Source organism: Solanum verrucosum, unplaced genomic scaffold (genome assembly GCF_900185275.1).
Source record: "Solanum verrucosum unplaced genomic scaffold, falcon-dt-bn FXZP01000175.1, whole genome shotgun sequence".
Taxonomy (NCBI): domain Eukaryota; kingdom Viridiplantae; phylum Streptophyta; class Magnoliopsida; order Solanales; family Solanaceae; genus Solanum; species Solanum verrucosum.
The window spans coordinates 1889653-1960545 of NW_026020399.1; the positions used below are offsets into that span (position 1 = coordinate 1889653).

At 34.9% G+C, this 70893-nt stretch overlaps 4 protein-coding genes across 6 annotated transcripts; 1 reads left to right on the forward strand and 3 right to left on the reverse strand.

Annotated features, from left to right (window-relative positions):
* Positions 1 to 11759: 11759 nt before the first annotated feature.
* LOC125839724 (putative protein FAR1-RELATED SEQUENCE 10) lies at positions 11760 to 14169 on the reverse strand. The gene is given in 4 exon segments (XM_049518711.1): positions 11760 to 11938; positions 11940 to 12385; positions 12479 to 12922; positions 13011 to 14169. Coding segments are annotated over 4 exon segments (2079 nt in total). The 5' UTR covers positions 14046 to 14169; the 3' UTR covers positions 11760 to 11784.
* Positions 14170 to 15528: 1359 nt separating this feature from the next.
* LOC125839730 (putative pentatricopeptide repeat-containing protein At5g09950) lies at positions 15529 to 19000 on the forward strand. The gene has a single exon (XM_049518718.1). The coding sequence runs from the start codon at positions 15548 to 15550 to the stop codon at positions 18806 to 18808; it is 3261 nt and encodes a 1086-aa protein (XP_049374675.1). The 5' UTR covers positions 15529 to 15547; the 3' UTR covers positions 18809 to 19000.
* Positions 19001 to 36358: 17358 nt separating this feature from the next.
* On the reverse strand, positions 36359 to 46762 carry LOC125839695 (phytochrome C). 3 transcript variants are annotated; one of them, XM_049518685.1, is made up of 5 exons: positions 46556 to 46762; positions 44199 to 46023; positions 42294 to 43110; positions 40382 to 40675; positions 36359 to 36619 (listed from the first exon to the last, which is right to left on the reverse strand). In XM_049518685.1, exons 2-5 carry the CDS (start codon positions 46018 to 46020, stop codon positions 36409 to 36411), a joined length of 3144 nt encoding a protein of 1047 aa, XP_049374642.1. In that variant the 5' UTR covers positions 46021 to 46023; positions 46556 to 46762; the 3' UTR covers positions 36359 to 36408. The 3 variants fall into 3 exon arrangements, with proteins under 3 accessions (XP_049374642.1, XP_049374641.1, XP_049374640.1); XM_049518684.1 differs by having other exon boundaries at positions 46547 to 46762; XM_049518683.1 differs by lacking the exon at positions 46556 to 46762 and having other exon boundaries at positions 44199 to 46316.
* Positions 46763 to 52155: 5393 nt separating this feature from the next.
* LOC125839720 (alpha-1,6-mannosyl-glycoprotein 2-beta-N-acetylglucosaminyltransferase) lies at positions 52156 to 54076 on the reverse strand. Its single transcript, XM_049518706.1, has one exon. The coding sequence runs from the start codon at positions 53605 to 53607 to the stop codon at positions 52345 to 52347; it is 1263 nt and encodes a 420-aa protein (XP_049374663.1). The 5' UTR covers positions 53608 to 54076; the 3' UTR covers positions 52156 to 52344.
* Between the last annotated feature and the right edge of the window lie 16817 nt (positions 54077 to 70893).

Genomic DNA, 70893 nt, shown 5'->3' on the forward strand with positions numbered 1-70893 from the left:
ATCTTTTTTTTCTCAAAGTTTCAGCAAATAAGACATCTAATTCCAAAAAGGAAAAAAAATTGAATTGTTTAGTTATCTCTAATCTCAGAATATCTAAAAGAAAATATTACTAACATGCATATTTGATCGATTTGTTTATAAAAATTAAAAAAAACAGTAACCTGAATTGTAACCCAAATTAAACTAACCGATCCTTTTATCTTACTTGAACGTTGTGGCACCCACGACCTCCAAATCCTAGATCCGCCCCTGGTGTTCTTCTGTCCATCCTAGTCTATTGGATTTTGTTATTAATTTTTGTAGTATATTCCGTTTCTTAGCTAAATCCGGGATAAATTCTCCTGTGTAATTTAAACAGCCTAGAAATTTTTGAATTTCTTGTTTTGTTGTTAGTTTATCAGAAAATTCTATGATTTTTTTTAGATGTGTGATTGGAGTTCAATTCCATTTTTTGAAATAATCATATATATATATATATATATATAGTTCTGAAAATCCATAAGAAAGGCTATTCCTTTCATTTCATACTTGGAATACAAATATCGCAAAAGAATCAACTGATAAATTTATGTTAACCTATTAAATTTTAGTCATAAAGGATGTGACAGATAACTAAGATCATTTCATCTTTAATCTTTAATATAGCAGGTAAGTCTTTGATAATTAAAAAATTAATATAAAAAAACGTTTTCTTTTATATAGATTCTATATGACATAAATTTTAATTAATTAAATAAAAAAATTAAAGATAATAGATACCAAAGGATTATATACCAAAAAAGATCTGTAAACTTTTTGGATCAAGATCAAAGGATCATATTTCTTATCCTCTTTTTCATCAGTAAATCTACAATTTTTGTTGTTATTAGCATGCTAGTTTTACTTTTCATATATTTTTGTTGTAATATTTCATTTCCTTGGTATAATTATAATAAATGAACTATTAACCTAAATATCGAGATTTATGCCAGTACCTTTATTAACTTATCTACAATAATTTTTTGATTTTTTTTCGTTCATTAAATTTACGATTTTTACATTCATAAAAAAAGATATATATTTCTCTATTGCGCTACATATTCATTAGTTTATAATAAAAGTGACCTGAAAATGAAAGTACCTGACAAATAAAAATAATTTAAGTGATTGAACAATTTCATTAGTTTCATCATCAATCAATAAGTTGAGAAGTAAAGTTACCTAAAGAGAGTGCAAAACACTAGTAATCCTCCTAAGATTCGGAGTCGAGTAGTAGTAAAAGAAGGAAAAAAATTACTTACATTTGGTGTCATAATATAGTCAACCAATTTTTTTTTATATTATAATTTAGCTCTTTATAACAACCTTTTACCTATAGGCTATAATAACAATAACCATTTTAATAACAAAATCCTCTTTATAAATTACCCCTTTATAATAACTATAATAATAATCATCTTTATTGAAATAGAATCTCTAAGATTATCAATATTATAGGTCTAGAGATTTTGACAATATATTTTGTTACTTTAATATTCTATTTATGAAAAAAATATTATATGAATATATATTTTTATTGTTAAAAGATTTCTCTTCTTTATATAAAACAGTGCGCTAGTAAACTTAAAATTTGCCATCTTTTTACTTATAATAATTTATAAAGATATCTCATATAAATTAATTAGTATAATTATTTGTAGTTGTTCTTGGGGACAAAGTACAAATAATTAAATGAACTACTAATCTGTACTTTTATAAATTGAATACTTGAGCATATTCCACATTTATCATTTTTAATTAGTTTGCTTGGACAGTCTTGAACCTTAGCTTTTAGCCCTAAACAATCTTTCATATCCCTTAAGTTATTAGTATTAATCATGAAGTTTCTTAAAGAAAGATTTGGGATCTTTTTTATGTTTAAACCTTATTACTACTAATCAGAAAGTTTTGGATTATTCTGATATTCATATTATTAAAAAAAATTATCCCAAGTTGAGGATCTTGAGATTATCACAAATCTCTTTCTTAACTAACATAAAATAATCTTAAAGATACGTAGCCTTTTTAGTTGTGTAATACAAGTGATGTGATATTTTTTGTTCCTCTGCTAGATTTTTAAGTGAATTAACTTAAATAGTTATTCACTCAACTAACAAAATTAGAAACAATCATTAGATATATAATATGTGTATACCGACTAAAAAATATTAAACAGTAACACCTTGTTTGGATGCTGGTTGTTACATGTTGTATTGTATTATAAAATACAGTGTTTATTTTGATCGTTATTTAAATTTAATTATACGGTATTGTTAAAATTCATTGTTAGGTAACGATGAAAAGATCCATTTTGTATATGACGACTAATTTGGTGTGATCACGTTGTTATCTTGGTATTTTCTTCTCATTTTGTCTTTATTTATTATTTAATAATTCTATTTTATCCTTTACCATACCTTTTTATAGTAACTTCACCCTGTATCCTATTTTTCTGGTAGGTTTATCATTCAAATTATGGACGTGTGACATTAGATAACAACGGAGAACGGTACAGTATATCCAAACATTGTATTTGTTGAAACAAAATAGTACGATACAATACAATACAATATAATACAGAACGATACATTATGAAATAACACGTACCGAATTAGATCCTAATGTTTTTAAAGTCGCTAAGAAGGAAGTTACAATGCAATTGCCAACTTGACCATGACCTTTGGGTCTTGAGCTACGTGACAATTGAGTACTATTTGATTCTACTAACACGCTCACAACACACACCACATTTTTTTCAATTAGACTTTTCTATAGTTGACATGGTCACCATACTATTCTTTTTTAAGTCTAAGTTTGAGAATTTAATTAAGAGGTGTACACTGTGTTTCTGTCTACTAAGAAACATAAAGTAAATGAAATTTTTATTATTTACCTAGTCCAAATTTCAACACGGTTGATTGATAACATGAATAATCTTAAATGTCGTTTGATTTATAGGATAAGAAATTTTAGTTAGGGATATATTATAGAATTAGTTTAGGAAAAGTTATTTCAAGGAGCCATTGGATTTACATATTATATTTTGTAGTGCTATTTTGAAAAAATTACATAATAAGATATTATATGCGCGCAAATGTGTGTATTCTGCAAAGTTTTGAAATCATCTTAGGGTGTGTTTGGTATGAAGGAAAATATTTTCCGGAAAATGTTATCCAATTTTCTGATGTTTGGTTGGGTTAAATGTTTTCCAAATCAACTCATTTTCCTCAAATTTAAGGAAAATGACTTCCCTTCAAAATTTAAGGAAAATATTTTCCAAAACTCTCATCCAACTTTAAATTACAATTTATTTTTTGGTTGAAAAAATAAATTTATTTCCCTATCCTCAAACCAGCCCCCCAACCCCCGCAAAAATAATAATTTAAAGCTTGTTTTTTAAAAATATTTTTAACTTCAATTTGTTTATCCACCCTCACCCCTATCCCCAAAAAAAATAGTAAAAGTTATTTTTAAAAGATATTTCTAATTTCATTTTTTTAAATTTTTTTATCCCCCAACCCCATACCCTCGCCCCCTACCAGATCCCCACCCCCTTCAAAAAAAATATTTAAGTTTATTTTTAAAAAATATTTTCTACTTCAAATTTTTATTTTTTCCCCCTACCCTCGACCCTGCCCCGCCCACCCACCCACCCCCCAACAAAAATTTGAGTTTGATTTTAAAAAATATTTTCAACTTCAAAATTTCATTTTTTCACCCCTACCCTCGACCCCCCCCCACCCAAAAAAAAATAATTTAAGTTTGTTTTTAAAAAATATTTTCAACTTCAAAGTTTCATTTTTTCACCCCTACCCCGACCCCCTACCAGCCTCCCCCCACGCCCAAAAAAAATTTTAAGTTTGTTTTTAAAAAATATTTTCAACTTCAAAATTTCATTATTTTACCCCTACCCTCGACCCTCCCACCCACGCCCTACTAGCCCCCCACCCACCCCTCCTACCAGCCCCTCACCCCCTCAAAAAAAATTTAAGTTTGTTTTTAAAAAATATTTTCAACTTCAAATTTTTATTTTTTCACCCCTACCCTCGACCCCCCCCCCAACCCCCAAAAGAAAATTAAGTTTGTTTTTAAAAAATATTTTCAATTACAACAAATATTTTCTATTCTAGTAAAAATAAAAGAGATTTCTCAAAAACATTTTTCATTCATAAATCAAACACAAAATCTTTTCCGAAAAATATTCTCTACTCACCAACCAAACATGAGAAAACAAGTCAAAAATCTACTTATTTTACAGGAAATCATTTTCCACGAAAAACATTTTCCTTCATACCAAACACACCCTTAGTATTACTACTTTCTGGAAAATAGCAAATTCTCGCTATTTTTTTTACTTTGTTTTTTTTCTGAAGTGGTCGCCAATAACGCTATTTACAAAATTTTCTCATTATATTACTTCATTTTTGGTGTAATTATTTGTCCCAAAATTAACAATCTCGGAATCATTTATATCACAATCATGGTAGTTCACTAGTACTACTTTTATACCACACTCTATATAAATATCAACTCTAGAATAATTAATCTCAGAATAAAAACAACAAAAATTGACTCATTTGCCCTCTCTTTAACCAATCCCAATTATTATAGACATATCTATAGTTTACCTTTTATTAGGTAATTCTAGAAGTATAATTTATTTATTTTTTGGAGCATATACAACTGGTTAAATTAGAATAAAGTGGGCGGATCCACATCTATATATATTGAGAGACAATATGACTCAGACATGTCTCCCTGAAATTGGACCTAAAGCCAAATATATATATGTGATTGTATATATATTTGTATGGAAAAAGCAAACTAAAATGCCAACTAAATACCAAGATCTTCATCTCTGTAAAATTGGCTGTCCATAAATTCTGTTGGAGTGGGTATTTGACACCTATATATAACAAGAAAAAATAAATATATACAGCATAATGACAAGGTATATAGAATCAAATAAAATATTTCATCCTAACCATATTATATCTCTATTATTTGTGTAATCTAACACCTCCCTGACCTGACATTGTCATTTGTACTTTCTACCACATATAATTTTAGAGTGTATATACTGATGTGGTTCACATATATTTGGGATATATATATATATATATATATATATATATATATATATATATATATATATAATAGAGAGTGGCGAGCGGAATGGGAAAGAGGCAAAGAGATTTGTTATGCATTCCATATGCATATGAATCCACTTGAATACAATATATCTAGAACAAATTACACCTAATTTTGATCCATGTGTCTGAACGTGAATGGACACACCAAAATCTGATAAGATACATAATATTGCAAACTAGAGTGTATCAAGTAATTAATTTCTAAATTAGTGAATTTTACGTAAGTTCCCTGAATTATTACTTACTATTTTTTTTCTTTTTTTTGAAAAAAAATTATCCTCGTATTATTAATACATTAATTTTTATGAGATATTATATGTCACAAAAATAACGCATAGATTTTCAAGGATCTTTATGCATGTATTAAAGGTGTCAAAGCAATTTGAAAATCAACTTGAATCGATTGAACCTAACCGAAATGATTATTAATTTTTTTCAAATAAAATTATAGGTTATAACTGTATTTTTATAATTACACTAAAATTAACATAGTTTTTTAAATATATATAAAAAATATTTAATCGGACCAAATAAATTATAAGTATAAAAAATATTTTATATGTTAAGTTTAAAAATAGAAATTAAAAGTTTGACTAGAAAACATTAAAAGTTTGATTAGAAAATTAGGTGAATTAATATGGAAACAACTAACAAAACAAATAAAAAAACAAACCAAACCTACTATTATACCATTTTTTGACTATGCGAAAACTTGAGTAAATTGCTAAGAACATGTGACAATAAACTGTTCAAATTGCAGAGCTTTATTTTGAGTTTAGTGACATCATTTATATAAAAAAAATCATATTTTATGAGCACTGTCTTTCGCATATATTTTATATAATAATATAGGGTGTGCATTTTTATATAAATAAATCATCATATACTTCCTTTAATTGTTAACAACATAGGTACTTTTCTGATTATATTAAAGCTTATAATTGTTTTATATAACGAATCAAATTTTCTAATAACAATTAGACTATTAAATAGTGTTTTAAAGATATTACCAGATCAGAGAAAAATCAAGATGATTGAAAATTCTATATTTAGTTGCACACAATAAAATTATCAAAAATAATTAATATGATCTAATTTTTTAAAAAATACCCCTAACGCCACCAAACCTTACATTAATTATGCTTTAGTTATTTTTGCTTATATGGTCAATCAAATGCTGCTAATTCTATGGGGAATATTTTCCCTACTCCATCAAATTATTTTATTTGATGTTTATGTTAGAACTATTTGATTTTCCATCTTCTTTATGTCGGGATTTATTGCACTTGAGCCGAGGGTTATTCAAAAACAACATCTCTACCTTTACGAGATAGTGATAAGATCTGCATACATTCTATCCTTCCCAAATCTCACTTGTGAAATTTCAATTCTCTACCTACATGAAATAGTGATAAGGTCTATATACATTCTATCTTTCCCGGATCTCACTTCTAGAGTTATGGAATTTCACCGAATATTTTGTTGTTTAACATTTGCAACTCTACCTAGATCAAATTATGAAATTACGTCTGCTATTAACTTTGCATGCCTTGAGTTTTTTATTTTTCTAAATTTATGTTTTTGTTTTTTTGCCATGTATATCAAGGTTAATTAATCCTTATAATAAAAGCAAAAAAGCTCCAATTCACGTGGCAGTGTTTTATAAAAGAGATGACACTACACCTATCAAAAAGCAGATTAGGTGCAAAGATGTACTCCTCTGTCCCTAATTACTTGTCTACTTTTGAATCGATACACATATTAAGAAAATAATTAATGACATAGTGAATTTATCATTTTACCCCTATTAATTATGAAATGGATGAAAAGTTCTACATTTTTCAAAGTAATTAGTTATTTAATTAAGGGTATAATAGGTAAAAAAATATCATTTCTTAATTTGTTAAAATGGACAAGTAAGTAGGGACACCTATAAAAGGAAAAATGGACAAGTAATTAGGAATAGAGGGAGTACTTTAAACGGTCAAAAACCACCCACCTGTTTCTCTTTATTGCTATATACTCCTTTTGTTTTGTTTTACTTGACTAATATCATTTTACTATCCATTAAAAAAATCACGAGATTTTTAGTACTGTACACCTCTAATTAAAACTTTCTAAAATGATGTATCAGATCAATATGAATCAAGAAATTTGAAATCGAGGGAGTATAAACAACTTAAATATATCGGCAAAGGATTGTGGTAAATACTCATTCATTCTTAATTAGATGTTTCAGGTTTGAGTCCTCTAGGTATGGTGTCACCTTTGTTAAGAAGCGATTTACCCCCAATATGGGACTTTTTCGCTCAAATTCGAATTTAATCAGACTTCGATGTGAGTACTGGATATCGAGTGTGAAAAAGACAACATTTCCAAGAAATAATTGAACAGACTTCTAAGTTGATAATCATCACCAAAAAGTCTCACAACTTCAACTATTTTCACATTTGACAATCACCGCCCTCACAGAAGAAAGTAAAGATGAGAAGGACATCTTTGGATATATTACCTCTTGAGTCTTGTCCAACAATTTTGAGGGCCACTACCTAGTTATGAAGTTAGGATTTCAATTCAAAATTTTCAAGATTAGGCCACTGCTAGAAGATATATAACACTAGATGTTAGATATTGAGATGTACCAATACCTCTAGGGTTCTGGTTATTACTATTATATTATTTACACTCAAGGCTCAAGGATGTGGCTTAATGGACGATGACTTTGAGTCAACACTAATGTGGGTCCAACAACAACAATAACACATCATGTGTCATCTTATAAGTGGGGTCTGAAGAGGTTGAGAATCTTACCGTAAGATATACACAGTCTTACTCTTACCTTATGAATAATAAATCAAGTATGAAAAGGGGTATACACCAGTGAAGCAGTATCTCTGGTTATTACTATTATATTATTTACAATCAAGGCTCAAGGATGTGGCTTAATGGACGATGATTTTGAGTCAACACTAATGCGGGACCAACAACAACAATAACACATCATGTGTCATCTTATAAGTGGGGTCTGAAGAGGTTAAGAATCTTACCATAAGATATACACAGTCTTACTCTTACCTTATGAATAATAAATCAAGTATGAAAAGGGGTATACACCAGTGAAGCAGTATCTGGCATAAACAAGAAATGTTAGATGATTTCTTTTTATCTAACTAAACCCTAGTCGACAAAGTTACTTGATACATGTGCTAACGAGAGATAAACCATGGTTAACAAAGTTCTCCTATATCTATGCTAGTAAGAGATAACAGGTGCCCGTGAAATAGTTAAAATGGGCACAAGCTAACTCGTACACCATCGTTATCAAAAGCTAAAAAGAACTACCTTCATTTAGCTAGTAGCTCAACAACTTATAGATTTTCATCCTCACCCATTCAGAAGTTGAGTCAATATTGTCAAGCACTTCCACTTGTAACACTCTAATAAATGATAACAGAACATATTCAATATCCATGCAAATCTGATTCATAATAATGTACAAATAGCAAACTCACTACCCAGAAAAGTAGTTTCACATGCAATGGATAAATAAGAACATGGCTATAATCAAATCAAAGAAACACAAATTTGAAAAATAAGTATCCTTTCTTTCATCATCTTGGTGAATACAAGTACAAGATTCTTGTCATAAGTCATTTAGCAGAGACAATATAAGATTAATCACATAATCAGGAAATTACACTAGAAGAAATGGTACGGGAAAACAAATGACCTAAACAAGTCGAAGTAGAGGAATAATTTCGAAGAGATAGTATTTCAATCCACCGCTTTGCAGAAAGCAAAACATTCAAGAAATCATACTCAACACCAGTTGATTTTTATCAGCTGTTTACTGAATCAGTACACAAATACATATATAAGCTTTCCATATAATACACTAACCCAATCTGGCACCTTATTTAAAGCTTATTTTCATTTTTCTAAGCTATTCATATCTTGTAATTCTCACAGGTCGGAAGACCGAAAGTAGCATAATGTCCTCCATGTAACAACAACATACCTAGTTTAATCCCACAAGTGGGGTCTGGGGAGGGTAGTGTGTACCAGACCTTACGCCTATCTTGAAAGGTAGAGAAATTGTTTCCAAAAGACTCTCGGCTCAAGGAAAAAGCATATCAAAGCATAAAAAATATAAAAAAAGAAAATAATGGGAGAGCAGAAGCCAATGTCCTCCACGTACTAGAAAGAAAAATGTTTTGTTACAGAGGTTAAATCTGCATATGCTGAAAGGTACTTGAAACATGGTATCTAGTTAACAAACATGTTGCGGTCAGCTTATATTTGACAGGAACTCTATGCTCTAAAAGTTCCTCCAACTCTACAGTGCACATGAAATAATTGCATTCAATTCAAGTATACAAAAATTACTTCTCATGACTGCCGCTTAAATAGAGAAAGAAACAAAGACAAGCATATGATAGAGTACCACATAAGTTTTTTTGGTTAGTTATAGAGAAGAAATGATTTCATATTAAATAGATAAATATCATACATGACATGTATGAAGGACCCATCACAAGCGTGAAAACAATAATAGGTGACACGGGAAGTTGAGAAAGCCATCAAGAGTATGTCGATGATGATCCCTGGTGCTATCTTTTGGTGTTTATGGACAGAGAGGAACAAAAGATGTTTTGATGGAATTTCAACTTCTAGAAATCTTTTGCGAGGCAGATGTCTAGTTAGCCTTTTTAGTTGGTCCAAATTGACCCCTGTAAATAATTTATAACTCTTCTTGGATTTTGTTAGCTCTATAGATTAGAAAGAGGCTACAAATCCTTATTTTGTGAGCTTAACTGATCTATCCTTGTAAAGCTTGCATCTTCTTGATGCCTTTGAATAAATCTACTTTTTTTTTTTTGAATAAATCTACTTACTTCATAAAAAAAATAAAAAAAATAATAGGTGACACGGAGGAGTTTCTCGTATTGGTGGGTTTGCACCAAGGATCGACATTGAGCCTCTACTTGTTTACCCTAGTTATGGATGAGCTAACCAACACAATACACGATGAGGTCCCATGATGTATATAATTTGTTGAATATTGTGTTAATTGACGAAACTAGCTAAAGTGTCAACCAAAAGCTTGAACTATGGATAAGCACTTTATAGAGTAAAGGTTTTAGGATATGTAGAAGTAAGATTGAGTACATACATTGATTGTGGTGCCAAAATGCAAACAATTTAGATATCTAGGCTTGTTAGTTCAAGAGAATAAAATGATAGACAAAGATGATACACATAGGATTAAAATTGAATGGTTGAAGCGGAGAAGTACTACCGGAGTGTTATATGATAGAAGGAAGCCTGCCAAAGTGAAAAGTAAGTTCTATAGAATAACTATGAGACTAACAATGTTATATGGTAGTGAATGACTGAATGTTGGGTCGTTAAGTCCAACGTATCCACAAGATGAGTTAAGATGGATGTACAATTTATATATGATTAAAAATTAGTACCACATTAGCCAAAAGGTGCAAGTAGCACATGTTGAGGATAAAATGCGAGAGGGTCGCTCGAGATGGTTTGGACATGTTCTGAGTCGACCTACAGATACATCGGGCTGTATCTGTAAAACTATGGTAAGTGAAAAATCACATGGGAGGAAGCTGTCTCAAAAATACCTACAATGCTTGGTATCGACGCAGACTTAGCTAAAGATATGGAACAATGGAAGAAAAAGATCCATATAGGTGATAGCTATTAATTTAGTATAAATGAAGAAGTGAGAATTCATAAAGCCGACCCCAACTTGTTTGGGAAGGAGAGTAGATGTTGTTCTATAGTGTACTCTTTAAAATGTTAATCCTTTCATCAAGCGGAAACGAGTATGAATACACAAGCATGAAAAGTAAACAAAGAAGAACACATGCCAGGAAAAGAATATATGTTGTTACTAGCAACTACCTAGTAACAGTTTGAAAGCAAATTTCAAAGTTTTGAAAGAATATCATTTTAACTACCTAATATGGAAATGAACAACTATATTACAAAAGAAAGACATGAAAAATCCAAATATTCTATATGACTTACCTCTGCAAGTTCTCCACTCATTTACAGAAAGCCATTGACCAAGAAATACACCAATCCCTGAACGTCTCCTGTTAAATCTTTCAGTACAGAGAAACTTTCAGGACATCAGCAACACCATCATTACAGGGCTTCCATCAATGAAGCTTATTTTGCAGTTAGGAAATCCAGATTAAGTAAAGGAGAATAATTATTCCAGTGAGTAACGTTAATTTGTTAAATTGATAAATAAATCAAAATACAACTGATTCCCACTAGTGAAAGTCACTGTCAAAGGAAATGTACATGGTGACATGATACTTTTTGTGACTCTCATGCATTTCTATTCAGCCATATTAGTCAACTCTAAAGAAAGCAAAGAGCAACAAAATATTCAAAAGGAAGCCTGCTGAAAATTAAGAAAGAATGTTTTTAATGACTCTCTGTGGTTCCATGTTGATACTGTAACCTTTTTGCTATACAAAGTAAATAAATTCACGCCTAATTTCTTTCTCAAATGTTCCATCGCAAAAGCTTTAGTTCCCTAGTATTGCTAAATTAGCCACCAGGCAAAACATCATAAGTGCTAGAGTTCACTAACATTAATAGGTGCTGAACTCACAGAAACTTCATCTACAGTAGGCATTTTCTGTATATGCTCAAGGAGCTGTTTGAGCTCTCTATTAACATAATTAAAACGCTGCTTAGAGATGAATGATTCTGAATATAGACTTCCACTAATGGAAAACTTGAGAATACTCATTAGCACTACTTTGAATGACTGAATCATCCAGGGAAGCTAAGGAACTCTCTAGTCTCCATCGAAGTGGAAAATATTTTTCTGGGACTTGAAAGTAGTTCTTAGATACTAGCACTCGAATAGAATGGCGGCACAAAATGCCAGAGTGCTCAAATTCCTTACAAGAGCAGTGAACTTGCTCATCTTCATGAATCCAAATAACAAGACACTCTGCTTCCATTTTCTTATAATGCCTAACAAGATATGAGCTATTAGCCATTTCTGTTATTGCATATTGCATAGACAGCATAACCTCATGCTGCATGATATTGAAGGCATAAGGCGTAAGAATACTCCTTGCATGTTCTTCAAGAGGCAGGCAAGTCTTAGCAGGCATATAAAGTTGCTTTTCCTTCTTATGATTCCCAAAGTTGCACACCAAACCAACCTGTGGTGGTTTAAAATGTGCAGAATTTGTCATCAAATCATGTACTAGGCATGTCAATAAAAGCGAAGTCAAGTAGTTATAACTGTTCTGTACCTGTTCAAAGAATAATAGTAAGCTTGATTGAGGGGTCAAGATATTCTTCATGAATGTCTCTACCAATTTCCAATACTCAATGGTCATTGTTCGAGCCAGGAAAAAGTTCCGCATGTAAGAAATCGGCCAGGATGCTCGATAAGAGAGAAGAAGAGCGATGTGCTTATCTGAACCAAGTCCAAACCGAGCAACCAGTTGATTCCATTGATGCTCAAAGTCCTCTACATTTTCCAGTCGACATAACATATCAAACTCAGATTTAAAATCTGGATACTGTAATCCAAGAGGCGAGGAGAACCAACTAGATAATTTTGAGAGAACTTGCCATATACATATAACATGCTTAGTGTTAGGCATCTCGCTTGCTATAGCATCTCTTAGCCCTGAATCTATATCAGTCACGATTGTCTGAGGTTGTCTCCCTCTCATGAATCGAACAAAAGACTGCAAAAAGGAAAAACCAACCATTAAGATAAATGTGATTATGGATGCAAAAAAAAAAAAAAAACCACTGAAGCTTTCTTGTCCTAACCTGTAAGGCCCAAGAGAATGATTGTGATGTCTCATCTTGCAGCAGAACACATCCAAGAAAAAGTGCATTCCCATGATTGTCAATTCCAAACCACACACCAAATAGCATATTATACGTGATAGAGCGGTATGTAGTGTCAAAAATGACAGCATCACCAAAAAACGAATATGCTTGAAGTGAGTGTCCATATGACCATGCGATGTTTTCCACTCTGCCATTTTCATCAGTAGTAAAGCTGTAAACAAACCCCTCATCCTTTTGTTCTGATGCTTTGCAAGCCTCAAGAAGCTCCAAAAGATCATTTTCTCTTTTCTCTGTGATCAAAGCATCATTCTCCTGAACAGTTTTCTTACATGTCCTGACAAAATTTCTGACATCTTTTTCTATGAAAGGCAACTGCCCCGGTTGAACTCCTTTTTCTAATTCCAGCACCTTCACTATCCGATTGACAGGAAACCCAGCTTTGGACAGCAAAAGAATCCGTTCCTGGTCAGCCACTTGGATTTTTCGGTAAGCAGGAAGTAGTCGAACTTGATCATCTTCCAATAATTCATGATTATGAACATTACTAAACTGAGAAACATACCATTGTGCTACACCATCAACAATTTCTTTTGTCAAGTACAACTTCGCATCACATCCACACCTTACTGATTTCCTATCCCTAGGATGTTCCACATTAGCCTTCTTCCTTGGTTGATTGAATCCAGACCGGTAACACACAAAATCCCTTCTATAAATCCCCAAATTTTGGCTTTCCGTTGAGCGCGCTTTCCTAATAGAAAACCCATTCTTCCTAGCAAAGTTGCTATAATATTCAAATGCTTCATCATCACTTTTAAATATCTGCCCAACATATGGAGTAAAGACAACATCTTGGGACGAAGATGATGCTGTTTCACTCTTTGTCATTTGAGAAACATTTGCTGTGTGATCATCTCCATCAGCTTTAATGTAACACTTCCAATCTCCACAAGGGCATTGCTGTCTCCTAATCCATATGTTATTCAATGGCTTTGCTGCCATAATCTCCATAACAATACACACAACCTTTCTAAACCCACTAAAAAGATCCTCAATTTATGATTCCCAAAAGCAAACCAACTCTTATGGGTTCAACAACGACCAAGAGAGATCATCATTAGAGCCATCACAACAAAAAAAAGAAGAACCCCCACTTCATTTCAAGAATGAAAACAACAGAAAATCCCAGAAATCTCAAATTCGACTATGAATTTCAACTTGGAGTCCAAAATCTTGAATTGGGTGTCTGCTATATGAGTATAGAATGATAAATTACAAGGGAAAATAGATAAATCTGTAAAGTAGAAGAGCAGTATTGAGTAGAAGAATCAGCTTTCAATTGCAAAACTAAAACGAAAAAAACAAAACACCAATTCAAATATGATGAATTATGAGGAATTTGCTTACCAAATGTCAAAAAGTTGCAATCTTTGTAGATAAAAATAGTATGAACAACTAGACTATTTGACATTTTTCTTCATTCTTGTAATCGCCTTTTGGGTTCTCCATGCTCCAATCTTTCAGCACAAATCTCTTTTTGTTTTTGTTTCTTTCCTTCATTTTTTTAATAGGAAGTCAAAAGCTATACTGAAGATGGGAAAGAAAAACATACTGAACTCAAAATTTATATATTTGTAAATTCTGTAAAAATATATGAGAACTTAAAAATTGAACATAAACTTTTTTGAAATTCAAAACTCGAAAGATGCAATATAAATTGGGATAGAGGGTGTAAGGCTTTGAATTTTGATGTGAAGTATGATGTTGAAGTTTTATTTGAACATATAATAGAGATTTTTAAATTGTATTTTTTTTTGCTCATTAGACATAAAATATGAAAACTATCAAAATTGTACAAATTTTTTATACAATCTAATTAAATAAGCAAACGTTTATAATAAAAACACAATATTTATTGATCACGCACAACACAACATAACTCGAATATAAAAAAATAATCACCGAGTAGATAATAGGATGTTACACAAATTAGATATGAGAAAATAGTACAATGCTACACAAACACTAGCAAATACATGGTTGACACAAAATAAACCCTAGAAAATAGCCAGAATGACACAAAATGACCTGTTTGACTTAATTTTCTTCACATGAATATGAAGTTCAAGCATATATCATTGGTTCTATTTATATTAACATCATCATTGGCTAAACGGACAACAAATATGGTCATAGCTGTTCACAGTGAAATTAGATAAAAAGGAAAAAAAGATAAATATACCACCGAACTATTGTACCTCTATCATATTCTTGAATTAATATCTCTACCGTTCAAAAATTAAAGAATATATACTCTTCACTCTAACATAGTTCAGATATATTTGGCCTAACACCATATTCATATTCCGAGAATATTTTACCACTCCTTAAATATTCGTTATAGAATTGGCATAAGCATTACTTCCTAAAAACAAGTTTTTAGAGGGGCAGAAATGGCGACAAGGTTAAATGAGGTAGCAGTAGAAACTTTTTGAGCTCAATCATCGGTGACCATGTTTATTGCAGCAATGATACAAACGCGAAACAAGCTACTGAATCATAATCCAAATCCTACTTTCGGTTTCACCACAGTTGCAGCTTCTATTCTTCACTCTTTCTCAAATCACTCTGTTTTTCCCTCCATCGCTAGAACAAATAACATATCTTTTCCTCCAACCCAAGAACCAGTATTTCAATTCAAAGACTCCACTTATCTCTTGAATAGCAATACAAAACATTTGGGAGCCGCTGTTTTGCCGGAAAAGTCAGTCTATTCTGTTCCTATAGTTTCAGATAAGTGCGAGTTTCTAGTGCAAAAATATCTGCTTTCTTTTTCTGAAAACGATGCCCAAAGATTCCATTTGGATATTATTAAATATGGGGTTGTTAAAGATTTGTACTTGTGCAACACCCTTCTTAATTTGTATGTACAAAATGCTGATTTGATCTCTGCTCATGATGTGTTCGATGAAATGCCGAACAGAAATCTAGTTACGTGGGCGTGTTTGATTACGGGTTATTCACAAAATGGAATGCCTGATGAGGCATGTGGAGTTTTCCAAGAAATGGTTTCGTCCGGGTTTATTCCTAATCATTATGCTTGTGGTAGTGCTTTGAGGTCTTGTCAGGGTTTAGGTGCTTGTGGGTTGAGGTTGGGGATGCAAATTCATGGTTTGCTTTTGAAAACAGGGCATGCTTCTAATGAAGTTGTTTCCAATGTCTTGATCTCGATGTACGGAAGTTGTGCAGGTCATGGTGATTATGCTTGGCGTGTTTTTGAAGAGATAGAGAATAAGAATTCTGTATCATGCAATTCTATTATTTCAGTTTACTCTCAGCGAGACACAGTTTCTGCCTTTGAGCTCTTCTCTTTTATGCAAAAAGAGGATTTGGGGTTTACTTTTAAACCAACTGAGTTCACTTTTGGCAGCTTAATTACTACTGCTGCTAATCATGTTAATTGTGGTTTGCTTTTACTGGAGCAGCTTCTGGCAAACATTGAAAAGTCTGGACTCTTGGAAGACTTGTATGTTGGCAGTGCTCTGCTCAGTGGTTTTGGAAGGTTTGGGTCTCTTGATACAGCGTTGAAGGTTTTCAAACAGATGGGTGCAAGAAATGCAGTGTCCTTGAACGGGCTCATGGTCGGATTGGTGAGACTTGGTCAGGGAGAAGATGCAGCTAAGGTTTTCATGGAGATAAGAGACTTGGTTAAAATCAATCCTGATTCCTTTGTGGTTCTTTTCAGTGCATTTTCTGAATTCTCTTCGTTGGAAGAAGGGGAAATAAGAGGCAGAGAGCTACATGCATATGTTATCCGAACTGGTCTGTGCAACTCCAAGGCTGCTATTGGAAATGCTCTGATTAATATGTATTCTAAATTTGGTGAAATCCAAATTGCCCATTCTGTTTTCCAGCTCATGGTTAATAAGGATTCAGTATCATGGAACTCTATGATCTCTGCTCTAGATCAAAATGATTGTTTTGAAGATGCATTATCAACCTTCCAATCTATGAGGAGAATAGGTCTGATGGCTTCAAATTACTCACTGATAAGTGCTTTAAGTTCTTGTGGAAGCCTGAATTGGATAAGATTGGGGGAACAACTGCACAGTGAAGGGATAAAATTAGGACTTGATTTTGATGTTTCAGTGTCTAATACTCTTCTTGCTTTATATGCTGATACTGGATGTGTGGCTGAATGCAAGAAATTGTTTACCTTGATGCCAGAACATGATCTAGTTTCATGGAATACCATTATCGGTGCATTAGGTGATTCTGAGACGTCTATTTCTGAAGCCATAGAGTACTTCATACAGATGATGTGTGCTGGATGGAGTCCTAACAATGTGACATTTATAAATGTCCTTTCAGCAATATCATCTCTTTCTCTTCTTGGTCTTGTTCGTCAAATCCATGCTCTGGTGCTAAAATATAGTGCAATGGATGCTAATTCTATTGAAAACACATTTCTTGCTTGCTATGGTAAGTGTGGGGAAATGGATGACTGTGAGAACATATTTTCTGAGATGTCTGACAGGAAGGATGATGTGAGTTGGAATTTAATGATCTCTGGATATTTACACAATGAGTTCTTACCAAAAGCCATGGACTTGGTCTGGCTTATGCTGCACAAGGGTCAGAAATTAGATGGCTTCACATTTGCCTCTGTTCTCAGTGCATGTGCCTCAATCGCAACATTGGAGCATGGCATGGAAGTTCATGCTTGTGCAATTAGAGCCTGTTTGGAATCTGACATTGTTGTTGGGAGTGCTCTTGTTGACATGTATGCCAAATGTGGAAGAATAGATTATGCTTCAAGGTTTTTTGATTTAATGCCTGTACGTAATATATATTCATGGAACTCAATGATATCTGGTTATGCACGGCATGGACACGGACATAAAGCACTAGAGCTTTTTACAAAAATGAAGATGGATGGTCAAACACCTGACCATGTCACATTTGTTGGTGTCTTATCAGCTTGTAGCCACGGGGGATTTGTCGGGCAGGGCATGGACTACTTTGATTCCATGAGCAAACAATATGGACTGACACCTCGGATTGAACATTTCTCATGCATGGTTGATATCCTGGGACGAGCAGGGCAGATGAATAAATTGGAGGACTTCATCAATAAAATGCCATTAAAGCCCAATGCACTTATCTGGAGGACTATTCTTGGAGCTTGTGGTCGAGCAAGCAGTCGTAAAACAGATCTAGGTAGGAAGGCTGCTCACATGCTCTTGGAGTTGGAACCTCATAATGCTGTGAATTATGTGCTTCTTGCAAATATGTATGCTTCAGGAGGGAAGTGGGAGGATGTGGCAGAGGCTCGGCGTGCAATGCGAGAAGCAACAGTAAGGAAAGAAGCTGGATGCAGCTGGGTTAGCATGAGAGATGGTGTTCATGTTTTTGTAGCTGGTGATCAATCACATCCAGATAAACATGCAATTTATGAAAAACTTAAGGAACTGCACAAGAGGATTAGGGATGCAGGGTATGTACCGCAGATTAAATATGCATTGTATGATCTTGAACTGGAGAATAAGGAAGAACTCCTCAGCTATCATAGTGAAAGACTTGCAGTTGCTTTTGTTCTTACACGGAAATCAGATATGCCAATCAGAATAATGAAAAACCTTCGAGTTTGTGGGGACTGTCACTCTGCCTTCAGGTACATTTCACAAGTTGTTGGTAGACAAATAGTATTACGAGACTCCAACAGATTTCATCATTTTGCTGATGGAAAGTGTTCATGTAACGATTACTGGTGATAGATCAAATGTTTTCTAACTTAAAGAAAGGGATGCTACTTAATGAGGCATTAACAGACGAAGCAACGGAAAAGGTTCAAGCATGTCATGTCTGAAGTATAGGAGAGAGGCAGTTTGCAAGGGTGTTGCATCAATTATTCTGGTGAGGACCTCAACATTATTTAGTAAAGTGTGCCACAATCTTGGTGTGGTTTGAATTACTTGCCATATTTCTTTAACGTTTTATGACATGAATCAGCTAGAATGACAGCAAATGACACCATCAATTAAAAGGAGTATGGCGAATGTAAGGAGAGTTGAGAATAGCAAACCCTATGTTAGCATGTATCCAAGTTGTTGGCAGACAAATAGTATTATGAGACTCCTGCAGATTTCATCATTTTGTGCACTTGCTTAGTGGTCAATGAAGTTGGAAGGGACCATGGGAAACCGGGGTTCAGAACTTCAAATTCCTGCGGAGGCGAAAGATTGTTAGATGATTTCTTCCCATCTGTCTAAGCTTGGGAACAAAGTTACCCATGTACATGTATTGGTGAGAAGCAGCAGGTACCAAGTGAATTAGTCGAGATGTGCATAAGCTGGCCCATACACCACCACCAACACCTAATATGCCTCAGTCCCAAACAAGTTGGTGTTGGCACCACCATTGTTGAAAAAACAGATTTTATTTTTGCTGATGGGAGTGTTCTTGTGAAAATTATTGGTGATTGATCAAATTCTGTCTAACTTAGAGAAAGGGGTGTTGCTTAATGGGGAATTTCAAAACAGACGAAGTAATGGGAAGAGTTCAGCATGTCAATGAAGTATGGGAAGGGAAACATTTAGTTTTAAGGGTTGAACTAATTATTCTGGTGGCGACTCAACCTGAAGTTACGAAAACATACCATACTCCTGGTGTTTGATTGATACTTGCCATATTTCTTTGATATTTTATGCTTGAATTGGTTAGAGTGACAGTAAATGACAACATGAAGTCAAAATTGAATGTATAGGGTAAACTGTATCGAAGGTGCTCTTGCACAATAGAGGCCTTTGGTTTTGCAGGACGATTTCATTGTGCAGACTCCACAGATCATGTAAAGTCCAGCTTTTGATCTCTAAGGAACTCATCCTTCAGATGAGTGGTTCATGGGAAGGCTCGTTTTACATGCTAGCTGAGCACACACCCATGGTACTCCATAGATATGGTTGAGGAAGAAGTTAACAGCAGTATGACTGAAAGATGTTCATTGTAGTTAATCAAGTTCTAACACCAACGTGTTGATCAAGGGAAGGTAATGTGCTAGCTCGTCTTCTTCATCTCAAAATGTTCCTTTGTGCTAGCTCGTCTTCTTCATCTCAAAATGCTTGATAAAAGTGTATATTATCCAGAAGGTTTTACTTCTGTTCTCTACTTGTGCAGTACTGAGTCCTCTTGTACGGGCTGCAAGCAGTTACAACTAATGTTACATTATAGATGGACACAATAACATGAAGGATCATGTACAACATTGTCGATCATTATAAATTAGAATAACAAAGATGCAGGTTCCTTCAATACCAAGACTGATTCTTTTTCAGGATTACTTTACAGAATGATGAATGAGTTGGTTGGAATTTCTCACCCTAGGAAAAGCATGTTTTGGCTAAGAGAAATTTTTTGTCAGTGTTTATGATCAGGATTAGACTCTGACATTTTTGAAGTTGATTATATGGGACAAGACAGGTTTAGTCATTTTACCAGTATCTTGTCCTTACTCTTTTTTGAATTAACATGGGTAATGCACGGATCTCTTACCTTATGTTTGCAATAGCATTCACTTTGTTTGCTTCTCTATCTTAGTAACTTATAATCCCAAAACGTAATTTATCTTATATTTTCTTTCTGACATATAGTCCTATATTGTCACATCCAAGTTGATGATAACTACTTCACACTAATGTATACAAACGAACTGATCTTGGAAACAAGTAAAAAACAACCACGGGCAACTGGGATCTTAGATATTGTTAAAAGAGTTGATGCAGTAATACATGGACTGGATCCAAAGATATCACAAAAACTGTTGGAAAGAGAAGAAACAAGAAGAATCATTATTTTATTATGATAAATGTGAAAAAAAGGAAATGTTCTCTGAAAAAATATATTAAGGAAAAAAGTTTCTATTTTTTATATCTAGTCAAAATCTGAATTGGAACCGTCGACCTTGGACATTCATTATCCCTATTGTCCTCTCTGCTCAAAAAATTATAGCAAGACTTCAAGTTAACTTCCCATGTTTTCTTCCTTTTGGCTGTCACTGTTGGGTGCCGAATTACCCTTTAGTTATTCATGACTGCTATTCACTTGATCCTTGACCAGGATATGAAACTGATAGTAGCTCTATAAAAGTACAATTTGCAATCAGCTCACGAAGTTAGTTGGAGATCATGATGATGACTTCAGCATTCCCTTGAGTAAGAATCTGAAGAAGGTCAGTACCAAGTTCTTAACTATTTCACAGAAGAAGAAACACCAGAAGACAAGCCTACAGGGATGAAGTATCTCAGAGGAATGACTTTATTTCTTTGTTGCAATTGGAGCATTTGTCATTCTTCCACCCCTTGTTCATTTAGGAATTGAAATCAAGACGGCTTATGTGCAGTTATTTCCATGACTTGTATAAATACTTCACAGATATATTCAATAATTCTGTTACTAATATAGTGAAACTGTGTAAGTTTGTGAAAGTCTGATGTGCCTCAAGTTATAAAAACTTATTCCAAGAGGCTAAAATAAACAATTAAGAAACTTAGTAACTGTCATGAGACAATTACACATGTATTGGGTGGTTTTAGAAATAGGGGCAGGACAGTTAAAACAAGGGTATTCAGAAAACGGAAAAAGGGTCAAAATTGCCCCTGAACTATGCGAAATAGACCACTTATACCCTCCATTACATTTTGGGATCAAAAATATCCCCACAGTTATCCCAGGAGACCACAAATACCCTCAAGAGTGAACATCCCAATTTTTTAGTGACGTGGCAAGCCACATGGGACTAATCCCTCCACCTAAGCATTGCCAACTAAGATTCACTACAAAAGAACTTGACTTTTAGTGGCGACAAAGTCGCCACAAAATCCCAAAATATTGCCACTAAAGGTTATGAGTGATTTTTAGTGGCGACTAAGGCTCCAACAACCATTCGCTAGTAAAACCTATTTTTTCAACAAAAAAATATGATAATTAATTTTTGATTGTGACCTAATTTTCTAAAATAAATAACTTGCAATATCCATATTAAAAACATCCAATATTATTACGAAAAATAATTAAAATTACTTATCGATTCAAATCTCCTGCTATATATATATATAATGCATCATTGTACATTTTATACATTTACATATGACATAAAAATAAAACATATAGTGTCTTCAAATTCCTACTTAATCGATATCATATTTGATTTTTTTTAAACAATGAAGAAAAAAACACAAAATTAGAATTTAATGTTAAAAACTTTTAGTGACGATTTTCTGGGCTTTTGTGGCGACTGTTGTTGCCGCTAAAGGTCTAGTTCTTTTGTAGTGAATCCTAGTTGCCAACGCTTAGGTGGAAGGATTAGTCCCACGTGGCTTGCCACGTCAACAAAAAATTGGGGTGTTAACTTTTGAGGGTATTTGTGGTCTCTTAGGATAACAACAGGGGCATTTTTGATCCTAAAATGTAACGAAGGGTATAAATGGTCTATTTCATATAGTTTGGGGGCAATTTTGACCCTTTTCCGTTCAGAAAATAAAGAAAAGTGAATTCTGGGAGAGTTTCTAGCCTTTCGGATGTCTAGAAAGGTTGTGATCTTTATGATTATATAACTAAAGTTCATTATTGTCTTAGGATGTGATTTATTATGTCAGTAGTGTACTCGTGATTGTTTTGTTTTCAAACTTCTTGTTGTAATATCAGTGCATCTAGTGTGAAACAGCAGTATTTGTTCCTTTATTTACTATTTCAGCAGTAAAGTCTATCAAATTGGTATCAGAGCAGTAACGTTCAGGGATGGTGAGTAGAATAGAGGGACGAGTCGAACAAGTAGAGACAAATTTGATAGGGGTAAGAGAAGATGTAAGAAAACTGGAAGCATGGTTTCAAGAAATGACAGAAACTCTTGTGAGAATTGAAGCACAAGGGAGAACTGTGATGGCAGAAGCATCCCCTTCTCAAACCAGATCTGTCGGAAACCAAGAAGAGGGAAGCAATGTCAATTGGGCTGGAGAAAAAGATGGGAAAAAGTTTCGGAAACTACAACTACCAGTTTTCGAAGGAGAGGATCCTTTGGGATGGATTTTCAAAGTGGAGCGATATTTTGCCGTGAATGAAATTTCTGAAGCGGAAAGATTACAAGTAGTAGGTGTTTGTTTGGAAGGAAAAGCCTTAAATTGGTATTATTGGATGGAATCTTGGCAACAAATGTTAACCTGGGAAGACTTCAAAAGAGAGTTGTTGAACCGATTTCATCATTCTCAAAAAATCAACCAATATGAAGTCTTAGTGGGGTTGAAACAAGTTAGCACAATTACCGTGTTTTGTGAAGAATTTGAAAAGGTGTCAGAATCTATGAAGGAGGCATCCGATGGAATGTTATCCGGAGTGTTTCTAAATGGGCTGAAAGAGGAAATTCGAGCAGAAGTGATGTTGTTACAGGCTCAAACATTGAGGGAGATAATGGAGATGGCTCAAAAGGTGGAGGATCGAAATTCTATTTTGCAGCAAGTACAAGGTTTTAAATTTGAATCAGGCAGAGGAAGTGCAAGCAATAAACTAGTTGGGTTTAGACCCAATTATCACTGAGTTGCAAACATTCTTGAATCTCGTGACTCAAGAGCCGGAGTAGCATGTCGTAACACTGATTCACCAGAGCATACTGCCACAAAGTCGATTGGCTTCAACGGGACTGCAGTAGCAAAGTCTAAAGGACAATTCAAAAGGCTGTCTGATTAAGAATTTGCCCAAAAAAGAGAGCTAGGGTTATGTTTCAGATGTGATGAAAAATTTGGCCCTAATCATCGTTGTAAAAATAGACAGCTTAACCTATTGATTATTTCAGAGGCACCCAACACAGATGAAGATGATACAGAGGAATTCTTTGAGTCTACCGGAGAAGATGTAGCTGAAGGGGAAATGAAAGGTACTATGATGGTGTTGAATATGAATTCAGTCGTGGGCCTTACAAGAGGTAGAACAATGAAACTTGTGGGGAAGATTCATGGGCACGACGTGATAATTTTGGTCGATAGTGGAGCTACCCATAATTTTATATCCTCCACTCTCGCTCATCATCTGCAATTACCTATTAAGAAGACCAAAGGATTTGAAGTAACAATTGGTAATGGTCAACAGGTTAGTGGGAGTGAAGTATGCAAAGAGGTAAGGATAGACGTGCAAGGAGTCCAAATCAACCAACAATATTTTCTATTTGAATTGAGGGGAACTGATGTGGTATTAGGGATGGAATGGTTGGCCACATTAGGAGAGATAAGGGTGAATTGGAAACTTCTTACCATGAAATTCAAAGATGCAGGAAGATTGGTGTCGCTTCGAGGGGATCCAGCCATGGTTCGAACAGTAGTGTCATTCAAAGCCATGACCAATTTGTTAAAGAAAGGAAACCAATGATTTCTGGTCGAGTTGAATCAGGTAACAATAATTGAAGATGAAGTAGCTATAATATCAAAGGAGATTGAAAAGTTATTATATGATTATCCAGAAGTAGGTGAGCAGGCCTTAGGCTTACCACCACGTCGTTCTTGGGATCATGTTATTACTCTTCAATCTGGAGCACAACCACCAAACATTCGTCCATATCAATATCCTCATTGTCAAAAAGCATAGATCGAGCGTTTGGTCAAATAGATGATGGCTGCTGGAATCATTAAAACTAGTACTAGTCCATATTCTAGTCCAGTATTACTGGTTAAGAAGAATGATGGAAGTTGGCGATTTTGCGTTGATTATCGGTCTCTTAATGATATCACGATCCCCGACAAATTTCCAATACCATGCATTGATGAGTTACTTGATGAGCTAGGGGAAGCCACCATATTTTCCAAGTTGGATCTTAAGTCAGGTTATCATCAAATTCGCATTCAAGCTAGAGATGAAGCAAAAACAGCCTTCCGCACTCATGAGGGACATTATGAGTTTATGGTCATGCCATTTGGTTTGACCAATGCACCCTCAACTTTTCAATCACTGATGAATAATATTTTCAGGGATCATCTGCGGAAATTTATTTTGGTATTCTTTGATGATATTTTGATTTACAATAAGGATTATGCTTCACATCTGGGGCATTTGAAGGTTGTTCTGGATATTCTCAAACAGAATCAATTGGTAATCAACAAGAAAAAATGCACGTTTGGTCAGCTTAAACTTGAATATTTGGGTCATAATATCTCCTCTGAAGGAGTGCAGGCTAACCCTCTCCAAGATTGACAGTATGATATCTTGGCCAAGTCCTAGAGATATAAAGTCTTTGCGGGGATTTTTGGGACTCACGGGATATTACAGAAAATTTGTCAAAGATTATGGTAAGATTGCTGCCCCTTTAACTGATTTACTAAAAAATGATGTATTTTCATAGGGAGAACGTGCTCAACAAGCTTTTGAGGCATTGAAGTTAGCTATGACTCAAGTGCCCGTTTTAGCGATGCCAAACTTTTCTCAACCCTTTGTAATTGAAGCTGATGCTTCGGGATTTGGTGTTGGTGCAGTTTTAATGCAAAATGGTAAACCTATTTCTTATTTCAGTCGAATGCTTTCTTCAAGAGCCAGACAATGTTCTGTATATGAACGAGAGCTAATGGCTATTGTGTTGGCTGTAAAGAGATGGAATCACTATTTGCTAGGCCATCATTTCATCATTAAAACTGACCAAAAAACCCTTAAATTTTTGCTAGGACAGAGGGTTATGGATGAGAATCAACAAAAATGGGTTTCCAAGCTCATGGGTTAAAAGTTTGAGATCAAGTACAAACTGGGTGTTGAAAATAGAGTGGTTGATGCTTTGTCAAGACGCGGGGAATCTTCAGAGTTATATGCGTTTTCAATTTGGCAATATAAAGACAAGGAGGAATGGGACCATGAAGTACAACGAAACACCAAAATGGCTTCTATTTTGCAAAAGTCAATTTCAGGACAACAAGCAAATGACAACTACAACTTGAAGAATGGATGTCTACTATATAAAGAACGTTTGGTTTTGCCAAAAGGATCATCTCGAATACCTGGGTTATTGAAAGAGTTTCATTCTTCTCCTATTGGAGGCCATTCGGGGTATCTTCACACAAATAAAAGGTTGTCTGAGAATATCTACTAGGAAGGTATGAAGAGGGATGTGCAAGACTTTGTTGCTAGGTGTGAAAGCTGTCAAAAGAACAAGTCTCAAACTTTGAGTCCTGCGGGATTACTCCAACCTTTGCCTATACCTCATCATGTGTGGGAGGATGTAAGTATGGATTTCATTACTGGACTTCCTAAATCCCATAGGTTTGATACTTTTTTGGTTGTGGTGGACCGTCTTACTAAGTATGCACATTTTATTCCACTTTCACACCCTTTTAATGCAAAAGATGTGGCATCTGTTTTCATTAAGAAAATGGTTAAATTGCATGGTTTTCCTAAGTCTATTGTGTCTGATCGTGACTGTGTGTTCATAAGCCAATTTTGGAAGGAACTATTCAAGCTAGCAGGTACTACCTTACGGTATAGCTCTTCCTATCATCCAGAAACTGATGGGAAAACAGAAGTGGTAAATAGGAGTTTGGAGACATATCTCCACTACGTAGCAGGAGAAAATCCTAAGAAATGGTCCCATTGGTTATCTTGGGTCGAGTATTGGTTTAATACATCCTTTAACAGATCTGCAGGTATGACACCCTTTAAAGCATTATACGGAAGGGATCCATCATCAATTTTTCACATGGATGACACTACTTCAGCGGTGGAAGAAGTAAATGAGCAGGTGCGCACTAGAAATCTGATCTTAACCAAACTCAAATAACATTTGTTACAAGCACAACAAAGAATGAAGAATCAAGCTGATCGACGTCGTAGAGAACTGACTTTTGAGATTGGTGAAATGGTATATCTCAAACTTCGGCCCTACAAACTACATTCTTTGGCTAAGAAGATCAATGAAAAACTCAGTCCCCGCTTTTATGGTCCTTGCAAGATTCTGGAAAAGATTGGTCCCGTAGCTTATCGGATGGAGTTACCAGTTGGAGCATGCATTCATTCAGTGTTTCATGTTTCACAGTTGAGAAAATGCTTGCTTCCAACTACTCTTGCTCAAAACCTACCTCCATTTCTTACCCAAGAATTGGAGCTTCAAGTTGAGCCTCAGGCAGTGAGGCAGATCAGGAAGCTAATCAATGGTAAATTGGAAGTGCTAATCAAGTGGAAGACCCTACCAGAATTTGAGAATTCTTGGGAGGAATATGTTATCATCGATCAACAATTTCTGGACTTTCACCTTGAGAACACGGTGATTCTTATAGGGAAGGGTAATGATGTGCCTCAAGTTATAAAAAATTATTCCAGGAGGCCAAAATAAACAATTAAGAAACTTAGTAACTGTCATGAGACAGTTACACATGTATTGGGTGGTTTTTTCTGTAGAAATAGGGGCAGGACACAGTTAAAACAAGGGTATTCAGAAAATAAAGAAAAGGGAATTCTGGGAGAGTTGCTAGCCTCTCGAATGTCTAGAAAGGTTGTGATCTTTATGATTATATTACTAAAGTTCATTATTTCTTAGGATGTGATTTATTATGTCAGTAGTGTACTCGTGATTGTTTTGTTTTCAGACTTCTTGTTGTAATATCAGTGCATCTAGTGTGAAACAGCAGTATTTGTTCCTTTATTTACTATTTCAGCAGTAAAGTCTATCAAAGTCCTTGTTAACACTTGAGATGAATGGTCATTAGGAGTTGTAGACTAACTGTACTTTGTATTATCGCATGTGTACAGTCTAACATTAGCAACAAGTGATTCTTAGCAAAAGGTGATCAACTGGGGGCATTTTTATCTTTCTTGAGTGTCCATTTTCATTCTAGGTGTCACCACAAGAACTATTGCTGGTTAGAACAAGCAGTGTGTATTGTGAATCTCTCATGATAGTGAATCCAGTTCTGTTTAGTGCATCTACAGATCAAGTACAGATATAATGAGTAATCATCGACTTCCGGGAAAGAGTAGAAGAATGGGACCTATTATGGGACATACAATGCATTACAAACGTATGATTGTTACGCTTCATCAGGTAGCTCTTCACCAATGCAGAGGGTTATCCTTTTTGCTAGTTGCAAATTTTAGACAAAACATGTAAGGCGAAAAAGTGGACACAAATCTCTCTTATTGTTTGTTTGGTTCTATATGGTGCTCTACATTACTAGTACACAAGATATCTTGTATTATATGCTGTATATGATGCTCTACATTATATGCTGTAGATGATGCTCTACATTGATTGTACACAAACTCTCTCGTATTATATGCTGTATATGACACTCTACATTGACAGCACACAAAACTCTCATATTTGTTTCTAAAACTGTGACAAGGTTGGAAAGAATTCAATGTTAGTAAAAGGCAAATGATTTGTTTGTCTGTAATGGCTCTGATGATGACATGAGTGACAATTCATTTTTCTCATCTGTTGAAGATGTTCCTTAATCCGTTTGTCGCTGCTGTTTCATTGACTAAATCACTCCTGGTTTGCTTTATATAGGGCCCATTTTTCTTGGAGCAGATAGATGAAGAGGATAACAACAATCTCAACAGTAAAAGCCAGGTTCCAAACACTTGTGCTTCTCATTGTTCTTCTGTGATATGACTGTAAACCTGTATATATATTGATAATTCCCAGTAAAGAAACTGTCACTCCTAGAAGCCAGTGAACTGAAAACCATATACTCCTTCCTTTGCTTTCTCTGTACAGGAATCAAAAACACAATGTTTTGTTTGGCCATATAGTGTTCAGATTACTGATTATTTATAGTGAGGAAATGAAAGTAGAGAAATGGGAATTAGGTTTGATTTCAACCTAGTGGGGACCTTATGACATGATTTGTTTTTTTGTGATGAGAATAATATGGGATTTGAAAAGAGCAGAAGATACAGTAAGTGTAGGAGGGAGAGAAGGCAATATTTGTGTACACAACTTTGAGCAAGAGCATGGTCACTAGTGAGATAATGTAACATCCCAACTTATTAGTGATATTGTTTGCCTTTCTCCTACTCTGTGAATGTAAAACTCAACATTCTCATTGAGACTTGTCTCATCACATCATCTCAAAAATATAGAATTTGCTTGACCTTCGAGTAAGAACACATCATTATATGTCAGTACTCTAGTAAAGGACTAGGATGAGATCCAACGAAAAATGATCAAAGATATGGATTCTTACTATCCATATATAATATATACCTGTAGCTAGATGTGAGGTCTCCTCTAGAAGTCTAGTAAAGTGGTGTAGAACTCAATGATTTACTTGGACTAAGATCAGTACAATGTAGAGAAACAAAAATCGACATACACCCTAAAATGCATTTCATACCGCAAATTGGAAGGCAAGTGATTGAATAGACCCCACCCCACTTCACTCTGTCTGAGACGACCTTGAAAGAACATGACTTGACAATATCATTAGGTGATGTGTTAGTATGGTTATGAAAATACGACCTGGAAGAGTAATGTTAGTGATATGTGACGAAAAAAAATAAAGATCATGTCAAATACACACATTATGCTTGTGTCTGAGATCGGTCTATTATATGGCTATTTCAGTTGACATTATAAGTGTGGACACGAGACATATTTGAGATGAGAATGACAAAAGGGTCAGATAAGCCATATATATGTGTTTAAAATAATAGGTTTAGGGCATTTGAGGCACTTATTAATCTTTGTACCAAATGAATCATTTGTGTCTAAGCGGTCACGACAACACCTTCATCACATCGTGTGTGAGTGAAAGATGTAATTGTTATGAAAAAGAATACTAGACTCCCCGTATAGAAAGGATCTTGTAAGAAACCGCTAAGACAAATTGATGGTGATAACATATTTAATCAATAAAGAAGGTATATCTATTTCCATCTAAATCTCCTGAGTCTAAATAACATTTTTCAACCTCAAAAATAACTTACTAATTTCTTATCTATCTATCTATCTATCTATCTATCTATCTGTGATTGTGATTTGATCTTATTATTATCTCTAATTTTTAAACAATATTTATCGTTAAAAACCATTGACGGGTTCCATCAAATAAAAGATGATTTTTTTAATAGTTCTATCAATCAAATAAAATATTTTTTTAATTACTTCTATCAACTTGAGGCCGATGGATGAATTAAGTTGACTTTCAATTCCTTAAAAAGTAAGTACTAATTAATTAACAAACTAGGCTATATTTAATCATTAGCAAACGTGTAATTATAGGTGGAGTACTTCTATCTAATAAACAAGGTTCATATTTGTATAATTACTTCTTCCATTTTAATTAACGGATAGTAATTTAAAAATTAAACTCCTTTTTAATTATAAAAGTATGTCATTGAGAATAAAATAGAAAGTTTATCTTTCATGCAAATTAAAATATCGTTTAACCATGGCTAGATTATAGGTATATTTATTTTAACAAATCTCACATAATTAATGTTAGTTATATCAGATACATAATAAAGTTTTTTTGGCGAAAATAATTTTGAAAATTCAAAGAAACAAGAGTAGGAGGTCCCTAAACAGCACAGGAAGTGGAACTATTGGCACATGGAATCTAATGATGTCAATTCACCCAAAGTTGTTAAAATGTCGTATGTAATATATCCATGATGACCTTAATTATAGGAAAAATGCAATCGAAAACTTTGGTGCTCTGTCATCTTTCAAAAAGATGTTGTTGCAAACTGATAAAGATCTAAGTAATTGAGAATTATCACACTATGATATGACTTAATGATCAATGAAATCAGTTAAAATAAATGGTCATGACAGATAAAAGTTCAAATTATACATAGTGGAGAAAATAATGTTAAGTGATTTCTCCAATCCGGCCATATATCTAAAATTTTGATAGATAGAGTGATTCGATACTTGTACAACTAAAAAATAGTTATATTTGATAAATTAGTTTAGTTGCGTACAAGTAGTTATATAGAAAAGCAAATTTACAATGAACAAGTGAAATCTCTTTAATTTGGTCACGAACAATAACGGTTGCTTTAACTAGCCATGCTTTCGATTTTTGTCAAAAGCTAAAATTTTGTAATTATGTGCATACGATAAAATATCAAATCAAAGAAATTAATGTTTTGAACTTTTGATGAATTGAAAAGTGAAGAAAGTTTTACTTATATAGTAGACCTCTAATTATAACCAAAAGAAATATTGTCGTCCAATTATATATACTTTTTACAACTAAAAAGACAAGAAAATTTGTGATTATTCATAAGTTACATATCTTTCACGAGAAGAAATTCCATATTGCTCGCGTCTATTCAGATTAGCAAACTTTTTCATATTTGTGCTCTTTCATGGGTAAAAAACTTAAATATACAATTTAAGCTTAAATAACCTTTATTTAACAATAGTTTGACTTTACACCAACATAGCAATAGAATCTTTACAAAAAAAAAAAAAATAATTTAAAATAAGGGTAAAAAAAAAAGAAGAAGCAACGCATCATTCAATATTAAATAAGATATTAATTCCTTAATTTACTCCAATTCAGTTACCTTCCAAAAATATTCATTACTTAATATTTCTCTCTCATATCTCAAAACAACGTATTGTAACCAAAAACAAAGTCTTTATCTCCTGTTTAAGGTCGTTTCAATGGTTGAAAGCAAGAACATGTCCGTTTTAATTCAGCACGACAAATATGAGATATCACCGGTATGTATCGTTTTTTTAAAATTACTTCCGATTTATTTTTGTAAGATTATATAGTTTAATTTTTCAAAAAAAAAAAAACAAATGTTTCAGTGGCTGAAAAATCTCTTTTTAAGGCTTTTTTGTTGTGGTTAATCATGAAAATTTTATTATTTGTAAATTGATTTTGATGAATCATTCATGGCACTAATGTTATTTGTGTAATTGTTAAAACGAACATTTCGTATGGTTTGTAGATTATGGTATTATGAATTGTAGGATTGCAAATATAATCAAAACCAAGATTAACACCTAATATAACTCGAAATCTATAAATTTACCACTGTTTAATGACAATATTAATATGGAAATCAATGTTAAATAGTAATGTACTCACTTTTTAATTAATTTGGTTATCCAAAATAATTTGATAAAATTCTTGGTAAGATCATGGTGTAATATTGGTTTAAAATATGTATTATTTATCATATTAAATTATACACCATAATGTACACCATTCAAGTACACTATAATTAATGTGTAAAATTTTTTTAAAAATAGATATTATATAATGGTATTATGCATTTAGTTGATTGTTTAATTAAATTTATTATATAAATAAATTAGTTACTTTTGGTTAGTTTGTGGTGTAAATGTTTGGTGTATATCATACATTATATATTAGATTGGAATGCCAAACTCAAAATTGTAACTTTTTGCACATCAATGATCAAATGAGACTTAATTTTAAAAAATAAATAAAATAAAATAAAATAAAATAAAAATAAAAAATATATATATATATATTAGATTGAATGTACACCAAATTGTCACCATAATGTACACCTTAATCATATAATCATGGTGTTATGCACCGTTGGATTGTAACATATAATCATGTTCAATTTTATCAATCATAAATCAATGTTATATATATAGTTGGTTATAAGTTGGTGTTCGAATTTCATTATAAGAATAATGAAGTGGACACCAATTTTTAACCATATTATACACCATTTCGTATATAACTTTTTCTTGGTGATGTAAAAAAAATATGATTGTGTATTTCAAATTTGATTGTTATAACGGTTGTTTAGTAGGTTATTTATTTATTTTTTTAAATGTATTGCAGGAAGGTATGTGAATTTTAAGATTGAAGGAGTGATATGTGACGCAAATACCATTTAAAAAAAATATATCAAAACTTGTATCAAATATCCATATGAGGATTAGCATTGTTGAGTTAATTTTTTTTATTTTTATAACACTTTTTTTTTTCATAATCTAATTGAATGTTATTAACGGATTTGAATTTTATTGGTTGTTTATTAAACATTTTTTTTTAGAATCATATTTAATCATATGATGTAATTAGTTCTATTATTTATGTTGGTTTTCCTTGTGGTATTAAATGTCATTTGAAAAAAAAGGCACGAAATATCAATTAAATTGGTATATTATATGGGGTAGAATTCAATAATTGTTGATATATTATATGGTACAATTTTGATATGAGGTAGAATTCAATAATTGTTGGTATATTATATAGTACAAATGTTAGTATTATTATATGGTACATTTTTTATATTATAAATTTTTAATGTTATTCGTACATAGTGTCATATAGTTTTAGTGTAATTTCAAGTTCTATACCACAATGTATACCGTTTTAAAGAATCAATTTATATACTAGTAAAATTGTATTTACAAATAAAAATATATATATTGAAATCATATTGTACATCAATTGATACCATAATAAGATTTCATATTTTCCTTTTTTACAATATTACCTAAAAGAATTCTATTATTGATATACAAATTAGTATGCATAAATAATTATTGTGGTATGCAAATGGTTATTATTAGGGTATGCAAATGTTTTTTTTTTTTATTACTTTGCATATATTGGTACTTATATAATGGAACTTAAATTGGTATTTTTTTTTATAAAAGAATTGAAACGAAAATGTAGAGAGAAGAACAAGTTCAAGAGTAATTGTATCAAATAAGGAATGTGTTAAATGGTAGAAATCCTATTAATTAGGCAATAAATTCTCCCCCAAAAAATCAGCACTAGAATTGAAAAAATCAACCAAAAAAATGAGAGAAAGAAACGTGCATCCTAAAAAAATTGGATCTTTAAGTAAAAAAATTATATTCAACTATAATTGTCATTGAGAATTCCAAAGTAAATACGATATGTCAAAAATTGTAATGTACACCAAATTGTCACCATAATGTATACAATATTAAAAAATTTATATCCAAAAAAACATGTTTATGCCATTCCATATCCTAATTTCCATATATATATATATATATATATTATTCTGCAGATAACTTATATCAAGAAAAATAACATGTTTATACTATTTTATTTCATAATTTTACCACCATATATATACCAAATTTGCACTTAAATAATATCAAGAAAAACAAGAAGTTTATACCATTCTATATCTTCTTTTTTTTTATCATTATATTATTCTAAAAGTAAAAAAAAAACGTAATTGAAGAGAAAGAAAAAATAAATTTAGAAGTGTAGTTTTATGAAGTAAGAAAGAGAAAAAAAAAAAAGGCAAAAATAATGTAACCAATTATAGTTGTGATTGAAAATAAAAAAAGTAAAAATAATAAATTATGAAACACATAAAATCAGCCCACTAAGCTAAAAAAATAGGTGAAAAAATCGTATAAAGATATGTATATTTATTAAGTTGTCAAGTTTGTAATTAAAATGATAATGTTATAAATAAAAAGAGTAAATTAACATTATGTAAATTAAAATCTTAAATTGAATATTCTAGTAATTTTTCCATTCAACTTTCAACAAATATCTCTTAAGGGTAAACCTATTCGAAAAATATCCTTTCCATAAAAACACCTTTAAAGTATATATTCTACTTGAAACTTTTTCTGCTTTAAGAAAGAACAAAAATTGATTACATATAAATGTAATCACTAACATAAATTTTAGAAGAAAAAAAAAAGTTTCCAAGTCAAAGGGTTGAGATCAAATGAAGAATTAGTAGTACTTACTGAACTTCACTTATTATTTGTTTCTCTATTTTTACCCTATATTGTTTTTTGATGAAGTCTAATTTGTATGAATAATAATAGGGTAGACATCTCATAAAAATGAGTGTATATCATATCTGCACCACGTTATTATGATTAGAAATATCATATATTTAATGGTTATTAATCTAAAAATTGAAACAAATAATTAGTTGGCATACATACATATACATATATATATATATATACACTAGTCTTTGCACGTTTATCCCCTATTATTTTCATAAAATCTGTACATTCCTAATTTTATATCTTCAAATCCATGTTTCCAGAGACTGTTATTTTTATAAAATTTGTATATGCCTAATTTTATGTATTATTCTACTAAGCACGTGTTTAGTCAAACACAACAATATCATCTAATTTTAACACAATTTTAGTTATTATTCCCACTATTTATTTTTAGCTGTCATATTACGCTTTTTGAGAGTCAATTTGACTACTTTTTAAATTTAATTTAGATTGCACTAATTTGATATTTTAAAATAAGAATTTAGATATTAAAAAACTATACGAAAAGTACTATAAATTGTAATTTTTTTCATATCAATATGATGAAAAAACATATTTGAAAATGTTAGTTAAAATTTATATCGTTTGACTATTAAAAAGAAAATAGTAACAGCTAAAAAAGAACGGAAGGAGTAGGTCATGAAATAGGAAATGTTGAACTATGTAAGACTAATTAAGATAATATAACATCTAGCATTATCGGAGTTGCCGACATAGAATTAGCATTGATACATAATATTAAAAAAATTATTAAAACACCTAAATAGGACTAACTTGCTTTTTACCAACCAAAAAAAGGCACAAGTATATCAATAATGATGTACCACATTCGAGGCAACCATGTCATTGCCATGTATACAAGTCCAGTAACTCCATTATCTTTAGAATGTGATACATAATCTTTAGGTTTGTTCAAAAGTATGTAATTTTAATTTGGTTAAAAGATGAAAAAAGAAAGTAACAAAAAACTTCATTTCATACATCAAATACCTTTTCAAGAAACAACATATATTAGACAACCAGGATTACATCTTCATGCTGGTTCACTACTAAATCATCAAAAACTCAATTATGCTAAATGATGATTATGACTTCTAAACACTTCGTGTATGGAGAAAATGAATGAAAAGGTTGGGTATATTTTATTAGGAAAATAAATGGTTGATTGATTATATGTACATCGCAATAAAGATGGGAAGATGAAACAATTCAAGATTGACATTAAGATTATGTGGATTTTACTTTGAAGTAGTAGAGTGATATGTTGAAAGGTTGTTCTTGTTAATAGTTGCTGTACATTATGTCAGTTGATAGCTAAGTTATGCTGAAATAACAACATGCCTAAATGGCTATGAAGATGCCCGCGCCCCACGCTGTTAGGTACAAGAAGAAGAAGAAGCAACGAAAAGCAACTGATGTTGCAGCTTCTACATTGCTGATTCTCTGAAATTAGCCTTTTTCCAGTGATGGAGCAAAGATATCAGCAGTGGAAATTCTTCGCTAGGTAAACTATGAAGAGCCATTAGAAATAGTAAGTGAATTAGTACTAGTCATGTAAAAATATGTTGTCTGCAGCAGGATAGTCAGGAACACTTATGTCTGGAATTATTAGTTGTTCTTCTTCTCCACCAGCGGAAATTCAACTAATATAATGAATGAGGATCTCTCCGCCTCACGAAGATACTGGACGGTGCCATCCATGATTTTAACAAGTTTCTGGCTGATGTATAGGGCAAGACCTTCCCTTGATATGCTCTGACTGTAGTGGAACATATGTTGAATTAGCTCGTCAGGTATCCCTGGGGATGGATGAGTGATCCTGAGAGGTGAAATGCAATATAGTAAGATTTAACGTACAGTGGAAGCAGATCACTCTTCAAACTTCGCACATAAACCTTGGTTAAGAATTAGGAGAAAGGGTATGCGATAGCTTATTATTTGAAGAGAGATTTCATCGTGATATACGACTAAAAGATTACAACTTCAAGTACTTAAGCATCTAGCATTTAACCAACAACAACATACCCTTGTAATCCCACAAGTGGGATTTGTGGGTTCAAATGGTTATATTGTTGTTGTTGTTGTTGTTGTACACAGATACAAAAAGAGATCAAACATAGACTACAGTTACTGCATAGTACAAAGAGAGCACATAGATGTCGGTCTTTGTTTCGGAAATTATGTAATTAGTTTGTTTGCTTTGGTTCTTGTTCTGCCTGGGGCCTAGATGGCTATAGTACCCTTCCTAGAAGGTGATTGTAGTCCTAGGTGCTCTTTAGTTTGTTTTACTTTCTTGGTTGTCAATGGTAATAGTTCACAGTCATTACCAAAAAAAAAATGCAGCTCTATAAAATTTGGATAAATTGAGATATTTTATATTTATTTTTCCTTTCTTCCTTCTTTTCTGGAGGGTAATCTCAATTTGCCCCTTCTCTTTCCATCCCCTCGTTTTAACTTGAAGAAAATGTTGGTTACTACAATAATATATGCAATGTATTACTCTTATGCTAAAGGGTGACAGAAAAGGATCACTCCAAAGAGTTCCAACATTTGAAATCTCAGAATCAGTGAAAACTGCTAAAAACCTAATCGAGCACTGCACTGCTACTTCTAGCCTTCTAAGTAAATTCTAACAGACCAGGAAAAAGAAATTTGAGGCAGATTTCCCTTGTTTGATACTACAACAACAACATACCTAGTGTGATCCCCACAAGTGCGGTGTAGGCAAACCACCCCTATCATAGAGGGGTAGAGAGATTATTTGCAAAAGACTCTCGGCTCAAGAAAAGTGTTTTTCAAAACAAGTTTGAAAAATACTAGAGTTAAACAAGCTATGCTGAAAATATCAAAGAAAAGAAAAGTTTGAGATTTGACAGAGAAAAATAGTAAAAATAACCAAAGTAACATAAACAACAATGGTGATAAAATTGAAGAATACGATGCTCTCCCACAAGAAAGAGAGAAATCACTTGATTACCAATAGACCTTCTACTCTAATCCTCGACCTCCATTTTCTCTTATATAGGATCAGTGAGCTAAAAATGTGTCATATATTGTCTAATCACCTCTCCCCAGTTCTTCCAAGATCCATCTCTACCCCTCCTTAGACCTATCAGGCTATCATTGTCAACCTCCCGCACCTCCTCATTAGAGCATTTATGTTCTTCCTCTTCATATGCATGAACATCACGGTCTCGCTTCCCGCATATTGTCCACCACGAAGGCCACTCCCGCCTTGCCCCCGTATATCCTCATTCCTAATTTTGTCTCTCCTAGTGTTCCCAAACATTCATGTAACCATCCCCATTTTCATTAATTTCATGTTTTGGATGTGAGTTCTTGATTGGCCAACACTTTGCTCCATACAATATAGTTGGTCTAACAGCCATTCTATAACACTTGTCGTTAAGTCAAGGTGGTACATTTTTATCACATAGGACACCATGTGTGAGCCTCCATTTCATCCGCCTAGCTCCAATACGATGTGTGACATCATCATTGATCTCCCCATTTCCTTAGATTACTGACCCATGATACTTGAAACTTCCTCTATTGGGAATGACTTGTGTATCAATTCTCACTTCCACATCCGCCACATGTGACGCGTCACTGAACTTGAACTTCGTGTACTCTATTTTGATTCTGCTCAACCTGAAAACAACTATAGGTCTGTCTCCAAACCTCCGGTCTACAATTAACTTCCCCACATGTCGCGTCAATCAATACTATATCATCAGTAAATAACATACACCATGGTACTTTCCCCAAAATATGTCGTATCAATTCATCCATCACCAATGCAAAAAACAATGGGCTAAGAATTGATGCCTGGTGCAACCCCATCTCAATTGGGAAGTGTTTCTCCGACTGTTCTCACTCTGTTCTTGGCTTCATTGTACATGTCCATCCTTAATCACTCTAATATATGCCACATGTACATCTCAAAACTCCAAGCATCACCATAAAGCCTCCCTTGGGACTTTGTCATATGTCTTTTCTAGGTCAATAAACATCATATGTAAGTCTCTTTTTCTATCTCTATACTACTCCAACAATCTCCTTAAAAGATGAATGACTTCCATAGTTGATCATGCTGGCATGAATTTGAATTGGTTCTCGAAAATAGACACATCCCTCCTAATCTTCATCTCAACCACTCTCTCCCAAACACCATAGTGTGGCCTAATAGTTTGATACCCATATGGTTGTTGCAATTTTGAGTATCACTCTTGTTCTTGTACAACGAGATCATTATATCTCACATCCATTCTCCGGGTATTTTAGTCTTCCTAAAAGTAACATTAAACAACTAAGTCAACCACTACATACCTATTTTGCCTGCGTTGTTCCAAAATTTCATCGGAATCTCATCTTGGCCAAATCACTCTTCCCCCTCTCATCTTACGAATTGCAATTTCCCCCTTAACCACCCCAAACTTTATACGCCTACAATATCCAAAATCTTGATGGCTCTCGAAGTACTCTAAATCACCCGACACAATATTCTTGTCCCTCTACATTAAGAGTATGAAATTATCCTGCTATATGTGTTTAATGTACGTCTCTTCCACCAATATTTTTTCATTCTTGTCTTTAATGCACCTCACTTGGTCTAGGTCGCGAGCTCTCCTTCTCTCGCCTTGGCAAGCCTATACAACTTCTTTTCCTCATCTTTGTCCTTTAGTTCATACACGTGTTCAAATGTTGCCATTTTAGCCGTCATAACTGCTATCCCTGCTTCCTTCCTTCAAGTCTTGTGCCTCTCCCTATTTGCCCTCTTTTCCTCCTCTTTATTGCTCTCCGCTAACTTCATGTAAGCGACTTTTTTGAATTCCACTTTTTCTTGGACCTCTCAATTCCACCACCAGCCACTCTATGTCCACCAAAGTTACCCTTGGAAACCCCACTTATCTAGTTGCTTCCGTAATACAATTAGTTGTCCTAGTCTTCATACTATTTGTGTCCCCTCTAATCTCCCAAGCCTTATGTAATACATTTATTATTTTAACCCCGTATTACAAGAGAGATAAAAGATTAACACGCAATAGGGCATTTTAGTGCCGTTTCAGCAGCTCAGAAAGCTTTACTTAGCATTTTTCAGCTTCAGCATGGTTTGCGGGTACATTATATGCATCGGTACCTCCAATTGAAGAGAATTTACATGTTCACTTAATGGTCTCCCATGTTTAAAGCGGAGGAGCTTTCTTCAGATATCATTAGAGAAAAAATAGCTTTGAGGAAATGAAGAATGGAACTTGCGCACTTTGTCACAGAATCTAAAGCCTCTACATTTGGATTAGTACTCATACAAGTCAAATTTCTGTAATTTACTCTGTTTAAACATTTTAAGCCACACAAATCATACTTTAAAAAAATCGTGTTTTCCAATAAAACAGCAAAAGATGTACACTAAGAAGCATGGAGTGTAATCACAATCTTGAGAACATAGCTGGGATTACGTTGAGATAACTAGCAGTAGTTAGTTCACAATCTAAAACAAGCCCATAGACTTCATTTTGACAAAAGACTTGCATGCAAAAAAATCAATAAATCCAAATCTGAGTGATAAGAGAATGATTACCGAAATTCAAGATGCATGACGTACATCTTCGTCCCTATACGTTCCTTCCTTGGAATTACTCTGAAATGCACAGAGGAGTCTTCAAAGGGAGTAAAGAGGATAGCTGTGGTCAAAAAGTCAGAAAGGACTTGTTGAAGCCTCAAATTGTCACCAATCAGGTACAGCTGTGATACTTCGACAGGCGAGTCCCATGTGACCTGAACCTTGCGCTCCTGACTAAGAATCATAACTTGATTAATGACCACTGTAACAACTTCTCCAAGATTGAACTCACAAGAGTTCATTTCCATATAGCTGAAAAAAATATTGCAATGATCAGGACCAGTCCAAAAATATATAAAGATAATAAATATCCACAAAATGAGTGTCACAGAGATGCAAATTAAAATGGATGTTCGGTCATACAATATTAGATAAGATCAGAAATTATCACAACCACCTACAAGTGCAAGTAGCACATATAGAGGATAGACTGAGAGAATGTTGTTTGAAATAGTTTGACCACATGTTACATAGGCCTCCAAATGCACCAGTTCTCAGATGTGAAAATATGATGAATATGAACGTGTTGAAAGAGGAAGAGGTAGACCTAAAATCACATCGAAAAAAGTTTACTTAAAAAAGTCATCTAAATTTTTTTTAGAATATATCAGGATCCAGCCAAATCTAGTAAAAATGGAAGCTGAAAATCCATATAGGTGATACCAACTAGAAGAATCTTAGTATAATAAGGATAGAACTACTAGAGTATAGTAGAGACTCCCTGTGTGATAATCCTTAAGTACGGAATATCAAAATATTATGGACCCAAATAGAGCATTTATGATGCTGAGGGTTCATACAGTCAGCCCCAACTAGATTGAAGCTTTTTGTGTAGTTGTCTTCTATGTTGCTCGGACACGGTGTGGGTATTTAATATGGGTGCAGATTAGAGGTCGGATTCTTCATCACAAAAATTTTAGAATTCAGGGGTATGATCCGAGTGCAGATATGGGTATTGGGATATGACCAATAAATGTATATTACGACATATAAACTATAGATTTTGATTAGTTAAAGTTATAGAACTTAAATTAATCTAACTTCATATTCTTTATAAACACCAAAATTTTACTCAAACGGTACCTTGCATAATAGAAAAGCATTTTCATAGACAAATATATATATCCAATCAATCTATACTTCTCGGTCAGAGAATGTAGTCAAAGTATCCAAGGTAAGTTGACCAAATCAGGTATTAATCCCACACTACACCCACACCCATGTCATGTCGACACTCGACACAGGTGTCGCACACGAATTTTGAAGTGCCCACGCAACATAGTTTATTGTACAGTTGGGCTCTCTCTAATTCTCAGTTTGAAAACCAGAGAGCAGGACAATTTCATTTCTAAGCCCACTATTTTCTTTCCTACTTTCCCTTCTTGTACTTTGACTCTTCTCTTCTTTTCCCTATTTTCCTGACAGGGTAAGAGCCTTAAGCGTAATAGTGACCACATAGCATAAATTGTGGATCATTAGCCTTTTGGATAACCTAAGGGAACTTCTAAGCAACCCATTCTTCATTTGTTTCAATCCATCCCCGCCATTCACCATAGAGATACATAAACTAACATCAAGAAGAGAGAAAGACATCAAAGACTTTTGAAAGCAAAGAACAGAAGAACTGATGCATCAGCTTCCTTAGCAATCTCTACAAAACGGAAAAAAAGGAACTTCCTTAGCAATCTCCCAAAATGCCAGGCACACACTTTGTGTAAAACAGGCAGGCAGAGTAGCTCTTTGCAAGTACATAGAAGCTACAGCTATGATCCAGATGAGCAGAAATACTAGTGCAATGGCCTGAGCATAAAACAGATATTTCTTCTTTACATAAAAGGTATAACAATAAATGCAGGTCAGATTATCATACCATTCCTCAATACTCTCAATATCAGTGTCATCAATGATCTTGGCTAGTTGTTCTTGACACATTGTGCTTGTCTTCAGCAATTGCCTTTGATCCTTGCTTAAATCAGAAGATTTCAGCAGATTCTGTATGCAGTTTATTCCATTTAAAGGGTTTTTTAGTTCAAGTCGAACATAAGCCAACTTTTTAAGACTATTTTTAGCAGCTTGTTCTGACAGCTTTTGCACATGCATTGCATATTGAAGTTCTGGACTAGGAACATGCAGGAAGCACAAGACCCCAGTTACCCGACCATTGTCATCAACCCTTTTATTTGCAGAGATTAAGGCTTCAATATACTTACCCTGTTTATTAAATAACCCGAAAAACAATTTCTCACCTTCCCCACCAGCAATTACTCTATTCAATAATATCGTGAGCTGGGTCAATGTGTCTTGATCTTTAACCCTGCAACCGAAGCTATTGACTGTGAAAACTTCACCAAGAAGCATTTGATTAATGACCTCCTCCCTCTTCGACCCAGTAAACTTGTGCATAGCATCATTCCATTCCACACATCTTCCATGTTCATCCATCACAAAAATTGGAGGAATTAAAGGAGATGGACTGCGGATAATTCCAACATAATCACCTTGAATGCGACTATATTTGTCCTTAATCAGCTTTAGCCCAGTAACATCTTTTCCAATAAAGCAAACTCCAACAATGTTTTGTCTAACATCTCGACTACAGCAGGCATTAGCCACTATTGTAATTGACCCGACCTTTTCTTGAGGACCAAGTGTTCTAAGTTTGATTTCTACATTTTTCTCCTCCTTGCCTGCAATTTAAATATCAAAATAGAATCATTTTCAAGGAAAAAAATCGAAAAGAACAAAATAAGCACAGAAGTTATTGCATGGATGTCAAGTAGCAATACCAGAGAAAAAAGACAGGAAGGGAGAGGGAAATACCCTGAATGGGGATCCTAACAAGAACAACAACAATAACATACATAGTGTAATCCCACAAGTGGGGTTTAGGGAGGGTGGTGCATACGCTACCTTATCCCTACCTTGTGAAGGTAGAGAGGTTGTTTCAAATAGACCCTCGGCACAACAACAAATAATACCCTTCGGGGTGGCCCAGTGGTTTGGGCTTGGGACTTCCATGTTGGAGGTCTAAGTTCGAAACCCCTTGCCAGCGAAAGCAAGGGGTTTGCCTTCTGGGTCGAGCTCATCGCACCGGGCTTGCCTAGTGCGGGTTACCTCTCCTATGTGGTTTGCGAGCTATTGCATAGGAGCGGGGGTTTTATCCTGTGTGCACCCAAAGGGTAGCGGCTGCGGGTTTCCCTTGTCATCAAAAAAAAAAAATAGACCCTCGGCACAAGTAAAGCATATCAAAATCAAGTATGGAAGGGAAATACAGTAGAGAAGTCATGCTGAAAATAATGGAGAAGAGAAAAGTAGCAACAACAAATAATGTGATAATATCCAGCATTGAGGTCGAAATACCAGACTGCATGTCAAAATCGAGTAAAGCATATCAAAATCGAGTTTCAGACTGCATGAGGGGCCAAAAATGTGAAAGACCAGCAATGTCCAAAACAGTTCATTGAATTCCACTACAGTTTTTGACATTTCCTTTGTTCTTTTTAGAGCTTCATGTCAGAGGTCTTTATACACGAGGAAACAAACTCAAAATGAGACCAAATATGCTAGGATTTTTTTTTTTTAAATGTTGCTAGGATTGATAAATAAACAATTTGACATAGCCGATGCAGCTCGTGCATAAGTTGTAATTTAAGAAAGGAAAAATAGATAAAGTGGCATGAAACAATCTTTTGTTTTTTTCACAAGGTACGTTCATCTACACATATTGCAAATATTGAACTAACAAAGTAAATGACAAGGATAACCAGAATATCACCTTGCAAAGCCAGGGAGAGAACACCTTTAATTGTGTTTGTTGTACCATCAATAACCAAATCAACCAAAGGTACACCTATAGCATTCTCTACCGGTAATCCAGTTAGTTCAGAAACTTTAGAGTTCCATCCATTGATACGGCCTGAAGCATCAACAGCCAAAATGGGTAATGATGCTGTCTCAATGAGACGAACCATTCCGTTTGTGACAATATGAAGTTCATCCACTCTATCTATACTGGTATTTACAGCAGGGACATTCACAATCATTTTAGAACAATCAGCAGCCTCATCTTGCAAAGATCCTCGCAATATCAGCTGCAGGGAATGGATGGCATCCATTTCCACATCTTCCCAAGGCAGGCTCCGCCGCTTAACAACCTCCAGAAAGGCTTTAAATGATGACCTTGGGTGCATTTTTCTTCCGTCATCCTTGTCTCCAGGAAGATGTTTTGCACCACCCCACTTGATCTCTTTAGCTGTGTGGGAGCGGAACCAGAAGAGGAAATCTTTTGAAGTTATTTTTATAGCAGCCATTCCACATACCGCATCACCGAGCACAGAAGCACCTGGGCAGCCAGCTTCCATGAGGCTATCAGTGTTTAAACCTGTACTATCACCATGAGATTCATTAAGCCATTCAGCTATATCTCTGATTTGGGACTCCGTAGGGGTAACACCATGCAACCAAAGTTTGTTCCTATAATAAAGTGCAGCCCCGTCACACTTTACAAGGTCCATAACATTAGGAGACTGAGTAACAATCCCCATGGGAGCATCTCTTAGAAGCATGTCACACAGAACAGTTTGAGTTTGCAGTATCTGTTTTTCCTTAAGTTGAGCTGCCATTTGCACTTCTTTATTGATCTGAACACTGAAAACTTGTAGCAAGAACTCACACGCGTACCTCAAAGGAAAAGAAAGAAATCTAGGGCAACTGTGATGGCAAACTACCAAACCCCACAGTTTTCTTCCCACTTGCTGGTCACTATCCAACTCATCATCTTCCTCACTAATCATCACAGACATCGCCATAGATGCAACAGTACCCATATTGGTCATGTATTGTGCATGACAGCCATGGGGAGCTCTTAATGTGGATCCACCAAGGCTCAGCGACTGAGCCAATCTTGGGTCTTGAATCACCCTAATTGGTGGAGCTAAGCAATCACATATCATCCTAACCTTATTCTTCATGAAGAGAAATCTTGAAGCTTGTGGTATATCTGTAGCAGGGTAATGCAAGCCAAGATAAGGTTCTAGTTCAGGCATACGACATTCAGCAACTACTTCCCCGTGTTCATCCTCGTGGAATTTATAAACCATAACACGATCATAGCCTGTCAAATGACTCACTTCTCTAACTAATACATCACATAACAATGATATATCCCCGCTTGGCAGAGATTGCAATTTTCCAATGGCTTTAGCTGCTAGCTTATAAGATTTTATAGCTCCTGCTGTAGTTACAGGGACCTCATCTGGATCCACAGGCTCCAACTCTATTACTAATCCAACATCAATGCGGTGCAGAATCGCATAGAAAGGCTTCCCTGAGTTTTTACAATGAACCAAAATAGGATTTAGCAAACTAAGTTCTCCAAAGCTGGCTGCTTTTTCAAGGGCAGAAGCACCTGCAGATCGAAACAGTTTCCTGACATCAGTTCCAAATGTCAGAGCCTCTTGCTGTTCGATGCTTGGAACAGCATGAGGTGTCAAGTCCAACATTTCTGGTGCATTTTCGCTATACGCTATGACAGCAAAGTTGTGCTCATCGATAGCAATCATACATCCAAACGGCTGAATTAGACTTCCCCTTTGCATTTTCTGGAGATAATTAGATACAGTTGAAGATGGAAGATTGCTAGTGGAATTAGACAAGTTAACTGAACTAGAGTAATCAAACTGTTGCTCAGACTCCTCAAACTCCACATGGAGCTTTGCATCAACTGAAGTCTGAGCAATAACTCTAGCACCATGCCTAGATCTAGCTGAACTGCCCCTTGAGCAATTCGTCCTGTTTGTTGTAGAACTAGAAGACATCTCTCTATATCCTCTTTGAATTTCAGTTTCTCTAGCTATCTTTTGTATTGATTCTTAATAATCAACAAGAAGATATCAAAATTGGGGATGGAAAAACTCCCCTATGTTATTAGTAAAAGCCTAGAAGAATCAAGAATCAAGAATCTGAAATGTAACAACAAAAAATTGAAAACCAGACAAAAACTCCAAAAGGTCTCACCTTTATCCAGAATAAATATAGTACCAAAATAAGGTGATAAAGAAAAGACAAGTTACAGCAAGAATCCACCAAATTCAACAAAAAGAAAAGGTAAAAGGTGATACCCACTTGAACTACCTTGTACCAATCCAAGATTCCTCCATGTGAAGAAGCACGAAAAGCTTATGAAGAAATTATTCAACTTATGCTTCTTGATTGTCAATCATTCAGCCAAATCAAGAAAAATGGTCAGCTAAAAATAGAGTCTTTAAGCATATACTTTTGTTGGGGCTTTACCAAAACACCTTTAAATACTCAAAGAGTGGCACAAGCAATTAAATCAACTGAAATTTGCTGTAACTAATTAACGTTTGGTTGTCTACACAGGATGCTCCACATCCCTACATGAGACCACAGCAGCACAGAGAAAATATTTTAGGATTTAAGTCTTTTCTTTTCTTTTCTTTTTTGGATTTTCTGCCTGAAAAGGGAACCACTCTCTGCCACTACTTTTTTTTATGATTCCCACTCATGTTTGGATTTTCTTTCTCGTGTTTGGGTTTGATGCACTTGAGTCGACTCTCTATGTAATAATAAGAATTGTGTATATTCTATTGAGACTCCATTAAATGAATATGTTGTTATTGTTGTTTATACGGAATGTTTCAGTTTGTTCTTAAAAGATATGAGTAATTTTTATTTTTTTATAGTTTTAAATTTTAATTTTTCACATCATATTTAAAATTATACGAATGTAAAAAATATTTGATACATTTTACTATTTTAACTTGAGAAGATTCAAAATTTTCTTTGTTTTCTTGAATTAAGTGTTAAATCAAAATCAGATAAATAAATTAAATAATAATTCAAAAAAATCTAGTTCAAAGTTACTATTAAATTTTGTTATAACAGTAAACACAATAAGAAAATTTAACTAAAAAACTAACAAAATTGTAACCATAAATCAATTTATTTATTTATTTTCTTCTTGGCTTATCTAAACTTGATAGATTTCTTTTTTCTTATTTTTCAAATTCAATAATTTTTTTATAATAGTAAATTCAGTTGAAAACTCATATTTTTATAGTAACAGCTCAATTGTCCATCAGAACAAAATTTATTCAATAATTATAAACTCGGTTGAAAATTTTGAATATTAACACATACATAAAATGATTGTTGTGGGCAATATGAATTATGTCTTTTTAATTCAGTTTTCCAGCAAAAGAAATTAAAAATGAATGTGAATTGTTACATAAATGTATTTTTTTCCTCTCTATTTTCTAGCCCTTATACATATATATACATACATAATATAAATAGATTTAGCTCCCTCTCTATGCCTCTTGGTACTGCATAGGTGTTTAGATAAGAAATATTACAATTTAGGATGAGCTTTCGTCCTTCGCCTATAGACGACGATTTGACTTTGCTATTGCTCATGACTTCATATAAAGTCACGTAGTCATTAATTTTATCATTAGAATGTCTATGAGATACAGATCGATCGTTAATATGATAACGTCCTTTTGAGATATTAACTCTTAAATAAATATTAGAATTTAGAATAATACATTTTAAAACTCATAGATGGATTCATAATTGCGAAAAAAGATATACTATTAAATATTTAAAAAAATCAAGAATAAAAGGAAATTCTAGGTGATATAGAAAGCTATTGGCTATTGCAATACAGGAAATAATGTAAATATTTGAAGAGGTTTCTCTCCATTCGTATTTAGAAAATATTTTTCAATTTTTTCATGTTATATTGGCCAAAAAACTATTAATGTGTGTAAATCTGCTTTTTTATTTATATGAAAAAAGTTATGAAGCATTTGAATCGATTACTGTTTATATAAAACATCGCTATAAATTGCTATTGATATTATGCTTATATGCATATACATATTTATCGAAGTATCACTTATCGGAGGAAAGAGGAAGGGAGTAGAGTTAGGGGTGTGTTCGGTACGAAAGAAAATAAATTTCTTAGTTAATTTTTGTGTTCAATATGTAATAAAAAATATTCGTATATAATCTAAACAAATATGATGTGAGATAGATGAGTGGTAGGGAATGAAGGGTAGGGTGAAGATGAGATGTATTAAAGAACATGGAGGATATAGGGGTGTTCACAGTTTGGATAAAAATCGATCTAAATCAAGAATGAACCAAATCGATTTGATTTGATTTGGTTTTATATTTTTAAAAGGGAAAAAGGACAAAAATACCCCCGAACTATTGTAAATGGTATGCAGATACCCTTTGTCATACTTTTGGGACATTGGTGCTCCTGTCATCCAAAAACTAATGCATATATGCCCTTCACTCTAACGGAAAACTAAATAGGGACACGTGGCGCAATCTTATCCGTCGATTCAATATTTAATAATTATCGATCGGTGGATAAGATTATGACACGTGGGCATATATGCTTTAGTTTTTGAACGGCAGGGGAACCAATGTCCCAAAAGTATGACGGAGGGTATCTGCATACCAGTTACGATAGTTCGGGGGTATAATTGTCCTTTTTCCCTTTTTAAAAATCAATAGTATTTGATTTAGTTATGATTTTGTTCGAAAAAACTAAAGAAATAACTAAATCAAACCGATAAATTATATACATATATTTTATTGTTAACACATAATATATTATTTTTATAAATAATTTTAAAGATCTTATACTTGTTTTCATCAAAGTTATTTATAATTTACTTATGAAAGCAAATATCCCCAAGGTGAGAACATTTATCTTATTGGTTTCATGTATATGGCCTATGGGTGTCTATGACAATATTTACGGGACTGAAAATGTCATTGTCTCTTCTTTCTAGGTCAAAATAGTGAATTTGAAGTTTTATTCATAGTAAATTTAGTGATCGAAAATTTTGTAATATCAATTATTCTAACTATTTTTCGTTTTGAATGTATTGTTGTCATATTTTTCACATTTTGAATGAATTGTTTCTTTTAGTTTGTGTATGATTAATAACCGAATCAAGCCGAACCGAAATCGATAACAACCAAATAGATAAATGTATATTATATTTAATTTGATTTGATTTTAATTTTGATTTTGACCAATAACCAACCTAAACCGACCCGTAAACACCCCTAAGAAGATACAATCAACACATGATGTCACTTGTGGAATGAACTTAATTTTCCTTACTTTAGGAAAATGTTTTTCAAATATTTAACCAACCGAATATGAAAAACAAAAAATGTGTTCAACCATATCTAACACAACCTAGAACTAGTACAAGTTGATTCCTCTAAGCAAAGAAAAGGTTGAAATCAATGGTGCACCATCTTCCACAACAAACAAAAACAACAAAACAAACTAACCCCACCACCAACAACAAAACAATTACCCGTCGAGGGCATTTGGTCATGTTTCATTTATAATTTGAAAAAAAAACAGCTTTTATTTTAAAGTGAAAAATAATATCAAGAATTGAAGTTGTAATTACCCATAAATACAAATTGAAGTTTTTCTTTTTTTTACTTTGGTGAGTAATTTGAGGTGATAACACCTTTTTGTTTGACGTCAAACGTGTTTTTCGCAGCTCAACTCTAGAAAAAAAATGAAAAGATTTCACAATGGAACACATCCTAAGCATGCATTAGTGTGAAGGGAAGCAATCATTCACAGCCAAACCACAAGAATGCAACCATAAAATGTGGTTTCCCAACAGCCAAATCATTCACATATTCGTCCTGTTTGCAACCAACCATCCTCAACTGTGCTAATTTTGAGAAGCCATACATGGAACTAGATGCACAAAGGACATGAACTTTTGACCTCATTTGCGATGAAAAAAAAAAGTCAGCCCAATACACTAAAGCTCCCGCTATGCACAGGGTCGGTCTGGGGAGGGGCCGACCGCAAGAGCCTATTGTATGTAGTCTTGCCTTGCATTTCTGCCAGAGGCTGTTTTTTTCAAGGCTTTAAACCCTGGGACCTCTTTATCACATGGCAACAACTTTATCAGGCTCTCCTTCAGAATAAAGGAATTATAAGCTTTAGAAAAGTTAGGCAGGTGCAGCAGTAAAGTCGTAATGAGTCCAAGTTTTTCTCAATTTAAGTATGTAACTACAGATACCAAATCGGAGACACCAATGTCACAATTGTTTAATGTGAAAGCGAGCTGAAAACCATCAAGTGTGTGCATCTCTTTCAATAGACACGAGCGATATCAGCTTATTACCTTGAAAACTAATGGCTATGACAGGATTGTTCCGAAATCAAAGCTTTAAGTAAACAACTACACACGCACAGAAGGACATTCAAGGTTTATGTGCTCTAGTGTCAAATGGACGATACACAGAGATGCTACAGCTAAAAAAACAGAGATTAATATCAGCAGATGATGAACACTTCTTGACATATGGAGATCAATAGGAAAGAGATGCTTTATCTCGACAGACGCAACATATCCATATCCATATCCATAATCCAGTTAGACTACCACTTCAGCTAAAACTGGTTGCAGAGGCTGGCAAGAAGAAAAAAAAACGACGATATAAACCTACCAATCCCCTCCTTGTCTGTTAAAATCCTTCTGAGTTCTGTGACACACATAAAAGTCATGCATTTCTGTGCAATCTCCAGGCACTATTTCATATTCTAGATGTCCTTTATATCAAATAATAATGGTATCATGGTTAGTTTGCACGCACCTCAAACGACTGACCAACACATGTACTGGGCAACTCTAAGTTGCTTAGACAAATGAGAAGAAATTACCTAGTTACGCCTTTGTTGGGATTTGAACCAACCTTGGTTCGCAAGGCTGTTACTCCAGCTCATCGCGCAATAGGCCACCCCCTTGATCAGTTGATCCATATTCTAAAAGTCCCTTTTGTTTTTGGTACAGGAAAGAACCAATCAATGTTGAAGGAACTATTTTCAGATACACCAATTCTAATGAGTTAAGCAGTTACTAATCCTGGTCAGAACATAGAAAACAGTCTCTACTTCCAACTATAGCAAGCTGTAAAAATTGAACACAGCTAAGCATTTCTGGAAGTACAGTAAGAAACAAGGAGAGAATTCTCATTTTAAAAATCAAAAGTTGATGTATTTAGCCGAATCCTTTTGGAAGAATCCCTTGCAATTTCTGATAAAAAAGTGACTTGCAACCCACCATTTGGTCATTGCAGTTAAAGGAACTTACTACAAATAGCAGAAAATAAAGGTCACAGTAGAAACATCGTGGTAATAATGGATGCAACAATTAACATGAGATGCTAAATATTTCTAATTCAAAAAGGAAAAGCTGCTCAGTATTAAATGAGATGTTCCGCCAGCACCAAGACAACCTTACTGAACGTACTCGGAAAGGAAAAAGCCACAGAAAGTATGTGCAGCAAGCATCGGCATTTTTCTACCATTAATTTAGTACCTTATCCAGAAAAAAATATCTATCACTGCATACCGCCCAAATAAAAGAAGAACCTTAAGAGAAAGAAAAAATTCTTGGACAACATAGGTTATAGGTGCAACCAAGGAATTAAAAAACTTAATTATCTGTAAACATAAACAAAGAACTATAAAAAACAAAATTTAGTGTGCATTCAATAATAGCTAGCTTGTGAATGTAAAACACAATGTCATTCCTACAATTTACACATGTGTTACACCTAATAATGATGAGCATGGGAAACACAAAGATCCAAACCATAAAAGTAGTATGATTATGAAGCTCAGAGGCCACTCTTCAGAAAAGGGATGCAAAACAAAATTTAGTGTGCACTCAATAATAGCTGGCCTGTGAATGTAAAGCATAACATCATTCCTAAAGCTTTACACATGTTTTACACTAAGAGTGATTTCCATGGGAAACCAGAATTTCCAGACCTTAAAAGTAGTATAGTTGTGAAGCTCAGAATATCACTCTTCAGAAAGGGGAAGACCACCCTCAGACATACATTTTAGCAAACTCCATACACAGTTCGTGATCCCGTACATCTCCCCAGCCTCCCCATCCCTTGAAACCAGCCTGATATCCTGCCTGGTGCTCATATTTCCGAACTTCCCATTCTGGTTTGATATTTGCCACTTTATCAATTTCATCGACAACAATATTCACATTGCCATTGTCCATACAAGCTAGATTACGACTATGACCTTGATGCAAACCACATTTCCCAAAATGAACGGCACTGGTCCTAGACCCTCGTAACGTGTAAACTGGAGAACCAAATGAAGGATAAACTGTCGACCACATTGTTATATCCCAATTGTAATCATCAAAAGAGCAAAATCCTGCTGCCTTATTATGAATTTTCCTCCACACTGTCCGGTTAAATGCATAACCCACATTGCCCATCCTTTCTGCAACTAAAGATTCCCATCCCTCTCCCTTCGACTTCACTTCAGATGGCGCTAGATTGGCAGCATAACAGTCAGGGCACTTTTTTGACTTCAACTCAGTAAGTAACTGCATATTGCGATATGCATTGGGATAAATGAAATGGTCTTCTTCTATGAAGAGAATATGACCTGAGTGCTGACGAGTCTCCGTTAGCCCATCCCACACAGTATTCATCATCCACCACCAATGATGCTTCAATGACACAATTGTCGGTGACCGATGGTTCCCATACTGATCAGGAGTTCCCTCACATTGTTTCTCAACTGGATCATCTTTATCTTTACAATCTCTAGGAGATGCACCTGGGAAGCTATTGGAAAAGATATGAGGTGAGTAAGGTGCAAATATTTGTTTCACTTGGCAGAACTTGATGCCTTCCACAATCTTGTTCATCTCTTCAAAATATCCATCATGACTAACAATCAGCAGAGTCTCACTAATTCCTTCCACGCGAGAAAGGCTATCGATCACGATTTGAAGATACTGGGGCCGGTTATGAACATACAAAACAATAACTACATGAACTTTCACCAACTTTGGATACAAATCCAAGTTTCTTGGAGGGATCTGATTCCTCTTATGCAAGCTAACAGACAACTCATTTTGCAAGAGGAGTTTCGGAATTTTCGGTTCAATAATTTCAATACTTTCAGTACTCTCATAAATGTCACTGTTTATCAAACTAGAAATTGTATTAGTCCTAAAGAGAATCAAAATCAAAACTATTCCAAACACAGTTATCAATGCTACAGCTACTAAACGCCTAAAAACTGCATCTTTCATTCTTCCTTTTTTACATGAAGCCATAACTAAACTATCTCTATAACACACAAACAACTCTATCAAGAACAGGAAATGAATCCAACTTGTTAAAAGCCAAAACCTTTACAGCTATTACCAAAGAACTGACATTAAAACAGTAGCTTACAGATCAAAAAGGAGAATCAAGAACCTTCAAAGTTGGATTTTTAAGCACACCCAATGAAGAGATTTACAACCCCAACAGTACTGAACTTGAAGAATTTCAGATGTAGTGGTCAAAATAGACAAAACCCATCAATATAAAAACAAGAAAACTACAAGGGGTTTTGAATTTTTTGACCAATTCCAAAGGGAGATAATATCAAAGATTGATCAAACCTATATGAAATATCAAATTTTGGAGGCACAGATTTATGGCAAAAATATCCAAGAACAGTCAAAGTGTGCAATAAAGTCCAGTCCAGAAACGACTAATGAACAATCAAGAAGAGAAAAGTCTTGAGGACACAAAAGTAAAAAACCTACATCTTTTGGGGGCTAATCTAGAGATATGATAGACTTTGGGTTCTTCAGTGGAAACTTCACAAAAGTACAGGAGGGGGAGGTGGAGCGGGGGGCGGGGGGGGGGGGGGGGGGGGGTTGTTAATAAATTGAAGTAGTTTTTAAGTTAACTAAAGTCTAAAAGAGATCACATTATAAAGTTCATTTTCGACCCAATTGGACTTTTCTCTCTCCTCTCATAAAATAGGAAAAAAATTATCTAATACACAATTTATTTTATTATATTTTACAAAAATTTCTACTCTTTCTATTTTCGGATACATCACTTCACGCGATGTATCGGAACGTTGAGTGATGTTTCGAAACCGAGAAGCAATATATCGGGACGTTGAAGGTTGTATTTGAAATCGGGACGTGATGTATCATGACGTTTTGGGATGTATCTGGATTCCACCAAATTTAAGAATTTTTTGTAATTTGAAAAAGAATTGAGATATGATGTAATTAACTCTTAGCACTATAGAATTTGTATAAAATATACTAGGTATTGGTGCTTTGTATTGGTGATTTGTGTTGACGGATACTGATGATTGATAATCTATGATTGATGATGATGATATTCGGTATAATAGATAGTTTATGTGGTAATGATGATTGGTGATTAGTGGTGGAGTCAGAAATTAGGTGAAAAATGTACAAAAATCTCATCTCAAGTGTATTAAAGATTTGGAAAATTAAATATACGCTCATAATATTGACAATGAACATCTGCACACCACATATTTTTTTGACAAAGTGTACGCTAGATGACCCTTTTGTCTATGGCTTCGCCATGTGTGGTGATGATGATTAGCGGTGACAACTGGCAACATCTAAACTATGCTGATTTGAGGAAACGATGGTTATGGCTAAGAGTGGCAAATGAGTGAGTCGAGTTGAATATGAACCGATTAAAACGAATTAAACAAAACTGGAAAAAATACTCGACTCAATTCATATTTTAGATGGATAAAAACGAGTTATCCAATGAATAATTTGGATAACTGGGTACCCATATTATAGTAAAGATCTTGTTAAAAGATTTAAACATAAAATGTTTTATCAACTCCTCACCCCCCACCCCCACAAAAAAAAAGTAAAACTTTTTAAAATTATTTTTTTAAAAAAATATTTTTTTTATTTCCACCTACGCTAACCCGACCCACAACCCCTGCCATCCCCCATCCCCAGCAAACCCCCACCTCCATGCCTAATTTTTTTTATTTTACCCGTTTCATTATCCACTTATAGATGAGTGATATGTATATTGTTAGTTTTTTATCCATTTTAAATGAATTAGATATCTGTTAATTTAAAATAAATAAATATAAGTAGATACCCATATAAATTATCATTTTGTCACCCCTAAGTTATAACAAACAATGATGGTTATGGTGGGTGAGTAGTACTAGTATTTGATAAATGATAGATAACGGATTCAGTTAGCAATGGAAGTAGATAGAGTAATTTTGAAATGTCATCTTTGTTAAAAAAAGAAATTTGATAGATAACATCTAGCTAATAATATCAATACTTTCTTATAAATGTTAATCATTTAAATTTATTCAAAGTCATAAATAGTATTTGATTTTTTTTAAAAAAAAAAACTTAATAATTGAGATTTAATTAAAATATTCAAATAAATCTATTCAATAATTAAAAAATATTTTAAAAATTATTTTAATGAGATCTGAATACTAAGTTCAAACTTCTATTGTGTAAATAAATGAATGGAAACAAATGAGGTTTAAATAAGTGATTGGTGAAGATGTATGTACTCGTCAATATTATCACTTAATGTGGAATTTGTTTTTATTATGAGCAAGTTATTGAAAAAAATATCTACTTCAAATGGTTTCGATTGAAATTCTCTCTCTCTATATATATAGAGATTTATAAATATTAAGTGTGACACCCTTACAAATAATGATCCTTCTAATGGTGCCAGTAGTTAAATGTCACGATCCGATTTCTCAAGTCATGATGACACCTACTATTACCCACCAGTAGGCAAGCCAACTCGTAACCCGGAACAACAAGTAATGAGTTTGAGGGTAGAAACTAAACAAGAGTAGGCAAATAACAATATAAACAGGCGGAAGCAAACCAAAAACATATATACAAATAAAGATCCCTCCCAGAACCTGGAAGTCGCTGGTACAGAGCTACTAACAAAATGAGTACAAGTCTCAAAAGTGGACAACAGAGACTAGATTGTCTCGAAAGGAAAAAGACAAGTCTATATATACAGATGGAGACTGAAACAGTACAAAACGTCGTGTGCTCACCCCCGTCTCCGGATCAGTCTGCTCCAAGCTCGATCAACTCTGGCTACTAGTGCCCGGACCTGCATCACGAAACAGATGCAGAGCGTAACATGAGTACCAAAACAACAGGTACCCAGTAGGCATCATAGGCCGACTGAACTTGAAAAGTAAAGGCAATATGAAAAGAAGGAATACACAAATCGAGGTCAAGAACAAAAATCTAACTAACAAAGGAATGCACACGAGTGTACAAAGAACTAACTAAAGTAATCTATAAGCTAACTACACCTAACTGGACCCCCATAAGCCCAGAAGGTACACTCGTGCGCAAGTTAAATAAAAACCCGAACGGACCCCCATAAGCCCGACGAGAACACAGAATAACTAAAACTAAAGATAATTGCATATAAGAACCCAAGAACGAAGAACATCGAACCAGAACATCAACCCTAATTAGTAGAATCTGACAGTACAGAGGCCGGACCTTGAACCGGATGCTCAGCAGAAATACCCAAGTAACCAATCACAAGTAACAAGTATAAGAGGCCGGAACTCTAACCGGATGCTCTATAAAGGTGCCACTGTAGCTGCTGAAAAAGTCTCAATCGATCTATTCTCATAAATGTTCGTAGATCGCCGTCCACACCTAGCCAATCAATGAAAGTCCTTGGAACCGAATCGAAAATCAAATTCAAATCGCGAAGCAGAACTAGTGTCGCTGACGTAACTCTTGAAGTTGTAACATCGGGGAAATAAGGATAACTATCATCGGAGCAAACATATAGCCTAGCTAAGGCCCAAACTATCAGGCTCAAGTCTGCTACACCAATCTACAGGGATCTAAGTCGGCCGAGCGACGTCGGGACAAAACTAAGGCATATCGGATCCGAATCATGTATTTCTAAGGCAAGCCCTAGTCAAACCTAAACTAAGGCCCAAATGCTTCAACAAATAGTAAATTAAGCATGCAAGCACTCCACATAACAAGGATGGTCAATTAATAACACAAAGCATGCTCACAGTTACCTGATAATTCTCAAAATAGGCCGAAGACATGATTTCCAAACACCTATGCATGATTCAATCACCACCAACCCAAATCCCAACTAATCAACATGCATTCACACTCTCAAGCTCAATCTAAGAGAGAGAAACCGTAGCCTACCTGTAGGCCGATCACACGCGCTCCAAAATCACTTCTCCAGAGTTTTCCCTTTCTGAACGTCCTCGAAACGCTGCCCCACTATCAAAAATAGAGTCACAACGTTATTACGATCGTTTAGACACCAAAATACAATAAACGGAAACGGACCAATTTCGGGGTCAAAACGGGGAAAGTGGGGCCCGCGCTGGAAATTTCAGAATTAACCCCAAAAGTAGGTCCTAACCAGTTCCCCCAGCTCATGTCCCAAAATGGGACACAATTCGGGGATCGAGAACAACATAATATCAACATGCAACTAAAACCCAAATTTTCTCAAAAACTAGAAATGGGACAGCAGTTGAGTCAGTATATTTACCAGAAACTAGAGGTCAATAGTGAAATACGACAACACCACAACGTTCTCCTCGAAAAACCACTCAAGATAGCCTCAAAAATCACTGAAATCGGACCTAGAATGGCTGAGAAAACAAGTCTCAAAATCTTTCAAAATCAAGCTCACAAAAGGGTCGTGGCAGCAGGTGTTTTACGAAAATTACCTCAAACAGAGACCCCAAATCACTATCCGAGCTCACCAACGCGTTGTCCTCTAAAAATCTCACAACTTTGCCTTTTGAATTGCCCAAATCGGTTGAGAAATGAGAGAGTTATGAGTGAAGGTTGGGAAAGTTGGCTGATATATCTGCAATTATAGCAGATATTTCTGCAATTTTCCAAAAACTAAAAACTCCGACGGGGTGCTCCAAACTCGTTCGGAACTCTGTGCACGTAAACGAGATATGTAAACATACCAAATTCGATATTCCTGACTCAACGGCGCAGTTGAAATTTCCATCAAAGGTCATCTCAATAAAAAGTGGGTCCCACTTCCAAATGCCCTTTTAAGTCAAAAACTACAAAAGAGCTTCGAAAAATATCAAAAACCTCGAGACACAAAAGAAAGGTCAATCTAGATCAAACTTGACATTCCGGAGCTAACCGCGCTAACGAAATTTTCATTTGAGCACGTTTTCCAAAAATGTTGACCAAAGTCAACCTTAAGTCAAATTTTAAAGGCTAAAACGCCTAACCTCACCGACTCACATTGAAAACCTCGAGAGTCATGCAGACCATCCTACAAGCCTAAAATAACCCTTCCAGAGCTGATGGAATCGTCAGAATTGGATTCCAATGTCATCTTCTCGAACTTTTGATCGAAAATGTTCGTTCAAGGTTCATAGCTCCAAAACACTAAAACTCACACCATAACCAAATGAACGATCAGGTGACCGAACTATCAGTCCTAGCAAGTCATAAATGACTTGGTGTCGCTACAGAAACGCTCTAAATGACACACAGAATGCAAGACACAAAAATGACCTGGATGGTCATTACAATATCCACTACTAAAAAGGACTTTCGTCCGCGAAAGAAAGGATCAAGAAGTACCTGAAGGCTCAAACAAGCTGGGAAACTGCTTTCGCATCTCCTGCTCGGTCTCCCAGGTAGCCTCTTCGACTGGACGATGCCTCCAACAGACCTTAACAACAGGAATGGCTCTCGAGCGCAATCTCTTCACATCTCTGGCTAGAATGGCAACTGGCTCCTCTACAAATGTCAAACGATCATCCAACTCGACTGCATCATACTGGAGCACATGGGACTCATCAGGAACATACCACCGCAACATCGAAACATGAAACACTGGGTGGATGGCTGAAAATGCTAGAGGTAAGGCTAACTCATAAGCAACCTCCCCAACTGTCCGGATTATCTCAAAAGGCCCAATGTACCTAGGGCTAAGCTTGCCCCGCCTCCCAAACCTCATCACGCCCTTCATGGGCGACACACGGAGGAATGCCCGGTCACCAACAGAGAATCTCAAAGGTCGATGCCTCTGATCCGCATAACTCTGGTGCCTACTCTGAGCCGTCCTGAGCCTATCCTAAATCACCTTCACCTGATCCAGGGCCTCCTGAAGCAAATCTGTACCACGCGGCCTAGGCTCTGTAGACTCAAACCAACCAACTGGAGAGCGACAACGCCTACCATATAAGGCCTCAAACGAAGCCATCTGAATACTAAAGTGGTAGCTGTTGTTGTACGCAAACTCCGCCAAAGGCAAGAACTGGTCCCACTGACCTCCAAAATCCATAACACAGGCCCGTAACATATCCTCAAGGACCTGAATAGTATGCTCCAACTGACCATCCGTCTGTGGGTGAAATGTTGTGCTAAGGTGGACACGGGTTCCCAACTCCTCCTGAAAATCCCTCTAAAAGCTGGAAGTGAACTGTGAACCCCGATCTGAAATGATAGAAACAGGCACACCATGAAGACGAACTACCTCCCGAATATAGATACAAGCCAACCTCTCAGCACTGAAGGTAGTATGAACATGAAGGAAGTGTGCTGACTTGGTCAATCGATCCACGATGACCCAAATGCTGTCAACACCTCTAGAAATCCGAGGCAACCCCCACAATGAAGTCCATAGTGATTGTTGACACCCAATTTTGTACCTCCACAAATTAATTAATTTTCAAGCTTCTTCAATTTCAAACAATTTGAAATAATAATTGTCAAAAAATCAAAATATTTTCAAATTTTTTTTTTTTTAGGCAATTCGGTCATTTTCCTTAAAATATATGCATCCTCATATGTTTACAATATATAGTGTTATATATTTTATTACTTTGAATAAATATTTAGAAAAAAATAAAATAAAATCGTTTTACTGAAAATAGAGTTCTAACCAAGTGTGCATTTTATTTCCTAAAATAAATAAATAAATAAATCAATTAGAGTACATAACTACTCTCCTTATTTCAAAGTAATTAGAATTTTTATGTTGATTGACTATATTACGTTGTTGAAGTTAAGAAGCTTACTAGTTAATTAACTACGTAATTTATTTCACTTTCAATTTAATAAAGATATTGTCAAAGGACCATGTCATTCAACCAAGACCCATTTGGAACAAAGAAAGACCCAGCCTATTATTCTTTTGAAGAAAAAAAAAACCAGACCCCTTTACAGTCTTCTTCATTCCATGGTAAACCCAGCAGACCCGAGCTCCAGTGAACCCAACCCAGACCTGCGTGGTCCTCTCCTCTCTCCCTTATCCTTTCAGTATGCAATCATACAAGGACGAGACAGGTGTTGCGATCTCGATACCTCAATCGTCCTTCTCAAGAATCGAGCGTCCCAAATCAATTTTCCATTGGAATTAGTACTATTTCCAGCTCACGCCTTATCCTCTGGAATTTTGAAATTACTCACAGTCCCACATCGATTCTAGGCTGTGATTTTCAGATTTCTCAACCCCTATAAATTGCCTCATATTCACTGTTCAAAAGGACGATTTTTTGAGACCTGAGAGTACCCTAAAAGGTTTGGGAAATCTTGGTTCAATAGTTTAATTTGTTGTGGTTGTTTGAGTTGAAAGAGGTGGAATCGTCTCCATCAAACTCGTCCGTCCAGTTCGCTGCCCCGAGCCAGGTAATCTTCTCTTTATTTCAGCATTTTGTTGGCTCTTGAAATCTTGTTTGGTGTTAGATGTTTAAGTATGTTTTCAGTAGCTTAAATTTTTTTTTACTGTCTAATTTATATGTGAGATATTTATGTCTTTAATCTCATCATTTTCTACCATCTTAGGACAAATATAATCAGTATTAAATGGAGTTAGAGTCATTTTTTTTATATATATTTTTTTTTGTGTTCAAGCATTTTAGTTGTCAAGTTGTCGATGTGTGTAGCTTGTTGTATTCGTTTGATTTGAAAAGATTTTAAAGTTCTAATTATTCTCGACTGGCTTCACCTTTTGACTTATGACAAATTTTAAATTTGGAGTTGAATATTCCCATTCTTGATGAGCGAAAACCTCTCCCTTCATCTAATCTTTTTACATGTATAAGAGAATGTCGTGATTAATTTCTCTCTAGTCAGCCATGTGATCCAATGTGGGCTTCAAGTGAGCTCAATCAAGGCGAACATTTTACCACCTTTCAGCCAGCTCAAAGCGCCTCACTCACTCATTCGACTCAGGATACTCCTCTTGTGTACACATTTGCTCCCCCAAAACCTCTAACGGTAAAACATCATGCTCCGCCAGTGTACACTTATGTCACTGCTCCACCTGTTACCAAGGCTTAAGAGTTTAACCGCCAAGATGTTAATCACTATGTTGAAATTGAAAGTGATGCAAAATCAATTGATGCTGAAATGATGAATAGGAAGATGAAAAGCTTAGAGGATGCTATGAGAGGTCTTCCCGGGTTCGATAGTAGCCAAAGTGTGAGATATGAAGAGTTGTGCACATTCCCCGAAGTTGAGCTTTCACTCGGTTACAAAATTCCAAAGTTTGAGAAGTTCAGTGGATCAGGAAATCCTTTCTTTCACTTAAAAATTTACTGTGAAAAGTTAATTGGCGTTGGAAACAACGAAGGGATAAGAATCATGCTTTTAAATCAAAGTCTGACTGGAAAAGCCTTGGAGTGGTACTCAAAGCAAGATGTGACTAAATGGCGTACTTGGGATGATCTAGCAAATGCTTTTGTGGATCACTATAAGTTTCATGTAGAAATCGCTCCTGATAGGATCTCTATTACCAAGCTAAAACCAAAGTCGACTGAATGTTTTCGAGAATATGCCATTCGTTGGAGGGAGGAAGCTGCTAGGGTGCACCCACCTATGGAGGAATAAAAAATGATCACCTACTTCATTCAAGCTCAAGACTCAGAATACTATGAGCGTATGGTGACAATGGGTGGAAAGACATTTGCAGAAGTTATCAAAGCTAGAGAAATGATTGAAGACGGTCTCAAGACTGGCCGAATAGCGAGTTACACCTCATCTCAGTTTGCTAACAGGGCTTATCAAACAGGTTCCTTTGGAAGTGGAAAGAAAAAGGAGAAAGAGGTTATGATGTTAACAACTCGAGGAGCTACCTCATATAACCGCCAACCACCTCCAGGCTATCCTGGTTCACAATACTATGTTTGCAACAATCAAGCAATATTTCGTACTCCATGACCAATGCAAAATCCCTGAAACAATGCACCTCATCCCAATTTTGAGAAAAAACCTCCACGAGTCTTCACTCCATTGTGTGAAACACGTACTCAACTTTTTGAGAGGTTGAAAAAGGCAGGAATATTGCATCCAGTGGAAGCCAAGACTGTGAATACTGCAGCCGAGTGGTATGACCCAAATAAGCTGTGTGCTTATCACTCAGGAATTGTTGGACATGACACAGAGAAATCTATCACCCTCAAACACAAAATTCAAGATCTGATCGACAACGAGGTGGTAAAACTTGCTCAAGCCCCACCGAATGTGAACACCAATCCAATGCCTAAGCACAATGAGTAGTTGTTGGCATAATCAGTTGCAAAGAAGAAGCAAGCTTCTTGGAAGTCGCATTTTTGGCATCTTTTAGTCTTGCATTTGGAGTTTGTTGTTTCATTTCCCTGTAATCGAATTTTTATCGTTTTGTTTTCTTTGTAATCGTTTGTTGGGATTTTATTTGTAAGCATCTTTCATCTGTAATGAACTACGTCTGACCTGAATTCTCAAGAATGAGATACGTAGGCGGCCTATGTCGGCTTCGATCACCCTTTTATCGCTCTTAAATATTTCTTTGTATTGGAACTACGTTTGACCTGATTCCTGCTCAACGGGATACGTAGGCGCCACACCGGCTCGGTCATATTCCTCGTAAGATTTCCATTTTTCTTTATAATGGAAACTAGGGCAGAATTTTGAGAGGATCTCAAAATTCGTTAGAACCAGACTTTTTCCAACAAGCCAAGATCAATGATCACTTTAGAGTTCCAACTAGGGCAGAATTTTTGAGATTCACTCAAAAATTCAACTGAAGACTACAAAAGTTCAAAAGTTATATTATGTTTTAAACCGGGGCAGAATTTTTGAGGAGGTCCTCAAAAATTCCATCAAGCAACATTTCAAGACCAAACAAGCTTGTAATCCAGAAGGCAAAGGAGCATCAAGATGGCAAGGGCAAAGCCAACATGAATCAGTCTCTCAAAACTAAAAATTTTTCTTTGGATGCAGGAACTACAAAGTTACAAGGCATCATTAGACTCACAGTGGCCTCGTCATAACTCAGATGATTTCTACTCTTACTCATCTTCTAAAATTTTCCTTTCGCTTTATTGTGACTTACACATTCTCAATTTTGCAGATGGAATAGCTTGGCACAATGGCGAAGGCCATAAGATGTTATCCAGACCAATATAAGCTGAACAACTTTATCCTTAACTTATCTTTTATTATATCATTTACTTTGATACTTTTATTTTGCTACTAACTCATGACTGAGTTTTGCAAGTATCATTACCAGAATTGAAGGCAAAGTTTCAAAAGATTTTCTCAAGTTTTGAATGATCAAATCAAATATTCACCAGAAGAGGGACATGAACCAATACTTTTCAAGGATGTTATTATGAAGGATTCCTGACACCGAGGATCCAATCTAACAAGCTGACTCTTATCCTATATTTTATGTTGAAGAACTTTGTCCTTCATTTGTTTCAAATCCCTTGCCTTTTTATGGCAGATCTTACGTCCTCTTTAAATTCCGTCAAGTTTCAAGTTTGAACTACGTCAGACCTGATTTCTTGTTCCAGCAAGATACGTAGGCAATCCTATATAAGGATTCGGTCTCCTAACTGTTTCAAACTACATACCTCAGAGGAAATGGGGCATGTTTTTGAATCAGTCATCCTTCATTTTTCGCAAATTATTTCAGTTAAATACCTTTGGACTGGAAACAGGGGCAACTTTTGAAATAATTCAAATTTCTCAAAATCCCTATTCAACCTCATGTTTCGAAGATATTCTGTGTCAAGCGAGTTTTCTCTTTGCAAGAGACCTTTTTAAAGTAAGGGCACACCTTATGTGACATCTCTAATTGGCCATTAGCGCTTTCTTTCAACGTTTAAATTTCTCAACTCGTTCTTCCAGATCCTCTCGTCCTCTATGGCTACCAGATCGTCTTGACGCGTTTAAAAGTCTTGACATTTGTTAAATTCTTAACTAACAAATTTTCTATGAGTGCAGGGACGACAAAGTTCTGATGACAACCAGAGATGTTATCGGTTTCACAAACTACTAAAAGCTAATCAAATCGCTATGTTATAACCTTACTCCCTATTTTTGAGATTTGTTCTTCATCATTAGGGTATATTATTGGAGCGTCACTTTCTTCAACGTGACACGTTAAATTATTATTGGAGAGTCATTTCCTTCAACATGACACGTCAAATTATTATTGGAGCGTCACTTCCCTCAACGTGACATATTATATTATTATTGGAGCGTCACTTCCTTCAACGTGACACGTTAAATTATTATTGGAGAGTCACTTCCTTCAATGTGACACGTTAAATTATTATTGGACCTTCACTTCCTGCAACGTGACACGTTAAACTATTATTGGAGAGTCACTTCCTTCAACGTGACACGTTAAATTATTATTGGAGAGTCACTGCCTTCAACGTGACACGTTAATAATTATTGGAGCGTCACTTCCTTCAACGTGACACGTTAAATTATTATTGGAGAGTCACTTCCTTTAACGTAACACGTTAAATTATTATTGGAGAGTCACTTCCTTCAACGTGACACGTTAATTATTATTGGAGCGTCACTTCCTTCAACGTGTGTAACGACCCTAAAAATGAACTAGTGAAACTAGAGCCTCACATGTGAGTTTGGAGTTGAGAACTTGATGAAATGATGAGAAATGACCGTGACGTCCGATAACTAGTCATTTGAACTAGTGAGTTGTAAGGGTCAACTTTAAATGGTCATATATTTTACCTCAAAATGAATTAGGTGGACCTTTACCTATCCAATTAAAGGTCTTTGAGTCCTCTTTCCAATGCCACCGAGTTTGCCCAATTCCGACCTTGGAGTAAAAAGTTATGCCCGAAATATTGAAGCACTGTCAGGGTGGAAAAAAAGGGCGAACTAAGACGGGAAGGGGTAGAATTTTTTAAGTTAAGACTTTATGGGTCCTTAGTCCTTTTCCAAAATTGACCCTATGTTATTTTATTCTTTTCCTAGCAACTATAAGACCTTTTTATGACTTAATTCCTTTCATTTAAGCCACTCCTCTTAGGATTAAAAAGAAACTCATCTCCTTTCATATATTTCTCTCTAACTCAAGGAAGAAAAGGAGTTGGAGCTAGGATTGAAGATTTTGAGTGCTTCTTCTTCAATTTTCGTGGGTTTTCAACTTAGAGGTATGGAGATCCTTATCCTTGATTATTCTTTCTTTCAAGGAACCCAATCAAAAGGTTTTCAAGGTTTTTCAAATACACACAAAAACCTATTTTGATTCTAGGATGGGTTCTTGCATAAAAAGGTTTTAAATGATGATTTATATGGTTATTAATGATTATTAATGGTTTTTAGAATGAAATTCCCATGAACCCATGTCTTCTCAAATTCTCTAAATTTGGCCTAAAGTGGGTGTATTGATATTGTGTAATTGATGGACGATTATTGTGTAGATTGTTGTGGACTGTTCATATATGTATTTATCTATGTGGAATTGTTAAGAATTGTTAGTGAATTGAGGGATGTGGGATGTTAGCCTTGAATGGACAAAATTGTGAATTGGTCTTCATGTTGATTATTGGCTTATGCTTAATTTAGCTTGTATAGTTGAATGTTGTTATTATCATTGTTATTGTATTGTTAATTGTTGGAATATGAGGATGATGAAGATAGCCATGGAAAGAGGGTAAGTTGATCAAACTTGATAAATATTTTATAATTGGCATGGAATTGAGTATTGTGGCTTATGGCCTTTGAAAGGGTGGTAAGATGGCTTGATCTCTTAGTATTAATATAATTGTTATTGGTTGGTTTGATCCACCTTTGGTGGAGGTGGTTATTTGTTGTATTATTGTGAATTGAGGCCATGAAGGGCATTATGTGAATGTTATTATATTGTTGTATTATTATACACATATGAGGCTATATGTAAAGTCCTATATAAAGCTATATGTAAAGTTTTATGTGAAGCTATATGTGAAGGTATGATGTGAATGAGTTTTATATGAAGCTATATGTAAAGGTATGATGTGAATGAGTTTTATGTGAAGGTATGATGTGAATGAGTTTTATGTGAAGCTATATGTGAAGGTATGATGTGAATGAGTTTTATATGAAGCTATATGTGAAGGTATGATGTGAATGAGTTTTATGTGAAGCTATATGTGAAGGTATGATGTGAATGAATTTTATGTGAAGCTATATGTGAATGTATGATGTGAATGAGTTTTATATGAAGCTATATGTGAAGGTATGATGTGAATGAGTTTTATATGAAGCTATATGTGAAGGTATGATATGAATGAGTTTTATGTGATCTTGTGATGATCCTATGTAAAGTGGATAGCATTGTGAGTTAAAGTATGATTTCTCATGATGTATATATGAAATAATGTTGGATTATGAAGTATCCTTAAATGAAAATGTTGTGACTTGGTTGGTAGACTAAAGTGTCCCTGCTTGTTACTTAAAGTCTTGAATGCATGAATGTGTGAAATGGGCAGAACTAAGAAATGGTGCCCTTTCTATAAATGCTAAAAAAGGAATTCTAGGCCAAGACTTGAATCGGCAAAACTAAGAAATGGTGCCCTTTCATAAGTCTAGCTTTCCTAAGTAAATGTAAAACCATAAAATCGGTAGACCTAATGGTGGTAGCCCTTCTCATGTGTGAAATGATGAACCTTGGACCGGCAGGCTTAAGGCACCCTTAATGAAAAATCGGTAGGCCTAAGGCACCCTTCCAGGGGGATTTAATGAGCTATCCTTATGAACCTTGATTGGCCATGACTAAGAAATGGGGCCTTTCTTGGGAAGAGGTACTATGAGTTGGTTGAACTAGAAAAGGAACCTTCTCTAAGTACATATGTGATTGAATACTCTATGGGAAACAAGGCTAGCACCGAGTGGATGTGGTTAGGAAGGTGGCCTAGTTGAGTATGAGATTAGGCACAATGAACTTCCTTGGACATCCCCTAAACCATGTGCCTACATGGGTTGCTTACTAGTTCTACCTTTGGCAAGTAGAACAACCTCCACGGAGTAAGATAGACTCCGGATTCCATACCTAGCTAGTATGGTCTATGTCGGTTATGCCTATTCCCATCATGTGGGATGCGCATTCTAGTTATTGGATAGGTTCTACAATGTGTAGGTAGTAGTATGGGATGCTATCTACACATGGCACAAGTAGGCTTTGAAGATACTAAAGTGAGTTCCCTAAGTCTAACGACTTTTATGTGAAAGTCCCCTTATGTGCTTGAATGTCTCCAAAAATGGTTTCTTAAAGAATGTTGGTCTATTGATGTTATGTTGTAAAGGAAATGTCCTTATCTAAGGTAATCTTGAGGAACACTTAAGTGTGCTTGAAGAGGTTGTATGGGCGGTCACTTCTTGTCTCACTCAAGTGTGTCTTAAGGTTATATTAGGTAGAGGTCCTATGGTAATGAAATGACATGTGTTTCTTTAAAGTTAAGCATGGGTTGTATATGAATATATGTTGAGTATGTATACGGTTGGCTATGGTTTTATATGTGAACATTGACTTAGTATGTTATATTGGAATGGTAAATTTCCTTATCTATAGTAACCCTTAGGAACACTTAGGTGTATATGAAGAGATTGTATGGGCGGTCACTTCATGTTTCACTTAAGTGTGGCTTTGGGTAACTTGAGATAGAGGTCAAGAAATGATGAAAAGGCTTACTTGTCAATTATGTTCATGTGTTGTACATTGGTACTAGTTGTGCATGATGGCTTGTGATATGAAGCATGATAAGTGGTAAGATCACATTTGGTGGCCTTAGGATGATGCTTTAGTGTGAATGGTGGTATGGGACGCTATCCATACATTGCACAAAGTGTTGTCCAAGGGTTACTTGAGGTGGATGGTTTAAGGTGAAGGAATGGGTTATGTGTGGAGTATGTGCTAAAGTGGTTAATGACTTGTATGTTGGTTATGGTTGGACATTGTGACTCTTATACTTGTAATTTTTTTTATGAAGTTTTACCAAATGGCATAAAAGCATGTTTCTCCAATAAACGTCCCTTTTAGCATGTTTTTGCATGGCTTCCATACTTAGTACTTAATTGTGCTAACCCCTTTCTTTCCCTTTTTGACTAAAGTGTAGGGATTTGGAGATGGTGACATGTCATGGCTATTTGATACGTTTCTAAGTGTTGAAGATGAAGACTTGGTGAGTCCTCATATATTCGAGGACAATACCCCATATGTTCTTTTATGTCTTTTTAGTATTGTTTAAGTTGTATATGGGATTGGTCCCAAATTTTGTACTCTAAAGTATTAGATGGTTTTGAGACATCATGTATAAAGTCTAGAAAGTCTTCCGCTTGCTATTGTTTTTTTTTAATGAAATGTTTTCTTGGTAAAGAAAGTTTTTAATTCCTTATGGTTTTAGTGTCTATGCGATGAATGAATGCTAAGAGGCTTGTATTAGACCTCTTCGAGGTCGAGTACGCCAGTTACGACTAGGGGGTGATCCCAGGTCGTGACACCATGTGCCTACATGGGTTGCTTACTAGTTCTACCTTTGGCAAGTAGAACAACCTCCACGGAGTAGGATAGACTCTGGATTCCATACCTAGCTAGTATGGTCTATGTCGGTTATGCCTATTCCCATCATGTGGGATGTTCACTCTAGTTATTGGATAGGTTCTACAACGTGTAGGTAGTAGTATGGGATGCTATCTACACAAGGCACGAGTAGGCTTTGAAGATACTAAAGTGAGTTCCCTAAGTCTAACGACTATTATGTGAAAGTCCCCTTATGTGCTTGAATGTCTCCAAAATGGTTTCTTAAAGAATGTTAGTCTATTGATGTTATGTTGTAAAGGAAATGTCATTATCTAAGGTAATCTTGGGGAACACTTAAGTGTGCTTGAAGAGGTTGTATGGGCGGTCACTTCTTGTCTCACTCAAGTATGTCTTAAGAATATATTAGGTAGAGGTCCTATGGTAATGAAATGACATGTGTTCTTATAAAGTTAAGCATGGGTTGTATATGGACATATGTTGAGTATATGTATGGTTGTCTATGGTCTTATATGTTAATGTTGACTTGTATTATGTCTCTTATACTTGTAAAGGAAAGGTTTTATCAAATGATATGAAAACATTTACTTCTTTGAAAATGTCCTTTTTTGCATGTTTTTGCATGGTCTCCATACTTAGTACTTAATTGTGCTAACCCCTTTCTTTCCCTTTTTGGACTAAAGTGTAGGGATTTGGAGATGATGACATGTCATGGCTATTTGATAGGTTTCTAAGTGTTGAAGATGAAGACTTGGTGAGTCCTCATATATTTGAGGACAATACCCTATATGTTCTTTTATGTCTTTTTAGTATTGTTTAAGTTGTGTATGGGATTGGTCCCGAATTTTGTACTCTAAAGTATTAGATGGTTTTGAGACATCGTGTATAAAGTCTAGAAAGTCTTCCGCTTGCTATTGTTTTTTTTTATGAAATGTTTTCTTGGTAAAGAAAGTTTTTAATTCCTTATGGTTTTAGTGTCTATGCGATGAATGAATGCTAAGAGGCTTGTATTAGACCTCCGAGAGGTCGAGTACGCCGGTTACGACTAGGGGGTGCTCTCGGGTCGTGACAACGTGACACGTTAAATTATTATTGGAGCGTCACTTCCTTCAATGTGACCCGTTAAATTATTATTGGAGAGTCACTTCCTTCAACGTGACACGTTAAATTATTATTGGAGCGTCGCTTCCTTCAAAGTGACACGTTATATTATATTGGGATGTCACCTCCCTAAAAAGTGACACATTATATTATGTTATTAAATCATCACCCCGTCTAAATTGACACACCACTTTGGATCACCATTTCATTCAAGAGCAATACACTTAAAATTGGATCGTCATCTCCTTCAGTATGACATATTAAACCAGGTTTGCCCAAATTATATTTGTATTTATATTACATTTTCTATTGACAATTTTCTCCAGATTTTGAAACACATGAAGTGGATTACGTCAAAATAGGACGCAACACAACGTGGAATTTTTCTTAGCAGCGAACTGGTACATAATCTAAAGAGGAATATCAAACTCTTAGGACACGAGTTGAGGAGCGACTTCCACCACAGTCAAACCACATCACTATCCTAAGGCGTGTGGGTATTTCTTGGGACTTAAATAGTCTCGGTTTCGCCTTCAGTGAAATTTTCAACTCTCACGAGAGGCAAATTTTCAAATTCGAGTGACAATACACCTAGAGCTTTGAAAATTATGTTTATGTAAGTTCTTCTCTATGGATGTGAAGGGTCC

Excerpts from the sequence above, each read along its gene's own strand:
- LOC125839730 (XM_049518718.1), top strand. The coding sequence starts at position 15,548 with ATGTTTATTGCAGCAATGATACAAACGCGAAACAAGCTACTGAATCAT.
- LOC125839695 (XM_049518683.1), bottom strand. The coding sequence starts at position 46,239 with ATGTCTTCTAGTTCTACAACAAACAGGACGAATTGCTCAAGGGGCAGT. Across the intron at positions 43,111-44,198 it reads TCTCTCCCTGGCTTTGCAAG|GCAAGGAGGAGAAAAATGTA; the intron begins GTGATATTCTGG and ends TTTAAATTGCAG. Across the intron at positions 36,620-40,381 it reads GTCATGCATCTTGAATTTCG|GATCACTCATCCATCCCCAG; the intron begins GTAATCATTCTC and ends TTCACCTCTCAG.
- LOC125839720 (XM_049518706.1), bottom strand. The coding sequence starts at position 53,607 with ATGGCTTCATGTAAAAAAGGAAGAATGAAAGATGCAGTTTTTAGGCGT.